The sequence below is a fragment of the Sciurus vulgaris genome (assembly GCF_902686455.1).
Source record: "Sciurus vulgaris genome assembly, chromosome: 11".
In the NCBI taxonomy this organism is placed as follows: Eukaryota; Metazoa; Chordata; class Mammalia; order Rodentia; family Sciuridae; genus Sciurus; species Sciurus vulgaris.
This window is the reverse complement of record NC_136472.1, coordinates 68929745-69001833: the sequence shown is the minus strand read 5'-3', so window position 1 is coordinate 69001833 and position 72089 is coordinate 68929745. Positions and strand designations below refer to the sequence as shown.

General features: G+C 37.2%; 4 protein-coding genes and 1 pseudogene across 5 annotated transcripts; 2 read left to right on the top strand and 3 right to left on the bottom strand.

Annotated features, from left to right (window-relative positions):
- Nucleotides 1-1709: 1709 nt before the first annotated feature.
- LOC306640550 (olfactory receptor 51I2-like) lies at nucleotides 1710-2750 on the bottom strand. The gene has a single exon (XM_079104840.1). It carries the CDS (start codon nucleotides 2711-2713, stop codon nucleotides 1751-1753), a length of 963 nt encoding a protein of 320 aa, XP_078960966.1. The 5' UTR covers nucleotides 2714-2750; the 3' UTR covers nucleotides 1710-1750.
- Nucleotides 2751-17894: 15144 nt separating this feature from the next.
- Nucleotides 17895-35390, bottom strand: LOC306640452 (olfactory receptor 51E2; the record flags this gene model as incomplete). The annotated part of the gene is made up of 2 exons (XM_079104736.1): nucleotides 35314-35390; nucleotides 17895-18901 (listed from the first exon to the last, which is right to left on the bottom strand). The coding sequence occupies exon 2, from the start codon at nucleotides 18855-18857 to the stop codon at nucleotides 17895-17897; it is 963 nt and encodes a 320-aa protein (XP_078960862.1). The 5' UTR covers nucleotides 18858-18901; nucleotides 35314-35390.
- Nucleotides 28250-29191, bottom strand: LOC306640510 (olfactory receptor OR51C1-like; the record flags this gene model as incomplete). The annotated part of the gene is made up of 1 exon (XM_079104795.1): nucleotides 28250-29191. The coding sequence occupies one exon, from the start codon at nucleotides 29189-29191 to the stop codon at nucleotides 28250-28252; it is 942 nt and encodes a 313-aa protein (XP_078960921.1).
- Nucleotides 35391-48541: 13151 nt separating the features above from the next.
- Nucleotides 48542-49486, top strand: LOC306640484 (olfactory receptor OR51C1-like; the record flags this gene model as incomplete). The annotated part of the gene is made up of 1 exon (XM_079104767.1): nucleotides 48542-49486. One exon carries the CDS (start codon nucleotides 48542-48544, stop codon nucleotides 49484-49486), a length of 945 nt encoding a protein of 314 aa, XP_078960893.1.
- A 5770-nt stretch (nucleotides 49487-55256) lies between these two features.
- On the top strand, nucleotides 55257-56201 carry LOC306640477 (olfactory receptor OR51C1-like; annotated as a pseudogene). The gene has a single exon. The product of its transcript is annotated as an olfactory receptor OR51C1-like (transcript).
- The last annotated feature ends 15888 nt before the right edge of the window (nucleotides 56202-72089 follow it).

The window sequence follows — 72089 nt, the reverse complement described above, 5'->3', positions numbered from 1 at the left end:
AATCCAAAGAAAACAAAACAAAACAACAATAATAAAAAACTGGATTTGTAGTTTAGTGGTAGAATACCTTGGGGTACTACAAGCAAGGAAAATGAAAGAAAAGAGGCTCAGCACTTGATAGTTTTCTTTGGATTTCAGAAATAGCACATAATACACTTAGAAATAATTCTGTGATTCACTTATCAGGTAATTCATCAGGCTGTTAGTTTTTAGAGGACCTAGAGCAAGAGAGGACTGTGCAGCAGATCCAGTCTGTGGACAGGCAGTTTTGGTGTTAGTGTCATATAATCTAATAAAACCATAGTTCCAGTTTTATCTGTGGTAGACAAAGACATTGTGTGGAGTCTCTATTAAGTCCAAGTAAGAGAAGATTTGGAGGTATTTAGACAAAAATAAGGAAAAAAAAACCAAAACCCTCCCTCATGTGGAAGTGACTGCAAATTTGACATCATTAGAATACAGAGCAGATGATGGTAAGTGTTTTATCAAAGAACAAGGATTCTTTTGGGATCCCATTTGCACTTCAGATGGTATCTGACCCATGAAACTAGACTGTAGCTCACGTTCAAGAACAGATCCAGCACTCTTGGCACAGCCTGAGAAAGCTCTCCTTGTGCCAGTCTGGCCTTGTACTCCAGATTCACCCTCTGCCACCTCACGCTCTTCTCTCCTCATACTTAACCACTGTTTTCCCATGTGGGTAGGGTACTTACTCCCTGATTCACAATGTCTGCTCCCTCTACATTCCTCCACTTCCCCATACGGCTTCACATCCCTTCATCAGCAAAGTGTGCCTCTCTTTTTTTTTTTTTTTCTAAGTTAAATCAGAACACTTCTGAACTCTGTACTCCTGTTTCTCCCACCTCATTCCTCTGTTCTTACCCAGTATCATTACCTTGTTACTGGTCATTTATTTCTTTACTTATTTCTCTCTCTACTCCAATGGATTATGCGAGCCCTAAAGGCAAAAAATTATGTCTTATTCATTTCTGAGGCTTCAGAATCTTAAATAGGCACAAATAAAATATTTTTTTGAGGAAAGAACAATGAGTACACTAAAAAAAATAGAATATCTTTATTTACATTTACTATATTTCATGGGTCACTTAATGTACAATGATCCTCACAATACTACCAGCTAGGTGCTGTAATAGTTTCCATTTAATCATAGAAGGAACTAAATAATATATGGGTAAATAACTTGTTCCTGTGCTTACCTAGCACTTTAATATTGTGCTTATTACATTGTATTAAACATTTACCCATGTGTCTATTTTGTATGTATAATCAGATTTGAGCTTTTGAGGGGCAAGTTATCAGAGAAATCATTGTTGAGATCCTGGTACCTAGCATAGCACAAGAAAATAGTTGTCATGAACAAAATGCATGTAAAATAGATAGTATAATAGATGAAGAAAAATAATTTTTAAGGACTAGAAGGGTAGCTCAGTGGTATAGCACTTACCTGGAATGTATGAGTCCCTGAGTTGGATTCCCCAGAACATATAACCTTGTAAAACCATGGTGCTTGTTGTATCTAATTAGACAAAATCATTGTACCACACAAACAAAATAATAATAACAAATTTTCACCATAATCTGATACCTCCCTTCCCACATACATATAATGAGGCGGCAGGTAGGACTTGATTAACTAGCCAGGAGTTGGCTGTTTAATTTTTATTTTTTGCCTGGGGGGTAGGGTTAGCAACTCTTTCAGGGCTCCAAGTTCTGCAAGCATCCTACATCATCAGCTCTGGTCTCTCTTCCTCAACACCCTGAGCATGGCTCCCCTGATGGGCTTGGACTTGACGCTGTAGATGACGGGGTTGAGCACAGGAGGCACCACCAGGTACACATAGGCAACCAGAGCATGTACAATGTGAGGCAGGTGCCTCCCAAAACGGTGGATCATGGACACACCTATGACTGGGATGTAGAAAACCAGGACAGCCAAGATATGAGAAACACAAGTGTTGAGGGCCCGGGCACGCTCCCTGGGAGAGGCCAGCCCCATCACTGTATGAAGAATAAGGGTGTAGGACAGGACAATAAGCAAGGAGTCCACCCCCACGGTGGACAGAACCACATAGAGCCCATACAGGATGTTGACAGTGATGTCAGCACAGGCCCTTTTCATGACATCGGCATGGAAACAGAACGAGTGGGACAGGAGGATCTTGCCAGGGCAGTAGTTCAGTCGTTTCAGCAGGAAGGGACCTGGGAAGAGGGACAGAGTGGCTCGAGCCACAATGGCCATCCCAATCTTGACGATGACATTGTTTGTGAGGACAGTTGCATAGCGCAAGGGGTTGGTGATGGCCACAAAGCGGTCAAATGACATGGCCAGAAGCACTGAGGACTCCACTACAGAAAAAGAGTGCAGGAAGAACATCTGGACCAGACAGGCATTGAAACCAATGAGCCGACGGTCAAACCAGAGCACAGCCAGGGTCGTGGGCAGTGTGGACAAGGTGAGGCCCACATCCGAGAGGGCCAGCATGGACAGGAAGTAGTACATGGGCTGATGCAAGCTGGGAGTCCTCCTCACAGCCAGGAGGATGAGGCAGTTTCCAGTGAGTGCCACAGTGTACATGGAGGAGAAGGGGATGGAGATCCAACCATGGAAGTCCTCCAGCCCTGGGATGCCAATCATGAGGAAAGCAGGTGGCTGAAAGAAGGAGATGTTGACGTAGGACTGGGAAAGAAGCATCCTTGGAAGGCAGCTGAGGGGTCTAGAGAGATGTGACCTCTCCAATCTGGGAAGAAATGTAAGGGAGAAAAGATAAAGTTATTGACAAAAACAACTCTGATATCTGGTGACATGGGTTCAAGCAGAATAGCAAATATGATGAATGTGAGGCAGATTAAAAATAAAGAATAGTTCCATTCTAAGGAAAAATGGGTATAAATATGCTATAAACCCAATGACTCCAAAAGTATCACATCGCTGTGTGAAATACTGTTTTCTCTTCAATTGAAGAAGGCAATGCTTTCTTTAAATATATGAAAATTAATTTTGAGGAGCCCAATGAATAATACTCTATTTTGAACAGCAAATAGTGACTTCATGGAGATAGACTGCAAACATATGTGAACATCCAAAGGGTAGATATTAGGGACTTATTTTTCTTTTCTACAATTCATTTTTTAAATCAGAGAAAACAATAAACAAGCAAACAAGAATATAAAAAATAGCTTGAAGGCAGATCAATTAAAAAAAAACACAAGAGAAACAGTCACTCTTACAACTTTTAGCACTCATATAAAAACATGCCAAAAAGAAAAATAGATCTGTGAGCTAAAGCTTTATTATGATCACTGAAGTCTACAGTTAATGCCAAATCTGGCAATGTAATCAGCTCACTCTGAAGGAATGGTAAAAGTGACCAAAAGTTTTTGTAGTGTGGGAATAGAAGGATGTAGGGGGTTGACAAAGTTTGGTCATTTGTGCCTATGGGGTAGAAGATTGTGTATATATATATGTAGGTTTTTTTTGGTGGAGGTACCAGGGGTTGAACTCAGGGGCATTCAAACACTGAGCCAAATCCCCAGACCCCCTTTTTTTAGTTTCTTTCTTTCTTTCTTTCTTTCTTTCTTTCTTTCTTTCTTTCTTTCTTTCTTTCTTTCTTTCTTTCTTTCTTTCTTTCTTTCTTTCTTTCTTGTATTTTATTTAGAGACAGGGTCTCAATGAGTTTCTTAGTAATTTGCTTTTGCTGAGGCTGCCTTGGAACTCGTGATTCTCCTGCCTCAGCCTCCCAAGCCACTGGGATTACAGGTGTATGCCACTGTGCCTGGCTTATATTAGTAGATTTTTAAAGAACACACAGTAAAGTCACTGGTGGTGTTTATCCAGTCACAAAGATGAGTAAAGAACAAAGAAGTTCCAATACAAAATTTGTATGGATCTTTTTTTTAAACCAAAAGAGACAAAACAAGGTAACAATATGTCAAAATAACTTTTTGAGGTAAAGAATTATTAAAGGAAGGAAGAAAATTATATATACAATTTTTCTAGATACTTTTAAAAATTAAAGAAATCATGTACCAGATTAAAATTTTTAATATTAGGGGATAAAATTGAATTGATAATAAAGGGAGAAAATGAAAATCAAAATAGTAATGCAAAAGAAAATAATTTATAAAATCCAATATAAAACTGAAATTTTCTTATTACAAAATGACATTCTGTTTAAAACACTCAGAAATATGGAGAATGTGGTTGAGGATAAACAAAAAAACCCCCAAATGATAAAAAATATTTGAGTATGAGATATATTGAATATAGTGGAATTATAAACATAACATATATTCCTGAAGAGAACTAAAGTAAAAATGAAAAAAATAGGTGATATATTCCAATGTATAATAACATATTTTTCTGAAAAATTAAGAAAATCTGTATATACATATCCTTAACATATATCAGAAAATAAACACTAATCTTTGCAAATACTGATATATTTAGACGTAGTTATTGTATTGAAAGGATCAACAAAAATCCTACAAATACCCTGGTTAGTAGCAAAAATATCTCAAAGAAAAAAAGAACAAAAAAAATAAACCAAAAGAAAGATTGATATGTATGGAGACTTGTGGAAAAGTGGATATAATCTGAGTATCCTTAACATGTCTAGAAAATTGTTCTGAGAGAAATACAGAAGAAAAATACACAGAATACTATTTGTGGTGTGAACTAACATTTTAGGATAACTCTTTTGATTAATTATGTGAAGGTCTTTTGGAATCAAGACTTTCAGGGTAAGGACTAAAGGATGTGTGTTTAAAATCAAACGAGTTAGTTAAAATGTTGTCATTATGAAGCTGAGTCTAGAACAGCAGCACACACTCAAGAAGAGAAAACAAAGGCAAATGAGCAGCTTAGAAGCAAGGAGCACGGATGCTTAGCTAGCTTTTTGCTGAAAGGAGTCAGGTGTTCTTTGGTAAATGGATAATTTCAAACTTTGTGCTAGAAATACATCAAATAAATTTGAACACCTTTCAATACAAGAAAATGGGGATAACTTTAAAAAGCTGGTGTTGTTTTACAAAGGTCAACTTGAAGAGGCTTCCACTTGCCAAATATGGTTTCACTGAGCATCAATGAGAATAACTGCAATGGAATGAAATACATTAAATGTGTGCCCGTTTGTCACTCTTCATTGGTCAGTGAACACTGATAAATAGCCTACTCTTATTCTACAACCTACTGCATGATATAAACAAAGAATGGAAATTTTCTCTTTATAGAAGAATTAAAGCTAATAAAAATGACAAAACTGGTTATTTTATCAAAATAAGAAGTCTGACTCCAAATTAACTATCGGTTTATGGAAAATATAGGAGAGAGCAAGCAATTAATCATGCTAAAAATTACCAGCAGATACAATCAGAAAAATTCAATGGAGTTTTATTCAGTCATAAAGTTTTCTCTGATATGTGGATGCTAAATCACAATAATGAGGGGATAGGGAAGAATAGAGTTACCTTATAGGTAGAGGGGAGTGAAGGGAGGGGAACAAGGATGGGGGTAGGAATGATAGTAGAGTAATAAACAGACATTATTACCTCATGTACATGTATGACTGCATGACTGATGTGATCCTACAATATGTATAATCAGAAAAATGAGAAATTATACTCTATTTGTATACGATCTATCAATATGTACAAATGCATTCTACTGTCATGTATAACTAATTAGAACAAATAAAATAATTTAAAAAAGAAGAATGAATGAAGTTATGTCATTTGCAGGAAAATGGATGGACCTGGAAACCCTGATTTTGAATGAAGTACGTCAGATACAGAGAGAGAGGTAGTCTGTGTTTTCTCTCATATGTGGAAATTAGTAGGAAAAATCAGGAGAAAAAGGGATACCAGAAGGGAGTTTATTAGGGTAGAGGAAGGGGGCCACAGGTGGGGAGGCTGGGAGGGTAGGGGAGATTTGGGGAATAAAGTTGATCAAATCACTTTTTTAGGTGATATTGTATATACAAATATGCCATAGTGAAACCCACCATTCTATATAAATAATACACCAAAAAACATACACCACCCCACACACGAAGTACAAACCCAATGAATCTGAGAGGACAAAATGCCAGTTTCTTCCACAAATAAGTTATAATAAAATAAAACAATGAAGAGGGAAAACCTATAGAATTAAAGTGACCTCACTCCTATCAACTAAGTGCAATGTGTAGACTTTGTTAGGATCTTGTTTAGAGCAAATTAAATGTAAAAAAGTATACAAACTAACAAAGAAAAATATTTTTACAGGATAATCAATAAAATGTGAATAAATACTGGTTGAATATTGTAATATCTGAAAATATTTTAAAACTATAGAGTGACACAGTGGCTTAGACTGATTTAAAAATTATTGGAACCCTTATGACTGCAAGAGTGGCTAGGAGCTAAAGATTATGGCAGCTGGAAATGGGTATACAAAGATTCATTTTATCCTTTCTCTAATTTTGAGTACTTAAAATTGTTTGTATAAAACATTAGTAAAATCAATAGCATCCTCTACAACAAGTAACATTAATGGAAAGAGTTAAATAAGGACATAAGTGCAAAAATTTATCTCCACTCTTTCCAAAATCTCATTTAAGTGATAGTAAAAAAAAGGAAAGTTATTAACTCACAAAGAATAGGATGGGATATAAGGGATGCAAACACATATGGTTTATGGGAAAAATAGGAAGAGTGGTAAGGAACTGGCAGAAATGGTCTAATTTCTTATAGATAGGTTACACCACAGATCCACTGGATCTTCCATTCTGGCAGAAGACAGAATATTTCCTGGCAGAACTTCACTAGGAAGGCTGTGGACCCAGAGATGACAGACTGAAACCAAAGATACACAGTATTGAAAACAAGTGACCTGAAGAAAGATGAAACTGCTGAGCTCTCCTCACTTTGTTCACAGAGTCCCCACCTCAGGTCACAGAGTCTTCCGCCCTCCCAGGTGGAAGAACATGACCAGGAATGCTTTTGGAAAAATGCAAGTCCAGACAAAGGGAGATAAGATGCTGAACCAGTACTGAGAATGGCACTCTGAAGAGAATGGAAGAGAACTGCACACATCCACTCATTTACTCCATGAGGAGCATCTCTCCCTGCAGACAAGGTCTGGGATTCCGATTTATATCTGAGCTATAAAAACTTTAGGACCTTGGGAAGGCAGCATCCTTCAGCCCCTCTTCTTGCAATAAGACTACTGTCTCTCATTGTTCTAGATTGCATATTTCTCCTTCTTTTCTTTTCTATCTAGCTCTTCCCCACTGATACTGCCATCTGAGCTGAGATACAGATACAGTAGCCATCCATCTGGGAAGTGGAGGAGGGGATGTGTTGAAGCCCCAGGTACTCACCCTGGCTGTTGTTCCAGACTGCCCTGACACTCACATCCTGCAGGAGCCCAGGGTGTCTGCAACAGAGGGATTGAGTTTTATCTCACTATACAGGACACCTTGGAAGAGCACCTGTCTTCAGGGAAGGTTAAGCGTGAGCCACAGAGGAATAATTCCACTCAGGTCCTGTGGGGTGGGAAAGCTGGGGCTGGCTTTGAAATCATGGGCCAAGTGTTTGGAGGAATGAGACCCATATAAGGGAAAGGGAGCCCAGAATCATAAGTTGGCATAATATTCCACCAAATTAAGTTGTCTTTGGAGACTATTAGCTTCAATGGTCAGAAAGAATTTGAAATCCTTCAAAGATAATATTCCTGAAGCCTCCTCTGAGCCAGACCACAAGATTAGTTCTACAGGAACTTGCAGTTTTTTTTTTTCTTTGCAGAAGGCAGGGATATGGGGAGATATGGTAGGGAGCCCAGTGTTGACCTAACCTAGCCTAAGGGAGTCAGGGAGAGCTTTAGAGGAAGTGGCGAATGTACAGGTTCTGAAAGGCTCCAAGGTCCTGTGGTAAATTCTGAGCTATCATTCTGGGACAGGTACCAGGACTGAGGACTTGAATCCCTTAAAGGAAGTTAACACAGATTCTGCCCACATTCCTCCCTGTGACTGACCCACTGAATCAAACAGGTTCAAAAAGGAAGAAAAAGAATTACAGGCCAGAATTCTGGATTCAAATTCTTCACTCGGTTTGTCACCACATACAAATTACTTTTCCATCCTGTCTCACTTCCTAGAGAACTTCCATAATAGCTCAGGCCTCAGCTCTTGGCTAAATCAAACGAGACCATGGCCAGTCACCTGGAACTACTTTCTATGTGTGTATTTGACTACTCTCATCTTTGACTTAGGCAACACTGCCCTAGGCTGAATGGGACCTGGCCTTGTTACCTTTATCTTTATGAGGAGATAAGTAATCTTACAAAAAAAAATCACATAATGTTTAACATTTATATCAAAGGCTTGAGTGAGACCTCAGAGACACTTCATAATTATTTTCTTTCAATTTTTGGATCATCACCTTTTTTCTCAGACTCTTTATCCAGACTGCTCACTCTTTTCTTAGTAGCTAATTTGGTATTGCTCCCATTTCACACAGAAAGTGGACCTTTCCTAAACTTCCTGCCCAACCCATCTGCTGTCTTATTTATTTCCTTTCCTATCTGCACACCCTGTCAGACAGACATGAACATGTTGCTTCAAGCAAACTCCCTTTCTACCAGTTTACTTCTTTGTTAACTGCCTATGGCTTGCAGAAAAAAATAATTGTGAATACCATATCATGACACTGAAAGTTCTTTAAGATTTTTTAAAAATAAAAATAAGATTATTAGGTATAGTTGGTTGTAGATTCTCATGTACTTCTAATTCAAAAAGATACCATGTGTACTTTCCCCAACTTCCTCAGTGGTGATATCTTGCAAAACAATAACACAATGTCAAGATAAGCATATTGAAAGTCCAAAAGGAAGGTACACCAGCATAATAAAGACCATCTATGGCAAGCCCATAGCTAATATTATCCTTTATTGTGAAAAACTGAGAGCATTTCCTCTAAGCTCATGGGAAAAACGAGGATGCCCACTCTTGCCTCTTATGTTTAACATAGTACTGAGAGTATCAACCAGAGGAATTAGACAAGATAACAAAAGTTATCTGAATATAAAAGGAAGAAGGAAAAGTATCTGTTTGCAGATTAATTTATAGAAAACCCTAAATATTCCACCAAAAAATTGCCAAACTAATAAGTGAACTCATCAAAGTTGCCAGATACAAAAAAAAAAAAAAAAAAAATCAGTTGCATCGTTTTATACACTAACAGTGAAACACCTGAAAAAGGAATTTAGAAACCCCATTGACAACATTAAAAAATAAATATTTAAGGGCCTGTAGTTGTACAGTGTGGGCATAAAACACATAAAGCATTGGGTTTAATAAACATTACCCAAACCAAAAACAACAAAAGAAAACATAAACCCCCAAACTTTAAAATGCCCCCAAATAAAAATGTTAGGAATAAATTCAATCAAAGAGGTAAAAGGCCTTTACATTGAAATTTATAAAAGAAACCTTGATGAATAAAATGAAGAAGGCATTAATTCTTAGAAGAATTAACATTTTAAAAATGTTTGTACTACCCAAGTGATTTATAGACTCAAAAAAGTCCCTGTCAAAATTCCAATGACATTTTTCAACAAAGTGGAAAAAAAGATGGTAAAATTCCTATGGCACCACAAAAGATCCTGAATAGCCAAAGCATTCTTGAGCAGGAAGAACAAAGCCAGAAACAACACAAAACAGTAGTAATCAAAACAGCATGATACTGACATTAAAGCTGACCTACAAAGCAATGGAATAAGTAAAAAAATAAATCTGCTTATTATGGTTAATTGATCTTTAGACAAAGTTACAAAGAATACATTTTGGGGAAAGAACAGTCTCTTCAATAAATCATGGAGGAAAACTGAATATCCACTTAATGAAATTGAATCCATATCTTACCTGTTTATAGGAATCAACTCAAAATGAATTAAAAACTTGAATTTAAGACCCCAAACTATAAAGATATAGGGAAAATACATTGGAGAAAAGTTTCCCATCATTGAACTTGTGAAATACATATTTTTCTGGATGTGATACCAAAAACATAGATGACAAAAGTAAAAACAGTCCAGTGGAATTACACCAAACTAAAAGGCTTATGCACAGAAACAATCAGTCGAGTGAAGAGACAACCTATGGAATGGGAGAAAATGCAAACCACACATCCAATAAAATATAAATATCCATAATACGTAAGAAACATAACTCAATAGCAAGAAAACAAATAACCCAATTAAAAAGTGCACAAGGGTCTTGAGTAGATATATCCCAAAAGAAGATACACAAATTGCCAATGGATATATGAAAAGATGGTCAACATCACTAATCATCAGGGAAATGCACATAGAGACCACAGCGAGATATCACCTCACATCTGTTAGAATGGTTATAATAAGAAAAAAAAAAGATGTCTAGAGTTGGTGAGGAAGTGGAGAAAAGGGACCCTTACCTTATATAGTTGTGGTGGGAACATAAATTGGTACAGTCATTCTGGAAAATAGCCTGGAGTTTCCTCAAAAATTAAAAATAGAATTACCATATATAGGAAATAAAATCAGCATCTTGATGAGCTGTCTGCATTCTCAGATTCTTTTAGTATTATTTGAAATAGCCAAAATATGGTATTATATTTTGTCATATAGTCAATGAATGGATCAACTGATAATAAAAATGTGACACATATAAACACATAGAAGAATATTGTTCAGCCTTTAAAAGGAAAAAAAAAAATCCAGTCACTTAGGACAACATGGATGAACCCAAAGAATAATATGTTGAGTTAAACCAGGCATGGAAAGACAAATACTGAATGATCTCATTTGTATGTAGAATCTAAAAAGGTCAAACTCATAGAAGTAGATGAAACTGAGTCATAAAATGGTAACTTCCATGTTGCTAAAATCTGTTCAAGCTGTTCTTCAGGATGCAGAAGTCTAGGACCTTACCTAAAATGAACAGGAGGAAGAAGAACAGGGCCTCGTGGACCTGAGTAAGAAGTGAGGGGTGCTGACAGTTTTAAGATGGACTAGAATTATCCATAAGTTCCATCAGGACCAGTACATTGGATGTTGCAGACTTTTCCTCTGATATTCCTGGTTACAATTAATCAGCTGTATATTTCCCCTAACCCTAGGGTCACTTCAATTCCTTCACTATTGGCTCATGGGGAGACAGATTTGCGTGTGCTTCCCATCTCCATGTTGGTTCTCCTACATACACTAAAGCTCTTTCTTTTTGCCAAAACTGGTACCATAGTATTGGTTTGTATGCATGTTGGGAAATGAGCCCTTGCTTGGCAGCATGGAGAGAGTAGAATGGTGGTTGCCAGGGGCTGGGAAGTGGGGTGGGGAAAAGTATTCAAAGTTTCAATACTTTGTGGGATGAATAAATTCTGCAGTTCTCATGTACAGTGTGGTGACTACAGTTGTAGCGTATTGTATGCTTGAAATTTGCTGAAAGAGTAGATCTTAAATGTTCCCACCACAAAAATGTAATTATGTGAGGTGACGGATATATCTATCAGTCTGTGGTAATCATTTCATTAAGTACATGTATATTAGAACTAAAAGTTTTATAAATGCATGCAATTTCTGTCAATTATATATCCCAATAAAGCTGGAGAAAACTATCTTTTTTTTTTTTTTTTGCCTTAGCTTCTGATACAGTTGTAGACCACTTAAAAGTCATGCAAATGCAGTTGTTATTCCAGTCACTGTTATGACCATAACATGTAAGCTCCGGCCAACTTAACAAGGTGCAATCTGTCAGAGCTTCACCTCAGCCCTGAATATGCACCTCCTGTTTTCCACATGGGGTTTCTCCTTTGATGTCATGGGGATCATGGGAATCCACTGAATATTCACTTATAGGCAACATGCAGTGTGGGAGTTAGTGCCTGTAGGGCAATTCTTTACTATCAGGATAGAAGAGGGAAAGCTACTATTCCCTTCTTTCCAATAGGAAGAAGATTTTGAGACAAATTTCAGGTAGTCTTGCAATATCCATCAACAGTTGCTTTTGGGGTGGACAACTCTGCCATGCATCTTTTTGGGGGGGAGCTCACCCTTTCCCCTGCTTCAATTCCATTGTCCCTCACACCTGGTCACTGGATTTGAACTCCAGAAGAGTAGCACATAGGCTTCCGTTTCAGGGGAACCCAGAGGAAGACACAGACTGGGCTTTGACAATCAAAACTCTTGTAATGTCAGAGATCATCTCATTGTTTCTTCCCTCTATATATCCCTCTGCTTCTCCATTGACTTCCCTCAACCCCAAACTGACCTCATTTTAAATATCACCTGCTCATTAATCTCTCCCTAATTCTTAGAGCAAAGCTACGTTCTCCCTCCTTTCTGTGGACACTGTACCTCATAAATCCTTCTGTGGGACACTGAGGGCTCAATATTAATACATTCTGTTTTGTATCTGATATTCACTACAGTTTATTTTTGCATTTCTTTCATATTTCAAGGCATTGACCATTGTAAATGATTCTTGAATGTTTATTATTGAATGATATTAAGAAATGGATAAGAGCTGGGGATGTGGTCCTGTGGGAATATTGCCTAGCATGCGTGAGGCCCTGGGTTTTATCCTCAGCACAAGTAAACAAATAAAAGGATATTGGGCATGAACTTTGTCATCAGTGGGGAGAATAGGTAATTATTGTCGGAAAGAATCCCAGAATTTTGATGCTGGTAACATTTGGCTGTAAATATATATATTGTGTGTAAATCTTTAAACGGACAAACAACAACAACAACAACAACAACAACAACAAAACCCTAGGGAAATTTCTATTCCCAGAAACAAATTTAAGTGTTTCTTTTACTTTTTTACCAATTTAGTCTGGGATAAATGATGCGCTGGTTAGAGATGGGGGCTAGATAAAACTACTAGGGGATGGGAGCTGTTCTATTAATTGGGCAACCTTGACTATGGCTCTCCAGGGGAATTAGCTACCTAAACTGGTGCCCTCCACTGACCAGGCCAACATAAACATGCCTGGGAACACGGCAGAGTTTTTATGTTCCTCAGTCCCTAGAGACGCTGTTTCACTGGGAAGGATATTCTCATTATAGTGACCAGTTGCCTGAGACTCCCATTTTCAGAGGCCTCTCAGAGCAGGGGCTGCCTCAGGCCATCTCTGTGAGCTGATTCAGCTTCCCAGGCACCCAGAGAACCTCCTCCAGGAAACCCTTCCAGAAAATGGGAGCAGAAATGCACTCTCCCAGGACCCTGGTCTGTGTGAAAGAGGAATAGGCAGTGGCCAATACTTCTCCCATAAGACTGCCACCTTCTGAAATGCAAACACATTTTCCTGGGAAAACTTCAGGAACTGGTCTTCTTATTAGCCTTCATCCTCCAGTGCACAAATCAGTCCTTTCAATCCCATTTGAATCTCATCTCTCTCCCCATGTGCTCCCCTCCTTTTTCCCAACTCCCAACCTTAGATCTGGTGCTGGTGAGAGATAGATGATAGATAAGATGAGAAAAAACAAGACAGAACTCAGTTCTTAAATTCCAAGCTCCCAGGCTAATGTCACCAAGTGAGTGCTTTAAATGTTTTAAGAAAATCTGTGTAGCTTTCTTGTCACAGTTCCAATGCACATTCATAGCCCTTTGACTCCTGGAGGGGCAGGGATTTTTCCTGCTCCAAAGTAATAATAAGTATTTGTTGAGTTCATACTATGTGCTAGAAACAGTGCTAAGTATTATCCATGAGTTATTGCGCATAATTCTCACAAAAGCCCTGAGAGGTAGATACCATCTTCATCCTTAGAAATGAGGAAAACCAGTCTTACAAAGAGTGAGTTGACAGGGTGAGTCATAGAACATCTGCTCTTTCTATTGCCCCGGGCTTCCTTTTAGAAAGCCTGTGAATATCTCCCAGGTGGAAAAACACAGTCTCTGGGAGCAGTTTTGATGTTTAGAAACAACCATAATTGGCAGAAACTGTGGATAGGAGATCAAGTGGAGAAATGCCATGTTTGGGCAAACAGCAGGTGTGACCACAGAGGAGGGGGCTGGCTCTTTCTCCTGTGGGCTGGGGGGCAGTTCCAAGAAGGCCCAGGCGTGTCGGCCTTGCAGGACCTTGGAATTACCTGGGCTTCCTACTAGAATTCAGAATATATCATATTTGAAATGGGGTTGGAAATTCGAGATTATTTGATTCAGGCACCATATTAGTCCAAAGAGATGATGTAAATTAAATAAAATCACCCACCTAGTGGCAGAACAGAAGACAGCTCAGAGCTCACAAACCCTATCTCACAGCTCCTCATGCAGAGTCCAGGGCAGACTAAGCTTCTTACCCTCTCTAGATCTCTCTGGGCCTGTTGTAGGGGCACATAATATGGGGTAGGAGCACAGGTAGTTCTTCAAAAGCAACTCAAGGCCTGTGAGTCACAATACTGTATTGCATATTTAAAAATCTGTCAAGAGAGTAGATCTTATATTAAGTGCTCTTACCACAAAAGGAAAACGATGACAAAGGGAACAGGAGGAAACTTGGAGGAGATAAATTCACTGTGTTGATTGTGGCAATAGTTTCAGGAGTGTCTACTAGTGTCCAAATACACCGTTGGTACCTTAAATCTCTACAGCTTTTCCTATGTCAGTCATACTTCAATAAAGCAGTTTAAAAAATACAAAATGTCTCATATCACTTCACAGGACGGAGTAGGAACAGATTGGTATCATTCTTCCATTATTCTTTTTTTTTTTTTTTTCTTTCAGGAGAGGCAGGGAAACTTTGAAAGCCAATGATTCTGTGCTTGAGCCAATAATCCTGAAACCTCCCTGAGGGCTGGAAGGAAGGTGTTACTCTGTCCTCATGTTTCACACGGAGAAACAGAGGTTTTTAGGTGGATATGACTTCTCTAAAATTACCTCCTGTAGAAGTAATTTCTCAGGACCTGTCATCACTTACCTGGGCCAGTTCATGCCTGCCTGCTCATGCTTCGATTCTTAGCCAGTGCTATAGTGGAGTGTGAAAGAGGAGACCCCAATCTCAGAAAGACCTGGCTTCAAGTCTGGATTCTGCATTTTACTACTGAGTGAGTTTGAGAAAATGGTAATTCCTTTGTGCCTCAGCTTCTTAGTCTGCAATGAGAGTAAAAGTTGATGGACAAATGCCTCCACGTGCCTCTTAGATAGATATTTTCTTAGTACATCTTGTACAAAAGTTCTGAGGGAGTCAAGCACCCACTGGCTCAGCTGCAACCTTCTTGGTAATAACTCTATTGAATTTTCTTCCCCATGCCACCCTTGCTGTTACCTTACTCCTGTTTCTTGGAAGCATGTCTTATTCATACTACTTCGCCCAAGTCCTTATCTCAGACTCTGCATTTGGGATATCCAAATCAAGACACCAAGTATTTGTTATACAAGCCACTGCTTTATGGTTATGAGATTCTCATGTTTACAAATTTTGCTAAAGACCACCAGGGACATACTGGTAGTTGAACAAAACTAAGTTTATTAGCTTGCTACTGTTAGGGAGAACCTATCTAGGGGATCATTAAGTGTGTCAAAAGGATAAAGTTAGGGAGTGTGTGGGTCTTGGGGTTACTCAGGATGGTTTTGGTAGGAATTGTTTGGGAATCTTAGCTTTAGAAGGTATGAATCCATGCAGAGTTGGTAATCAGTCTGTCCTTAATCTTGAGACATATGATTTGGATATACTAACATTACAAAATTTGAGCTTGGATAGATAGTTTATGATGTCTATTGAAGGTTGAGTTTGCATAGTTAATGTTTTTTATGTTTTACCTAGTATAGTAGGTGTGGTTTCTCTTTAAATTTTCAGTTCTTCTTTCATAGCTTGGCTGCCCACAGGGATGATCTTTTCCAAAATATGTTTCATTTATTCAGGGTTCTTCAGAGAAATAGAACTAATAGGATGGATGGATAAATAGATATAAACAGAAACAGAAATAGAGAAATGGAGAGAGAGACCTTGCTAACTTATTATCTGATATTCATAGAAGGATATACAAAGTAAACTTGGGATTTTTGTCTATTTATGTATTTTTTTTACCTTAGAAATGAAGCCTATTATAAAGTTATAGGCAGAAAAAAATGAGCTGAGTAGGTGGGTGATTTATCCAAGTATGCACAGTGATAAGAACATTTGCTATCCCCCTTTTATTGGTCTGCCCTTAGGCTATCTGCAGATATGAAATATATTTAGAGTCCTTCATGATGGTATTTGAAGGCCAGAAATATTGCCACTGAAATCATGGGCCATTTATAATGTTAGTAGTCCTACTATTAAAACTTTGTTACTTTGGATTAAATATCATTCTTGTTTATGTAATATTTTCCTCAACTCAATAAAGTCAAAATAAAACCATTTCAATATGTTCTTGATAAAAATTAATAATGAAATATTTTGCATTAAATTTGATGATTTTTTATTGTCGTAAAATATAGATAATATAAAATTCACCATTTTAAACATTGAGCATATAATTCACTAGTGTCAAGTACATTAATACTGTTCTACAACCATCACCACTATCCATTTCCAGAACTTTTTAATTATCCCAAACTGAAATTCTGTACCTTTCCAAGCTCACATAGGCCCAGCAATTGTATTCCATTTTCATTTACTCATTAGAGTTTCTCAACCACACAAGGAGAATATTCTACCTTGAAATAAAATGCATTTAACATCTTTACAGTTATGCAAACAATACCTGTCGAGGACCCCTGCACTGATGGAAAAGAAGATTGAAGAATCTCACACATTTCCAAATATCAATTTATAGGGTTCTATAAACATAAAAGTAATAAGTATAACAAAATTTAAATTTTTTTCTGATACCTGTATTAAAATTCAGTATCATTCAAAATATTGGACAGATATAGGACACACTGAAAAAGAGAGACATAAGATATGAATAAGATATGATCCAAGAGATATAAGATATGAATGAGACAAATATACAAAACCATTCTCCCTTAACCTGGAAAGAAGTAAGCTATCAGGCCATGGCTACTAAACATGAAGTGTGAACTAACCTGGTTCTGTTGCCCTCAACGAGGGCAGGGTTATCTCTCAGGTACAAATACAAAGATAGCCATCTAGCACACAGCAGAGAGAAAACAGGATTTACACAGGCAGAGGAAATAAGTGGCAGATGTTAAACAGGAAGCAATATAAATGGCAGTTAAGTAACTGTATTCAATTATCAAATTTAATTTCAATACTTGGCACAGGACACACAAGCTGCGTGATTAGTTAAGTCACTTTGCTAATACAAGCTTCATTTCCATCACTTGTAATCAGTGGGAAAAAATGGTACCTACCCCATAAAGCTGTGAAGATTGCAAAAAAAGCTATAAAGCACTTATCATAGTGACTGGAACATCGTAAGGACACAGATAAGTGTATAAACACTATTATTAAGGGCTTGGATAAATTCCCAGGTAGTACATTATAAACCAACAGTGAGGACTATGGCAAGCCCTAGCTTCCATAAACTGTCAGTTTCATTTCCCACATTAAAAAATAAAACATACGTGTCAACTAAACAATATGACAAAAAGTTTAAAAAGTAGGAATAAAACCAAATCACCAATTATTTGAACATATTTCCTCCAAGGCATAGGCTGTTCATCAACATAGTTTCAATCATATATCCTTTATTATTTTACTTAATATTGCAATGTTTCATTTTTACCAGTCTTTTAACCAGGTAATATTTTATTAATCTGGATTATCTCACTTATTATTCCATGGAGCAACTAGACTATAGTTCACCATTCTAGCTAGAGAAAAGTGTTTATGGGCAACTGGAATTAAACTAGTGTTATGAAATAATTATATCAAACCAGTAAGCATAAGGGGCTGTAGAATGGCAAGGATCACCTATGTTCCACAACTTGAATGTCCTTGTCACAACTGATCTTGAGCATGGCTAGCACCCGTGTTCTGATCTGTTTGGTCTTAGCACCGTAGATGATGGGATTGATTACAGGAGGCAGCAGCAGGTAGACATCGCCCATGAGAACATGCACAATGGGATCAAGGCTGTTTCCAAAGCGGTGCACCACTGAGAGGCCAATGAGTGGCACATAAAAGGCCAGGACCACACCAATGTGTGACACACAGGTTCCAAAGGCCTTGGCCCTCTCTGACTTAGAAGGCAGTTGCAGGACTGTTCGTATAATCAGAAAGTAGGACAAGGATATGAACATGACATCCACACCCATAACCAGGAGAATGGCAGTAAGACCATAGACCATATTGGGCAATGTGTCTGCATAGGCCAACTTCATCATATCCTGGTGCACACAGTAGGAGTGTGAGAGCACATTGGATTGGCAGAAGGCCAGCCGCTTAATGAGCAGGGGCAGTGGGAAAAAGAAGAGGGATCCGCGGATTACAGCCACCATGCCAATCTGGGCTGTTACTGTATTGTTGAGCACTGCAGCATGGCGTAGTGGGTGGCAGATGGCCACATATCGGTCAAAGGCCATGGCCAGGAGGATGGTGGATTCAATGGCTGAGAGTGCATGAATGAAGAACATCTGGGCAAGACAGGCATCAAAAGAAATCTCCCGGGAGTCAAACCAGAAGAGGGCGAGGATCTTGGGCATGGTAGATGTGGACAAGGCCAGGTCAATGGCTGCCAGCATGCAGAGAAAGAGGTACATGGGGGCGTGTAGGCTGTGTTCTGTTCTTACAATGAAGACCACGATGCAGTTCCCAAATAAGGCCACGGCATACATTGAAAGCAGGGGGAAGCCGAACCAGAAATGAGCTTCCTCTAGTCCTGGGATACCAATAAGTACAAAGGTGGTGTGTGTGAAGTTGCAGGAACTCATAGCTGGCACTGAGGAGGGGCAACCGGAGAGGTCACACTGGCATCCTGTTAAGACATGGCACAATCAGAGAGTCCCTTGGAAACCTGGAAGCGAGCACTTTCAGCTTTCCTTTCCTCCTGTCCCCCACCACCACTTAAGCTCTTTTTGTAAGCTCCAAGGCCCTCTTTTCCAAAGGAGAGGCTGTGACAGCTCAAATTCATTTATTATTCACTGCCCTCCAGGTAGATTTAAATTTTGAAAGAGAATTCAGGGAGAGAAATGATTATCCCCAAATGAAGCATTCCCAAATTTCCTCAGACTTTTCCTTCTGGCTTATATTTTCATCTTTCCTTGTCTGAAAAGGATATGGCTTTTTTTTTTTTTTTTTGTAGAAAGGTACACTCCTTTTAGGTAAATCTGTCTTCTTTCTTTCCCTCTCTCCTCCTCTTCCTCCATTTTCCTTTCTTCCCTACCTTTATCTCTTTCTTTCTTTCTTGTATTTGTTTGTATTCCATAAGCTTTTGGTTGTATGGCAGGTTAGTCAGCTTTCTTCACTGTGACAGAATAACCTCAGCAAATCAATTTAAAGGATGAAAGATTTATTTTGGCTTAGGGTATTACAAGTTTCAGTTCACAGTCAACTGACTTTACTGCTGTGGGCCTACAGTGAGGCAGGGAATCAAGGCAGAGAGGGTATAGTGGAGCAGAGTTTCTCACCTCATGGTGACTGGAAAGAAAAAAGAGAAAGAGAAAGGTGGGAGAGAGAGAGAGAGACAGAGAGAGAGAAAGAGAGAGATATCTTGCAAAAGACAAGATATACTTTTCCAGGTCACTCACCGTCAGTGACCAGAGTCCTTATAATCCAATACTTCCTAAAAGCCCTACCTTTAAACAATGCTTCACTGAGAACCAAGCCTTCAACACATGAACATGTTGACGAAGAGATGAAAATCCCTTGCCCTCTACGAGGCTTGCTTAGGGTGGAAGACAGACAAGTAACCAATGAATTGTGATAAGTGCTAGCATAAGGTACACATTTAATGCATTGGATGGGGAGAGGCATGATCAGAGGAACCTTTCCGGAGAAAATGATTCTTTTGTTCAGTCTTGAAACAATAGTGGAAGTTAGAGAAGGGAGTAAAGGCAAGGCAGTGGGAATAGAAAACACTTTGCACATTTTCAGGATTCTTGGTAGTTGGTCTTCAGTTCTAAGATCAGCAAGTGGGAAAATGCAATTGCAACAGAAAATTAAAAAAAGAAAACAAACAAACCAAAGCCAAGATAAAAGGACCCAAAAACAATCTCTAAGGAAAAAAGAAAACTCATCTGAAATTGTAAAATCAAAGGTAGTCGCTTCCTCTGATAACTTTTTCAGAACAAAGTTGATAGAAGAACCATGGACTCCAACAGATCCTAGCATGTTCCCTGCAGAGACTCTTCCCTCTTCTCCTGACTGGTGGATACCACCCCACTTGAAAGCTACCCTTAAGTCATTCCCATTTCCTCAAAGAGGGTTTGGGTCAAGTCCTGACTTTGGAAGTTCTGATTTTACAAGGATGTTTTGAGAGCTTTTTCTTTCCTGGAACCTGTGCCCACAAATTGCTTATGTCAAGGATGATATTTCATTTTTGGAAGCCCAGTATTGCTTTGCCCCAACCTCCTACTATAGTCAAACACCCGGACTCTGACATCAGTAGTCTTTTTCTTTGCTAGGTTCCTTTAGTACCAGCCTTAAGAGATAATTTTCTTTAAAAAGCATTTCTAGAAGCAGGTTCTAACTCCTGGAAATAAATTCTGCAGGTGTTTCCACTGATAGCATTGTGGTTTTCAAGTGATCCCTCCTGGAATTTTTCATGTCTAAACTGGGTCCTTATTGCAGCTGGGAGATACCCTTCAATATGCCTTAATAGGGAGGGTTTAGAGACCAGCAGTCTTAAAATATCATATGATAAAATGAGTACTAAGAAATTTGAATTGAATTCTCCCCATCTTGGATGAGCAAGGGCAAATAGATGCAGGGTTCAAAGGTTAAAAAGTCACTCCTCTGACCTCTATTTTCTCTTCTCCATCTTTAGAACTTGTACAGAGGCATAACAGCTTCTCTTCCTAGACAAATATCAAATCCAAAATTAGTCCCCCAGCTGCTATTGAAACACGAAAAGCACTTTTCAGAGGCAGACAATTGTATTCTTCAAGGAGACATAAGAACTCGTATTTTGGATCCATCCATCTTTCTATGTATCCATCATAAAGAGCTCAAGGGAGGACATAGAAATCCAAACAAACAAGTTGAACAATGTGGGACAGAGCTAAGGAATGCTTCTTTGAGAGAGGCCAGGTCACTAGACTACTGTCTCCAAGACCCATGGGGTGAAGAAAAGTCTAATATGGAGGAGCATTGAGGGGAGCATGATGATATTCCTCTGTGCTGACAGACACAAGGGCCTCTTCTGGCCACAGAATCCCATAGTTTCTTAACCTCTGTCTTCACAGATCACTTTTCTGTTTTGCTGGTACCTCCACTTCCTTACTGAAGTCCAGGAACTCTGGTCCATCATCTTGTCTCCCAGTGTCCCTATCCAAGAAGACCTCATATCTTCCTGCCATGTTGTCTGGTTTCCTACCTGAAGTGACTCCTTGAGAGACCCAGCTTCAGCTTCTCTTTGGATCTGAATGTGACTGTTATGTTCATTCTCACCTGCCTTTCGGAACTGGCAGCTAAGGGACTTTTTGTTTTAAGTTCATGAAGGTGTGGTTAGGGTATAAGGGTTGTTCTATCATGAAGCAGTTTATGACCTGCAAAGTCTGTGAGACTGGCAGGAAGCCTCAGGCTGCCAGGCTCCAGGTGAGGATATACTCACATGAAAATGGTGCAGTCCAATTCAGAGAAAGCAGCTGGAGCTGGCCTTTTATTTCTGTAATGGGCTTTTTTTTTTTTTTTTTTTTTTGATTTTTTATAATGCTATCTGGAAGGCCCATGGGAACAGGCTGTGGAAGTAGGAACTGAGCTCCAGGGACATGGCAGCAGAGGAATAGCTTCTGCATGTCCACCTGTGTGCCACTCTCACAACTTCTCACTGTTTCTTTCTAGGGGAGCAATCTCAAAGGGCCCCTTTCCTCTGCTATTACCATCACACTGACACATACAGATCTCTTGACAATGTGTTCTGACTCTTCTAGCCAACCCAAGCCCTCACAGTTAGCCACAGGAGTAGTGTGTTTCCTCATTAGCCACTCTGCTGGACACAATAGGCAAATGGGTAGACAGTTATGGTCCTTGGGCTCTTGGAGTTCACATCTTTAAAAACCAAGATGGAACCACCATTTGACCCAGTTATCCCACTCCTTGGTTTATACCCAAATGACTTAAAATCAACATACTACAGTAACGCAGCCACATCAATGTTTATAGTAATTTAACACAATAGCTATACTATGGAACCAACCTAGGTGCCCTTCAACAGATGAGTAGATAAAGAAAATGTGGTGTGTGTGTGTGTGTGTATATATATATGTATATATATATACATATATATATATATATATGAGATGGAATACTACTCAGTTTTAAAGAAGAATGAAATTATGGCATTTGATGGTAAATGCATGGAATTGGAGAATATCGTGCTAAGTGAAATATGCCAAACCCCCAAAACCAAAGACCAAATGTTTTCTCTGATATGTGGATACTAATTCATCATAAGGTTGAGGGGGAGGCTAGGGAAAAATAGAGTTAGTTTATATTAGGTAGAGGGGAGTGAAGGGAAGGGAAGAGGTATGGGGGTAGGAAGGACAGTAGAGTGAAACAGACATTATCTCATGTACATGTACATGACTGATGTGATCCTACAATATGTACAATCAGAAAAATGAGAAATTACACTCCATTTATATGTGATCTATCAAAATGTATAAACACATTCTACTGTCATGTACAACTAATTAGAACAAATGAAAAAATTGATTTAAAAAAACAAGATGGATACATAAAAATGAAGGCTTACAATTCAAAATAAGGGTACACACGTCTCCATATCTTTCTTGTTTCTCTTTTAGTTGAAAAACATCCCTTCAGGTAGTGATATCTTTCGTTATTGCACCTGTGTCACTGATAAATGACAGATGAGATGAGAACTCTGCTTTCAGTCAGTGTTTACATTGGTTGGAGAACTGTATGTGCAGACTTAATTCATTCCACATTCAACAAATATTTGTTAAGTGTCTATAATATCATAAGTAAAATAGACAAAGAACCCCCACCTTATGTAGTGTACAATCTGATGAGGGAGGCAGACAATAAGTGAAATTAATATATAAACAGAATAGGATGTTAGGTTTTCATAAGAAGAACAAATACTGGAGAGAAGGAAACAAAAAAATATCACGGAAAGGGAGTTGAACTTCAAATGAAGTTGCCAAGAGGGCCTCACATAATGGAGAGATTTGAGGAGAGGCCCAAGAAGTGAGGGATATATCCATGGAGATGTCCAGGGAAGATCATTTCAGGAAGAAGGAACGGATATTACAAATAAAATCCTTGAGGAGGGAGTGTGTCTAGTAGAACATAAGAAAGTCAGTGATTCTGAGCAGAGAGAATGGGGGCAAGTAGTAGGGATGGAATCAAGGAGGGTTCTGGAACCTGGACCATACAGGGCCTTAAAGGACTTAGAGGCCATTCAAGAACTTTCACTTAGCCTCTGAGTGTGCCGAGGGTCTATGGGAAAAATTTATAAAAAGGAGGTGAATGATTTGATGTGAGTTAGGCTCTAAATTTATCAGACCAGTTTTCTTTAACTGCCCACTAGGCTCATTTGCACTGATGTTACCAATTCTGGCCTTTCTTTCCTCATTTCCTTTCTGTGACTTTTTCATGCTTCAAGCTTTTAAGACCCAGCTTAAGCACCATCTTTTCCAGCAAGCATCCCCGTACCTCTGACCCTCTGATCTTTCTCCTTCAATGACATGTCCTGGGCATCACACATACCAGGGCTATCTTTGTACTTTATGTAGCACTTCATCCTCTCTGTCTGTCCACACTTAGGGAGCTGAGTGTGCCTCACACATTAGTCTTAACTTACCATTCATTGCAATCTCTGAAAACAGGAACAGAAATGCTTTCTTATCAATCAGACACCAAGAGTTTTTTATTATTTACCTTTATTCTAGCAGTGGAGTTCATTCATTCATTCATACATTCATTCATTCATTCACTGTGTTACAAACATTTCCTTAGCTTATGTGGGCACCATTGCTGAGCTTAGGGGTTACAGAGGTAAATAAGATTAAGTCCTTGCTTTCAAGGTATTCACAGATGCTGACACAATCTTGAAATAATATGGAAAAGCAGCAAGAGTCATTGGTTTTTATGAAAACTTGAGAAGGGGCTTTTATTTAGACTGGAGGTAGATCCAAGAAGAGGGTATTTGAGCAGAGAGAAAGTAATGGAGCAAGGAAGCGATTTTCCTTGGGGGACTATTAGGTATGGTTCAGTGTGGCTGGAGCATAAAAGAAATACAAATGGGAAAGAGAAAAATTGGAGAGACAAATGGATGTGAGCTGAAGGACTTCATTCTGTTAGAGTTGCAGGGAGAATGAACAGGTTTTAGCGGGGACATTATATCCAGATGTGTATTATATTTTGCATTTCCAGAGGTTGTTGGGAGGGTGAATTGGAGGAAGATAAGATTGGATATGTTTACAAATTTAGTTAAGAAAAATGGAAACTTAAGTTTCATAATTTTCTCCATTGCTCACATCTAATTCTTGAACTAATATTGTTTAATTTTCTTTCTAATAACCTATTGAATGTTTCTCTTATTTTCATCTTTCATCCATAACTGTGTTCAAGTAGGTATAACAGTGGCCTATGACTGCTACTGCTCTGGCTTCTGGGAAGTCCCTGCACATTGTCAGCTTGTCCATCCTGGTTGGAGCATGGCATTTGCTCTGCAAACAACCCATTCTACAAGCACCCAATTTGCCCACTTCTTACAGATTTCCAGAACTATTGGACAGTAGGGCTGTGCACAGGTTAGTGTATGGGAGGGGAGGTGGGGGAAGAAAATCTGTGGAAGTGGTGTGAACATTCAGATGTTTGGTTTTCAAGACTGAAATTCCTTCTTTCTTCTTTTCTTTAGGACTCTCAGTACCTCTATCCTTTTTCTCCAGCCCAGGTCACTCCTTTTTCTTCCTCACTTTCTCCACACACCAATTTATGTAGTGTGTGGTAACAATTAAACAAAAATCTAGTGTCTCAGCCCATGTCATTTGAGTTCTTCTTCTTTCCATCCTAGGCCTCCTATAACTTCTTTGGGGTGTGTGTAGGGAGGATGATCCATAGGGTACAGGTGAGGGAATAGAAAGGGATGGAAATAAACGGAAACTGGATGTTGATTCAGAATATAAATTACCTCTTTAAATTACCTCTTCTCACTTCTATATTTTTACTGACACTCATAAGGCATGTTGGAAAGAGGAAGAACTAAGACCATATGAGATTAGGGCAAGCTTACATGAAGCTACATGAATCATGGTGAAACTTTCACGTTGAAGGGTGCATCACCTACTTCATGAAAATATATCTGTAGACACTAAAAATAATTTTCTGATATTAGAGAGATTTATCTTCTTGTGGGCCCTCCAATTGCCTTATGCATCTTTTAAGATGTGTTTTGTTTATTCATTAATTCAAAAAAGATTGAAAGCTACTGTGGGCCAGACACCATGGACAGCAATATGGGCACAACAATGAATATGACACAGTTCCTTGTCTTGAGAAGCAAGCTCATGGCCCTTGTGGGGAGAAAGGTTACCAGGGAGTCTGAAGAGGGTTGTCGGGAGAAAGAAGCACAAGGTGCTGCAGGAGCATCTGGAAAGACACCATGCAGACAGAAGGGGTCAGGAAAGGCTTTGAAGTAGGTCACCTCTCCTCTACGTCAGGGGGAGGGAGGCAGTGAGAATGTTATGGCTGGAGGAAACAGTTTGTGCAAAGGCTTGAAGGTGACAGCCTTCACTCAGGATTAAGGAAATGCAGGGTGTTCATTGTGCCTGGAGCATTATACAGAGGAGAAGCAGTGAAACTTGAGAGGTAAACAGAGCCAGGTCATCGGAACATTTTATTATATTTACTATGTGGTAAATCCTTGGGAGATAGCATGTATGAAATAAACTCCCTATCCTTAACAAACCTTATTTTCTGATGGGGAAACCAGAAAAAAACCCACATATTTATATAAATATGTTGGGTTATGAAAGTGCTAGAAATTAAAAACAGCAGGTATGAATGAGAGTGGATACTAGGCATGAAATGAGGGAGAGGAGGTAGTGTTGTTTTCATACAATCAAGGATCCTGCAATAAGGCACTTAAACAGGGAAGGGACTTGCATAAAGTGAGGAGGTCGACAGGGAGAATAGCTAGCATGAAGTGTGCTAATGAAGCATGCTTGGTAAATAAAAAAATTATTCAGAGTAGTGTGGCTATAGTAGAATTAGTCAAGGGAGAGTAACAGGAGATGGAGTTGGGAGGGTAGAGGGAAGTCAGATCAGATAGATAGCTCATGAACTATTACTGTGAATTTTCTCCTGGTAAAATAAGAGGTCACTGGGATATGCTGAACAGAGAAAGTGACAAGATCTATTGGTGTATTAAAGCAAGTACTCTTCTGTGGTTGCTATTAAACCCTTACATTGCTGTGAGGGAAAAATGGGCTATCAATCAAGGATGGATGAAGGAAGACTTTCCAGAAAGCTACACACAAATGACTTCAGGTCTAAAATGATGGCTGGCATTATGGTGGTAGCAGTAGAGGTGATATAAGTGGGTGGATTCTTGACTTGCTGATAGTTTGGTTGTAGAATGAAAGTGAAAGAAAGGCCATAGGGATAACTTCAAGTGTTCTGTCTCAGAAACTTGAAAAGTAGGGTTACTGGGTTAGGGAAGACCGAACGAGCCTATGTTTTCCTTGGTAGAAGTAGTAGGATATGATTTTGGGCATGTTGAATCTAAGGATTTTGAGACATTTGAGTATAGATATTGATACATGGGCAACTGGGTGAGTGTGGAGTATAAATATTAACTTGGGTTTTGTCAGGACATAGGTGGTATTTAAAGCCATGATGTTAGGTGAAATGGGAGTTATGACAAAGGAAAAAAATATTCTGGGAACAAAATACCACCATATTCCAACATATGAAAATAAAGACTAATTACAATCAAGTCTGGAAATAGTATAGTAAACATGTTGAGAATTCTTACATCACCCTTATTATTAAGTAGCCAGCACTGCAGTCACTTAATAATTTCCTTGTAAATATGAATGACTACTTCTATTTTCTTTCTGGACCTGTTATCAGTTATAGGCCCCAACTTACCTGAGTGATATCAATGAGTCATTGAAATATCTGCTTTAAAACTTGAGAATTAGTGTAAATACACAGGGTACAGATGTGTAATGTTCTGGATTAAGCTGTCACATGACATGACACAGATTTGTGCTTTCTAAGTAAATGATGTGAATTGTAATTAATTTGAGATTCGTGGTCACTCCAAGTGAAAGTTGATGGGGAGGCTGAGAGAATTTCAGAATACGTTTCAGTCAGGACATATTTTTGAGGTCTGAAGATTTTGATTTGAGTGTTGTCTTCCTAATTTGGTTTAAAATTTCTAGAGGACAGAGGTGTATGTTTCTTAAAAACATATTTGAATTTTTACTTTGTATGTCCTCTAGTGCAAATCATATGGATTGATGTACTTACATATATACTAATTATGTATCATTATATATTATGTTACACTACTGTCAGCAGTATGGCACTGAATTTAAGAGTGTGGGAGACCCTGGAGTCAGATTGTATGGTATGCTCTGCCACTTACTAGATGTTTAAGGAAGCCACTTAACATTTTATGCCTCAGATTTCTGATTAGTAAAAGAGATAACTACCTTAGAATATAGTTTTGGAAATAAAATATTTTAATTCATGTAAAAATTCTTAGAACCATAACTTGTCAAAGAAAATGATGAACATTAGTTTAGATTATTATTACAGTTGGAAAACATAACTTTTCACAAATGAGTAACTTTTTCATGTGTCATTCTAACTTCTATGAGGTGGCTGAAGCAAGAACAAAAAGACCTTTGAAAGGAATCAGAGATAACAATGGTTTGGAAGAAAAAATCCGAGGGGGAGAAATTCTAGACTTAATGCTAATGTTCATTCTTGCTTTTTGTATATCTTTGCCTCCTCATCTGTCAACTAGAGGGATTAGAGTGTCTGATGTTCTGAGAACATGCCAGCTTTAACTTTAAATAATTGTATATTCAGCTTCAATGAGCAACAGATTTTGTTTTGATTTTTTAAATTGATAATGTGGCTGGAGGTAGAAGGGGCCATCTATCTCTAGAATGCTATCATTCTATGTTTCTTTAGAATGGAGAATTTTTATCACAGCTCTACGTATCTGTTTGGTCTTCACACTGTAGATGATGGGGTTCATTACAGGAGGGATCAACAGGTAGGTGTTAGCGATCAGAGTATGTATGTAGGGTGGGGCTCCTTTCCCAAATCTGTGCACAAAGGACAGACTGATCAATGGAATGTAGAACACAGCCACAGCCCCAATGTGGGAGACACATGTGCTGAAGGCTTTCCTCCTCTCTTCAGGAGAAGCAATGCTGAGGACAGTCCTAATGATCAAAACATAGGAAAGGAGAATGAAGACCGAGTCCACACCAACAGTAGAAATCATGGCAGTTAACCCGACTGCACTGTTGATCCTGGTGTCTGTGCATGAGAGCTTCATCACATCAGGGTGGAAGCAGTAGGAATGGTGGAGCACGTGGCTGCTACAGAAGGACAATCTTTTAAGAAGTGCTACCATTGGTGTCAACATTAGGGTCCCCCTGATGACAATTGCTACTCCAATTTGAGCTATTCTATAGTGTGTTAAAATAGTGGCGTACCTAAGGGGATTGGAGATGGCCACAAAACGATCAAAAGCCATAGCCAACAGCACCGAGGATTCCATGACAGTGAAGAGTTTAATAAAGAACATCTGTGACAAGCAGGCATTGAAGTTGATTTCCCTGGCATTGAACCAGAATATACCCAGCATGGTGACCAGAGTGGATATGGACAGCCCAAGGTCAGTGGTGGACAGCATGGAGAGGAAATAATACATGGGTTCATGGAGACTGGGCTGTGTGGTAATGACGAAGAGAATCAGGCTGTTCCCTGAGAGGGCAGCCGCATAGAGAAAGCAGAAGGGAATGGAGATCCAGGTGTGGAAGGCTTCCAGCCCAGGAACACCAGTTAGCAGGAAAATGATGGAAGATGTGAAGTTCTGGAAACTTGACATGCTGGATTAAAAGTACAGAATAAGTCTGAAACAAAAAAAGCTACATTTGTTTGTGTTTTGTTCTAATTACAAATAATTTTATTCAACAGAATACCAACCAAAGATGAATATCTATATAATATATAGAAATGCAAATGAATCACTTACATTGATAAAAATGACATGTATGATTTCAACTACTATGGTAGATTCCCTAAAAAAATTTGCCTCAGCCCACAAGTTTTCTTCTCTGGGGCCTTTGCTGTTAGCTATATTTATACCATGTGACCTTTCTTCCTCTGCTCTAGCTGTAGATGACTGGACTAAAAATAGACATTTTATCCTAGATTGCCAAATCATATTTCATCTTTCTTGGGATTTCTGTAAGAAAGAGATAGCAGATTAATTTTTTTTCTGTATAGTTGGCACCTGATAAAAATAGATTGGGAATATGGAGTGGTAATTAGCTATTAGGTATGGAAAGCAGAGAAGCTTACAGACAATTTTGGAAGCCAGAAATTATAGAGAAAGTGAAAATTATTACACAGAGTAACACATATGAACTGACAAATAAACTAGAAACCAGGGTAGTCATGCACATGCCTGCATTATCTAACCATTAAAGGGGCCCTTATGTGGCAGCACCTGCCATCACATTTTGGAGAGAGAAAGAAGACAGGCGGACCACCAGGCTTAGAGACAGAGAATGCTGCTCTTCACCTGAGATAATGTGCTGCCATGTTCAAGTATATTTCTGTCTACTTTATGCCTGAAGACTTGATTTGTTCTCCAGAACAAATTTTCTCCGTTTCGTTAAGACATGGGAGGTACTTAATAGAACATCACTGTTTTGTTTTAGAGGGAGAGATATAGCTTTATTGATAAGGTCACAATACTTTTTTCATTGAGTAGAGAGTTGCAGACTATGAAAATGGATATGTGAGTTTAAAATGGGGGTCAACAGGAAAAAGTAGAGAGATTAGGGCTATGTCTAGAGAAGGTTCAACCAATGAAAGAGAGAGCAATCTTAGAATAGGTTCTTCAGTGGAAAAAAAAGGTACTGGGCAGCTGACAGTAAATGTAGGGGATTGAGAGGGTCCCAAATTTCCAGACTACAAATTCACAAAAAAGGTGCCAACTCAAAGATCACCTGAAGAAACTTTAGAAGAAAATTAGAAAAAAAATTAGCTAAAATTATCAGAAAATCAGAGGGTGGTGGGGGGGAAGAAGTGGGTTATATAAGCTGACTAAATAAGTAAACTATAAATTTATATTCTGATGTTGACTGTAATGAGTGTTTTTGGGGAATGATGGAATTAATGTTAGAAATGTATGATGAAACCTCAAAACAGGGAAAAAATTAGTAGTAATAAGAATGTATTGTTTATTTCAAAACAGCTAGAAAATAGGATTTTAACTGTTGTCATCACAAATAATTAATAAATATTTGAAGTTAAGGATATGCTCATTAGCCTGATTTGACCATTCCAAAAGGTATACATGCATGGAATGCCACATTGTACCCCATAAATATACATATTATTATAGGTCAATTCGAAGTAAAAAAAAATTATAAACCAAAAGAGTCAAACATAAAGTGAACATTCAATAGGTTTGTAGAATTCGGAGAAATCTTTCTAGAAAAGGTGCTGCTAAAAAAATAAAATAGAAGAAAGATCCATGGAGTAGACTAAGGGGATTGAAAGAGAGGGAGAAGGCATGGGATAAGGAAAGGCAGTGGGATGACTGACCTAACTTTCCTACGTACACGTATGAACATACCACCGTGAATCTCACAATCGTGTGCATCCACAAGACTCTAATTTAAAAAATAACTGTAAGTAAATAGCAGAAAGATCAACAGAGTAGAGGGAAGGGAACAGAAGGAGGAGAAGGAAAAGGAAAGGGGAAGTACTGGGGACTGAATTAGAGCAAATCATATTCCATGCTTTTCATAATTATGTCAAAATGAATCCTAATGTTATGTGTAACTAAGAAGAACAAAAAACATTTCTGTGCGTTGTCTCAATTGAGATGAAGAATTACAAAGCCTTTAAAATGCAATATGTAAAAATGTTGAGCAACAATGCTCCCATGTTGTTTCTTGCCTTGATCTTAACTTTCACTCTCAGGACATTTACTAGGTACCTATTTTTTGAATAGTGCTATTAGAAGTTAAGGAATAAAACAAGTGAAAACCTCTTAAAGAGTTTATAATCAAGTAAGTGAGAAAGATCAGTACTGCTTTTCAATAACTTCAATACCTAGTATACAAGATAAATATTAAAAATGTATAACTAATTAGAACAAATAAGAAAAGGAAAAAAAGAAAAAAGAGACAATGGAAAAACAAAATAAAATCACGTGTCAAATTTGTGGAACCAAAAAAAATATGGATATGAAGGTACAGAGGATTTTCTGTATATACCAATTAATTTTGGATATCATTACTTTTATTTCATATGCAATGATTGACTTCCAATTTTTGTCATTGAGTTCTAGAGAATTCTATAAAAATCACTTTAAAAATTTAACTGCTCTCTGAATTATTTTCATCCTTGCCTCTTAATGGCTCTCTTTATATGATTTTGATAACTCATTATTCATTGCCTATTTTCATTCTTCCTGGTATTCTTTTTTCTTCCTTTTCTTGCCGAGAGATCATAAACCAAACCTGACACCAAACTTCAGAGCAGTTTGATCTGATCTGTGTTCGAATTCTCTCCTTTTCATTGATTTACAACCATATCTTCCTGCATTCTCTCTTCATCCATGCTCAGCCCAGAGACAGATGCTTACATTGTGCTTTTTCACAGTCAATAACTCTACTTAACCACCTATGGTGAAGATTTAGTTCAGTTCAATAGCAAACACACACTGGGCACTCCCTGTGTCTTGTGTCAGTTACCAAGAATAGAAAGCAAGTGAAATAACAGTAGTTTTGTGCCCAAGGAAACCACAGGGTTTGTCAAAGGCTGAAAAACCCAGACTTAGAAGGATGAAAATCCTATCTTTATTAAGAGTTTGATAATTCTTATTAAAATGAAAATTGATTTTGAATACCTACTGTATGTCAGACACCATATTAGGGACAGTGCATATCAGAGGAGTAAGACACAAAGAAATAAAGTAACTAGCTGTAGATTGTACAAAGATAACAGGTATCTGAGAGATAAGACAAAGAATAGTGTGGAGTGACAGATTCTAAGTATGTGGGTCTACTCTGTGTCAAGAGGAATTAGTTCCAAGAAATCGGAACAGAGTAGATGAATTATAACTGTGTAAAGTTTTGATGGGTGAATGTGAGTTTATAAGGATGAAAAACAGGATAAGGGTGTTCTTGACATAGATAACAAGAGCAGAGATAACTTGAGATATGAAGGAAAGAATAACCACAATCAGTTTGTCATATAACTACAAGAAAATTAAAAGGATGGAAACTTAAATGTAAGACTGGGTGCTGTGTGAGATGAAGCTAGAGGAATCAGCAGAGTCAGCTCACACAACTTGAATTCTGCAGGAAGGATGATGGACTTTGATTTTAGTTGCACAGCATCAAGAGCCAGGTGTTTCCAAATAGTTTATGAATAAATCAGCAGATCATTCACCATCTCTTTCAATTTAACTCCAACTAACTCCTTTCCTTCTTTGTTATCTTGTTTGATACCATTGATTCCTTTTCTGCAGTCTCCAATACTCAAGTTTTGTCCCAACTCAATCATGAAAGTTTCCTACACTTTAGTGTAGATATTTTCAACACATTCAATTCAATCAGGATATACTGAACAGCTCTCATCATTGACCTCTATGCTTACTTAGATAGCAAGAAATATAAAACATAAATCTTGTTTCCCTCCCCATGTCCTACTCTACTTCTTATAGTGATGAAAAAGTTATTTGAAGAATAGTCTGCTTTTGTTCATTATTTCCTTATCTTCAGGAACAGGATTTATTTTTTAAATTTATTTTTATTTTTATTTAGCTTTTAATTTTTTACAGACTGCATTTTGATTCATTGTACACAAATGGGGTACATAATTTCGTTTCTGTGGTTGTACACAATGTAGATTCATACCATTTGTGTAATCATACATGTACATAGGGTAATGATGTCTGTCTCATTCCACCATTTTTCCCTCTAAGAACTCTCAGAACCGCTCCCCCTCAACTGATGTCACTGATGATTTTCTAAATACCAAATATAATAGTTTATTTTCAGATTTGTTTTTCTTTCCACCATCTCAAGTTTTGGCAATGTGGATTACCTCTTCCATGAAATTTTCTCCTTCTGTAGCTTCAATGCCAGTTGTTCAGCATTTTTCCTATTTATCAAGCAATGTTTTTGCTCTTACAAATCGTGGTATCTTAGAAGGGTGCTTTTCTTCCAAGAAGTCCCTCTTCTTTCTCTGTATATACTCTCCTTAAGATATCCTAACTATTCCCATGGCTTTAAATAGACCTTGCATCTGGATAATTTACAAGTCTGCAATCTAATTATGGCATCTTCTGAAGTCTGCATTTCAAAAGTTAGCAGAATCTTTAAAGTTATGGCAAAATGTCTGGGCTTAAACTGAAGGTAGTAATGAAATGTAGAAGTAGGCAATCAAACCTGCAATTTAGAGAAATTCTGGCAGAAGTTTGGAGAAAAATATCAGAACTCTCTCCTTTGATAAATAAAAGGTGAATAAAGTACTTTATCTCTGAGGGACAACCCCATCCATAATCCCCCATGCACTTGATCCTCAATGCATGCCAAACAGAACTTTCTTTCCCTCATTCTAATCCCAGCTCTTTCTCCTGTTTCATTTATCAGCAAATAGCATGAAGATCTAGTAATCATCTAATTAGAATTAATCTCCATCCCACAAAACACACACATACACACACACACACACACACACACAGAAACACACTCACTTGCTTTCTCCCTCTCTCTGTCTCTCATTCCCTGCATACAAATATTCATTAATTTATACTGATCCTACTTCAAAATGTCAAAAACTGGAGCCTCAGGAGGTGTGTATGTAAACACCAAGTATAGCAAACTGTAGCAAACTGTGCTGGGGTGGACTCAAAGTTGTATTTCATATTTCGAAAAAAAACTGAACTGCTCATATCAGAGAATAAAGAAGGGTTGATGAATATCAATTGAGGGAGGCACTATACTTCCCCCAAGCTACCTTTTTTGGGTGTACCATCACTCTCAAATCTGACTAATTTTCACTGATCCACATACACTGAAATTCTCTTTTGTGTGAAATAAGTTATAGACCCTCAACTAATTTTCCTATCTGATTCTCGAATATGTTCTTTTCTCATTGCACTGTTAAGGGCTGTAGCTTGTGACTGTCTTTAGCTGCTAAATTAGACCATATTATGACCTCACCAGTATTCTCTGATGGCATGGTTATAGTCGGTTTAGATCCTTGCTCAAATACTAACTAGTTTTGAGGTCTTGTATAGCAATAAAAAACTACTCGGAGCATTTTTTGGACAGTTGGTCAGCAAACACTATTGTGCTAAGTGCTTTACAAAATCCTATCTTTTAATTCTTATTAGAATACATGTGGAAACTATTATTAGATTCACTTAAAACTCACTTTTCTGATAAATAAACTGAAGTTAAGAGAAGTTAGAGATATATTCAGGATCACACACAACTGGTGAATGTCAGAGTTAGGATTTTTAAGCCTGTTCTTTTTAATTACAATGTTCATGCTCTCAGAAAGGTTTATTTCAGTGACACCTACAAGTAATGTAAACATCCTCTGATTCAGTTTCTTCATCTATGAGATAGGAAATGTACTGTGCCTAACACAATTCCTGGCATGCAGGTGTTCAAAATTGGTAATTTTTAAGTTTTAGTAAGAGTCATTGGGCTTACAAATGAGACTCACTGACCATGATAAATATGTTAGCACACTAATTAAATTATCTAAAAACAGTTGTCCAACCCTGCCAGTCAGAACACATTGTCCATTTTCTGAAGATTTCCTGGGAATAAACAACTCCACAAATTGTATCATAGTCTTTATTTCCTAACTGATCTAATTCTGCCCATTGTGATAAAAATTCTTCTCTGTGGATAAAAAGGTGCATCTCATCTAGAATCAGGCATGCTCACTGATCAGTTAGTTACTTACAAAGCACATCCAGCAGTTCTGCTGTTCTCTCAGGCTGACTCAGATGGCAGGGGAAGCTTCAGATTCTAGAAGATGACTGAACTTATGAGACTTATTTCAGCTTGGTTGGAGAAAGGCACAGACCAGAGAGGCCAGTTCCCATTGGTGGTGCTAATTCACTGTGTCTCTGGGTTATGGAGATTCCCAGAGGACTTGCCTGATACAGTCTTTTTATATTTGTTCCATTTTGTAATTATTTATTGTGGCTTCATGATTTATGGGATGACGTAAATCTTTTCTTGTGCCATTTTATTTAAAAAGTTGTTCTTTATAGCTTTATTGAGACCTAATTCATATGCTATAAAATTCACCCATTTGCAGTGTATAATTTGAAAGATTTTAGCAAAGTCACAGACTTGTGCAGCAACCAACTTCACAATCTAATTTTGTAAATGTTTTATCACCCCTAAAAGAAACTCCATCATTATTAGCAGTCTCTTTGAAGGGGATTTTAAAATATGAAATACACCAAATTGCTTAAAGGCATCTCCTATTATGACTGTGAGTCATACTTTCCCCTATAACTCTTTAGCATCTGTCATTACCCATACTAGCACCGTTTCATTAGTGTGGGATTCTTTTATTACCTGTGATTCTTTATAGCAGCAGAAACCTTTTACAACTAGGAACAATAATTCATCTATTCATGCATGCATATATCCGGTAGGTATTTCATAAGAGTGTCCTATTGTTACAGTTTGGATGTGAGGTAACCCCCAAAAGCTCATGTGTCAGACAAAGCAGGAATTTTCAGAGGTGAAGTGATTGGGTTGTGAGAGTCTTAATCAGTGGATTTATCCACTAATATGGATTAATTGGGTGGCAACTGTAGGAAGGTGGGGTGTGACTGGAGGATGTGGGTCACCAGGGGTGCCTTTGGGGTTTATATTTTGTCCCTGGTGAGAGAATCTCTCTCTGCTTTCTGATTGCCATGTGATGAGCTGCTTTCCTTCTCCATATCCTTCTGCTGTGGTGTTCTGCCTCATCTTGGGTCCAGAGCAACAGAGTCAGCTGTCTGTGGTTTGAGACCTTTAAAATCACTCACACCAAACAAACTTTTACCCTGCTAAAATTGTTCTTGTCCATGGTTTTGGTCAGAATGATGAAGAGACTAACTTAAACACTTACGTTCCAAACATCCTGGTAAATGCTTACTCTCTAGGATTTTAGTGCAAAAGATAATTAACCAATGATTTCATGTTAACCAATGATAAGGTTATCTTAGAGGCATAAACCAAGTGCTTGGTGAATACCATGGGTCAAAATCTCAGCCCATAACTTAGGGGTACAGAAGAGATTGTTTCACTTATCTTTTCTTGATTTGATCTATTTTCTAATTTGAAGTCCCAATCCATTAGGTAGAAGAAAATTAATCAGAATAATTTGGGGTTCTCCCAAATGATTATGTTCAGATTTTTGTTTTGAGAATCTTGTATTGTGCCAAGGATCTGCAGTTATTTGGTCAGAGATGTCATCTGATATGACATCTTATTCTCTTGTTCTTTGTATTAGTCAACTTTGCACCATTTTGCCCAAAACACCCAAAACAAGAACAGCTTAGAGGAGAAAAAATTTCTTTTAGCTCATGGCTTCAGAGGTCTCAGTCCACAATTGGTCAGCTCCACTGCTCTGGGCCTGAAGTGAGGCAAAACATGGTTGAGGAAATCTGCTCAGCTCATGATAGCCAAGAAAGAGAGAGAAGGATAGAGATAAGGAGAAGGAGAGGGAGGAAGGGGCCAGGGAAAAGAAAAATCCTTCCAGGGCATGCCCCCCGTGACCAGCTTCCTTCAACTAGATCCCACTTCCCAGTGGTGTATCTGATTGTCAATGGATTAATCCACTGATGAAGTCAGAAACCTACTGATCCAATCATTGTCTAAAAATTTCCCTTTGGATCTTGCTGCATTGGGGCTCAAACTTCAATATGATCTTTTCTAGTTCCAAATCATATCACCCTTATTAGTCTTTAGTAAATTGTACCCATAGATTGTTATGTATTATCTAGCCATCATTTTTAATTCTGGCCTTTTTAGATTCTCAGATATTCCCAGCATTTCTGCATCCCTCTTGGGTGTGGGGATCTTTGAGTCATCCTTGATTTCTGTCCTTTTCATCCTGCATCCAATCTATTGGCAAATCTCCTAGAAAATAAAACAAGAATTTGATCATTTTTTCATGATATTCAAAATTTCCACCTTTATCAAGTAGGAAAATATTCTCTTATTAGTACAATTTCAGTAGTTTCCTAATTTTGTTTCCATCCTGATCTCATTTGCCCCATACCAAGTCTGTTTCCCTGTATATATAATACAAAAAATGTCTTGCCTTGAGGTATTTTATTCTTTGCAACATAACAAAAAAAAATAATAGCAATCATATTTTGTGTATTTTATGTCCAAGATACTATGCCAAGAGTTTGTGGTAGGCAAAATTATTAGGTAGGCAAAAATATTTTACTATTTACTGCAGCAAAATGCTGACACTCAGTAAGATTTATTGCAAGTCCCTCCAGCACAGTTTTCTTGTGTCAAATTCTGCCCTTCTTTTTTGGATTACCAAGTTTGGGAAACATTACTTTGAAGCCCAGTGAAGTCACAGACTATGATGTGTTTTCCAGATTCAATGGTATTGATAATGACATATCCAAGATGTCCACATTCTAAACCTATGGCTATGTTAACTTATATGGAAAAAGGGACTGGACAGATGTGATTAAAATTAAAGACTTCAAGATGCAGAGATTAGTTGGGTTGTGGGTTACTTCATTCTAGTCACATGAATCCTTTAAAAATGTTGAAACAGAGATGTCAGTTGAAGAAGGACTTGATTCATTGCTGCTGGCTTTGGAGATGCAAAATGAGGCCACAAGTCAAGGAATGTGGATAACCCCCAGAAAGACAAATGACAAAGGAATTAATTTTTCACTAGACCCTCTATAAATGAATGAAGCTTGCTGGTGCCTTGATTTTAGCTCAGTGAGATCCATGTCAACTTCTGACCTATACAACTCTAAGATCTATTTGGTAGGAAATACCCACTCTTAGTTTGATTTTATGCAGTGCCCAAGTAGTAGAGAGTTTAAATAACTTACTTAGGTCTCTCAGTGAGTGGTACAATCATTATTCAGAACCTCAGCTATTGGACAGTCTTTCAATTTTCAAAATTCATTGTTTAAAGTCTTCATATGATGTCCATCTACCACTACTTCCAATTTTATGTCATTTAAACTCAACAGCAGGCATTATGCTTATGTGCCAGACTGGATGCTAATAGTTATCACTTGTGTATGCTTAAATTTTTTACATAATGGCTTCTTTCCACTATTGTGTCTCCAGACAGTGAGTTTCTTGAGACCTTTGAAAAACTCTCTTCTGGTAAGTTGAGCAAGTTCTAGGGTTGTTTTCCCACCAGTCTCAGAAACTACTTGAGAATGATCTCATTTATTCTTTCTGATGATTAAAGAATATTATTCTTCTCTCAGAGCAATTTTTAGCATAGCAGTTGCATGTAATTTCCGTTTTGAAGCTATGTACATGTACATAGAAGCAGTGTGCATATTGGTCAGAGTACTCATGCACACCCTGATCCATGTGCTTCAAGATACCTTTCTGGCTGGGGATGCAGCTTACATGGTAGAGTGCTTGTCCTGCATGCACAAAATTCTGGGTTCAATTCCCAGCACTCCAGATCTATCTCTGTATATATAATATGTAAGATCTAATAATTATATAAATATGTATTTATATATAATAAACATCATATGTATTAATATAATATGTATTTTGTTGTCCTACTCTCATGTCAGCTTAGCAAAACTGTCACTGGTAATGTTACTGCACTAAAAGTCTGAGCACAATGTTTCTCAAAATGTTACATGAAAACATACATTATTAATATGTCAATATCAATACCATTGAATCTGGGAAAAAAAGTCAGAGTGTGTGAAATTACTGGACTTCAGAGTAATGTTTCCCAAACTTGGTAATCCAAAAAGGAAGTGCAGAATTTAACACAAAAAAACTGTGCTGTAGGGACTTGCAATAAATCTTACTGAGTGTCAGCATTTTGCTGCAGTAAACAGTAAAATATTTTTGCCTATCAAATTGGCAAATTTTTTTTTAGACTTACTCAGTGTTGCTTTGCTGTCCTATGGTGGACTAAGTATTGTTTTACAATATTTGCATGAATTTTATGGAAGTAGATTTTCCAGTATATATTGTCTTAAATGCTCATAATTTTCCATTTCTAAAAATTAATTGAAAGGAAAATATCAGAGTGAGTCCACATTTTATGTACAGGAACATTTATTGCAGCATTATTTTACACTAGTAAAGAATATTGGTTAAAAATTCTCAATGACATGAAATACATAAGGTATATTATTTGGTCCAGGGATGTTATTTGACCTTTAAATTCATGTTTGTACTGCTCCTGTGAATAGTTATGCCAGATCTGGAAACAGGAAGGCAGGTTTTAGGTCTGAGTCTTACAAGGCAGCAAACAGTATAGGTTCAGAAAGAAAGATTGATACAGGAGAAAGAAACCAGAGACAGATCAGGAAATCTGGGGTGATGTATGAAAATTGTAGAAATAAACTTAAAAGCAAGAAAACAATGGTGACAGCAACAAAAACTGGTTTCTGTATCAAAAACTGCTCTGTTTAGACCATTGTTTACAAAAACAAATTAAGGCCCTACATCACCTACTGACCCTTCATGGTCTGAGGAAAGCCCCATTCACCTTTCTAAGGCCCCATTCACCTCTTTTCTTGGCTCCATCCATGTTGAATTATGAGCAGTGTCCTGCTCTGAGGATTTGACTGACACAGACCATTCAATGTCGGTCCATATAGAAATGTAGCTCACCAACCTCTTCCTATGAACTTCTGGTGACTATTTCTGTTAGTCCTGTTTACTCCACTCATCTCTGCTCCCATCATATCTTGTACATGCTGCTATCAGAGTTTTTCATTCATTTAGCATTACAAAAACATTATATATACATTTCATATCTGATATTGAATAAGATGTTGAGGGTGTAATGGTGAATACAATAGACATCACCCCAGATGTTTCAGAGTTTGAAGTCTAGTATGGGATACAAATAAATACACGGGAAATTGCAATACTGTGTTAATAATTAAAAGAGAAATATTAACAGAGATCTTTGCTGATAAAGGATCAATAGTATTGGTATCACTTGAATGCCTATTAGAAATATTTTTTAGAAATTCTGAGTCATAATCATAAGATACCTAGGGTGTTCACTTGATACTTAGAGTATTACTTGTTATGCTTTCTGCCTGTGGGTCCACTGGTTATTATTGCCTTGTGATAAATGACTCAACTCCCTGAAACTGAAAACAATCTTGGGGTTCTGCTGTGTCTCATCTCCTGCAGCTGTGTTCATGGACCAACAGTCCTCAGAAGGGAGTCCTTAGCATAGTAGAATTTTCACATTTATATTCCTGTAATAGTCTGGTCATCTCCTTTTGCTTCCATGTCTTAGAAAGATATATTAAAATTGTACATTTTCCCCCATAGAGCCTCATGCATTTCATGGCAAGTTTGTCCAGAACTGAAACTGTTTCTCCAACTGTTGAAGTGGTTTCTTGGAGAGTTGTTTTTATTAGTCCAGAAGCTACCTTAAAAATAATGTTTTCTTAGGTTCTTAATGAAATCCTAGTGGGGAGAAAAACAGACTTTTCCAGGAATCTAGAATTTTGTGACAAAGGAAGAAAAAAATTAAACAGGTATTTGCTCTGTGATAATTCTAATGGAAATAGTTTCTTCATTTTCTTTTTTCATATAGCATGTCTTTGTCAAGTAATACCATATTGACACAGATTTTTATGCCAAGGAGCATGTTTAATTAGTTATTCTTGAACTTATCAGTCAGTTAAGCTCACTACTGGGTGTCAAAGGCTATATTAATGGACACAGCCTGAGACCCAATTTTGAGTGTCCACAAAAGCTAGAGGGTTAATAAAAGCTGTCCATCAAACATGGTTAATTCTCCACTATGATGTTAACTGTAGTGGTAGAAGTTTGGGTCCAGCTATCAGAACAAACTCATAACTCTATAAACTGGCAAGAGACAGAAGGAACTTACAATATATAGTAGTCCTACTTATTTACTTCCTCCTAAATTGTTTTCTGAGACTATGCACAGATGGGCAGCAACTCCTGAGATATTCAGAACACCTAGGGAAGGCCTTGGACTCTGAACCAGATAACGATTGCACTGGCTTCAGTGAATGCAGTTACTTTGCAAGTCCCTTTCTATGTGGGTTCTGGGTCTTATGATTGCTGTGAATCTGGCAAATGACAGCTGAACAAACTCATGGATGATCCATTAACATTTCTTTATCCATTCCTTTTCAAAGCTTTGTCCTATAACTGTTTGTGGGTGACACTGTTTTCAAATAAAACCTGAAATTGTAATTCATCGTCAGGATTTCCCATGGGGAAGTTAGAGTGAAGCTAGACTGAAAATAAATTGTTTTTTACAATCTGTCATTTGGAGCACAAAGGGTTATTAGGACACAGCTGTACAGAGTTCTCCCCTGAGAATTTGTTGTTTTTTTGCTGGGCAAATGACTCTCACCAGACAGCTTCTGGATGCCTTATAAAGCTCTCTTCCCCAAATCTGATAGTACTTCCATTTCTGAATTTTTTCTCCTATGGCTTTATAGTAAAAGAGAGCCACTTTGGAGACAGTGTCAGGGAGCAGGGCCAATCAGGGACTGATGCCCCAGCTTTAATCTAGAAGGAACATTCCACCAGTGAGTCTGGGAGGTTGACATAATATCTCTCTTTCTCTCTCTTTCTCTTTCTCTCTCTCTCTTTCTCTCTCTCATACACTCCCTGTTGCCTGTGATGACTCTTCAAAGAGCAGGGACCAGTTTGAACATGGTGGCATATGCCTGTAAACCCAGCTACTGGGAAAGTTGAGGAAGGAGGATCATAAGTTTGAGGACAGCCTGGGAAACTTAGTGAGATGCTGTCTAAAAATGAAAAATAAAAGGCCTAGAGATGTAACTCAGTGGTTAAGCACCCCTGGGTTCAATCCCCAGTATCAAATACATGATTAAATATTTTACAAAAGCAGAGGGTAGGATAAATGACCTCACTCCCTAGACCCAAGAATTCTTCTGTGCAAGCAGTTGGTGTTTTAGAGCACTGAAGACTAGGTAGTTTATAAAACAAACTTAGAAAGGTTCAGAGGAACACTTTAGTACCCATTCAACAGATTAATATACTATGTCAATTAAAAATTTTCATGTTCTAAGTAGTCACTACAAATATAGACTATAATCACGAGCATGTGTTCATTCATTTTGCCATTTTTAACATTAAATTCCTTTAAAATAAATAGTGTCAGAGCCATGGAATTTAGTCAGAACAGAGTTCAATTCCTGGATCTGCCATCATTGTGTTGGGTGAATGTGAGGAAGTAAGCCCATTTCTCTGAGCTCTGGTTTTCTTATCTTGTTTTCTTATCTCTGAGCCTATTTTCTCATCTATAGCAAGGAGCTAATAATACCCAATCATATTGTTGGAATAGTGATTTGTCTGAAGCATTTCAGTGAAGGCTATTTAGCAGATCCTGGTGTTTTGGATGAAGAGAAATTCATGGTTCCTGGTTTAAAAGAACATCATCAGTAGGGGAGAAAGAGACATTTAAATATATCCAAGAATAGTTATTAAATATTTGTTCATTGTACAAGACAAATGAATGGTGATTTAAGAATCAGAACTTTTTAAAAACCTAAATTTTTAAAATTTAAATTTTCTTCCTCCAGGTTTGCTAAAAGAGTTTCCTGTGTTACAAGAGCTTACTGCTTCCCTTTGAATATAGGAGTTAAAAAAAGGATACCATGAGAAATGTACAGTGAAGTAAGTTGTCTGGCATAGGGAAGGTATTTAACATTATCACTGTTGTTATTACAGAGAAATAAATTGTGAACACTTAGATATTCTATTGTGGTCTTTCTTTAATTTTATTTATTTAATTACTTTTTGTTGTCAGCAACATAATTATTTTATTTATTTATATTTATTTCCTTATTGTAAGAACATGAGTTCTACCCACTTAAAATTTTCATGTGTGTGATTAAGTATTATTCACTATAGTTAAAAGGCTGTTATAGCAGCAGACATTTATAACTTACTCATTTTGTATAACTGAAACTTTATACCCATTGAATAATAACTCCCTGTGCCCCTCCCTTTATACGCTGGCCAATACCATTCTGTACTCTGTTTCTATGAGTTTTACTATGATACCTCATAAGTAAAATCATGCAGTATTTGTCCTTCTGTGTCTGACTTTTATCATTTAGATAATGTTCTCCAGGTTCATCTATGTTGTAAAATGCATCTGGATATTATTGCTTTTTAAAGCTGTTGTATATATATATTTTCTTTATCCATTAACTTGTTTTATCTGTTATTCTAACTTGTCTCATTAGAAGATACTTCTGCTTTTCCTTAAATACTACTATATATTATTGCACAGGGCTCTGTCTTCAGACATTTTTTCCCTAATATTTATTACTCCACAGCATTTTTTCACTCCTTTGATTTCAACCAGACATCAGTTTGACAACACTTAAGCCTTATTATCAGGGAAGAAGTCATTTCCCCTGGGGTGCGAAGATGGGTACTTTTTTCAGTTCTTGGGTGGAAAGTTACAGGTGAAAAATTGAGCCTTATTTTTTAATTGAAGTCTAAGGGTTAACTCCAAACCAATAGAGTTAGTTTTATTTTCCATTAGCTTTCAATTAAAAAAAAGTTTAGAAAACTTTGTTGGTGCATAATAATTATACATGTTAATGAGATTTGTTCTTACATATTCGTACATGTACAGCGCTTCTTAAAGTTTAGATCTTAAATGTCCAAGGGCCCATGTATTAAAGGCTTAGTCTCCAGCTTGATGCTTTTGGGAGGTAGTGGAAAAACTTTTAAGGAGTGGGAGCTAGTGGGAGATTTAGTTACTGGGGGATTATTCTGAAAGGGAATTGTGTGTCTTTGGTCTTTTCCTCTTTCTCTCTAATGCTTACTCTCCAGAAGTTGAATCCTTTGCCCTGCCGTATGATTCCTCTTTATAAGTTGATTATTTCAAGTATTCTGTTATGATGATAGAAAGTTGACTAACACAGAAAATATGTACCAAGAGTACATTCATTGCTATAACTGTACCTGAAGATTTGACAATGCCTTAGGAATTGGTTTGCAGGAGGAATTTGGAAAAATTTGAAGATCAGACTAGAAAAAGTCTAGAATGCTGAAACCAGAACTTACGAAGAGATTCTGACAAGGGCTCAGAAGTCCAGAATGTTGATAGAACTGCAGACAGAAAATGCTTTAGTGATGAGATTTCAGATGGAAATGAGGATTCGTGGGAATTGGATTTAAGGCCACCTGTATTAGAAGTGGCAAATGCTTTGAATGCATTTTGTTCTTCTGAAAGTTAATGGGAGGCTGAGTTTAAAGTGACCTAATCTCTTTGAGAGGCTGAGATGGGAGGATCACTTGTACCTAGGAGTTCAAGACCTACCTGGGCAACATAGCAAAACTCCTGTCTCAAAACAGCAATAGCAACAACAATGAACACAATGCCTGAAGAAAAGAAAAGAAAAAGGTAAAAATAAATATGACCTACTAATTTATTTGCCAGAGGAAATTTCAAGACAGCATAGTATTCAGGAAGTGGCATGGGTGTCACTGTTTGCTTTTAGTCAAATTTATAATAAGAATTGGGAGCAAAAAGGAACAGAGGAATAAATTTAGAAAATTTGTAGTTTGACCAGAAAAGAAGCATTTTTAGAGAAGCATACAGAGAGGGTGCAGTTGCTAAAGAGATGAGTGCCATTAAGAAGGAGCCACATGCTTTGCACAGAGTTACTGGGGAAGATTCCTTGAGGGTATCTCAGGAATTAGCAAGACCCCATCCATCACAGGTCCAAAGATATAAAAGTGAAAATTTTGTTTCAAAGACTTCTTTTATTCTTTTGAGGGTAGAGCTGTGGGGTACCCTGTAAATAGAGCTGCTTTGGGAATCTTTGTGAGCAACACACTCAGTGGCCACTGCTGTCATGCTTCTCATGGGCCCAGGTTCAGCTTGCACTGGTGGCAGACCTTGGCATCATCCATGTGTAGATGATTTTTCAGGTGTGCAGAATACAGGTTACAGGGTCATGGAGGTTTCCAATGACATTTCAGAGAAGAGCCTGGGAGTCCAGGAAGGGTGCTGCAGGGTTGGGATCCTTTAAAGTGGTCCCTTGATAGGAAGTGTGGGGCTGCAACAGTGAAGCTGAAGCTGCAATGGAGAACCCAGGAAGGAAGAGAGGCCAGGTTTGCAGAGAGTAGCCATGTGGGCTACAACCAGTAAGGCCATAGGGGCTGGGCAGCCCAAGCCCTTAGGTATGGGTATCCTACTAAAATGGGCTTTGGTTACCTTAAGATTTAATACTTGCCCTGCTGGGTTTCAGTCTTGCTTTGGTTCAATACTTAAACAATATTAATTCTGCATATCCATAAATATGGGAGGTCTTTCCATTTTCTTGTGTCATCTTCAATTTTTTTTGAAGTATGTTATACTTTTCATTATAAAGGCCTTTCACTTCCTTGGTTAGATTTGTTTTTGAGGCTATTGTCAATGAGAATGTTTTCTTTATTTCTTTCTCAGCAGATTCATTATTGGTGTATAGGAAAGTTACTGTTTTTTGTATGTTGATTTTCTAAACTGTTACTTTACTAAAGTTATTAGATCTAGTAGTCTTCTAGTGGAGTTTTTTGATCTTCCAAGTATAGGACATATCATCTGCAGTGATAATTTAACTTCTTTCTTTCCTACTTGTATCCCTGTTATTTCCATCTCTTGCCTAATTACTCTGGCTAGAATTTCTACTACTATATTGAATAAGGGGTGTTGAGAGTGGACATCTTTGTTTTGTTCCCGATTACACAGGAAATATTTTCAGTTTCTCTCCATTCACTATGATGTCAGCTTTGGATTTGTCATATACAGCCTTTATGATGTTGAGGTAGGTTCCTTCTATCCCTAGTTTCTTCAGTGTTTTTATCATGAATGAGTGCTAATTTTTTTCAGAAACTTTTTCTACCTTTATTGGGATGACTGTGTGAAGTTTGTCATTAATTATATTTATGGGGAGAATTACATTTATTAATTTGCATATGATAAATGATCCTGGCAATACTGGGATAAAATCAACTTTTAGTCATGATGTACAATCTTAATATGTTGTTAAATATGATTTGCTAATATTTTATTAAGGACTTTTACATCTAAATTCATCAGCATTATTGGTCCATTGTTTTCTTTCCTTGATGTGTCCTTATCTGATTTTGGCATAAGGGTAATTATTGGCTTTATAGAATGAATTTAGAAATGTTCTATCCCTTTCTATTTCATGGAATAATTTGAAGAGTATAGATATCCATGTTTATAGCAGTATGATTCACAATAACTAAACTGTGATATCAGTCTAGGTGTCTATGGATAGATGAATGGATAAAAAAATTTGTTGCATATACACAGAAGGGAGTTATATTTGGTCATAAAGAAAAATGAAATTATGTCATTTACAGGAAAATGGATGGAACTAGAAACCAATATGTTAAATGAAATAAGCCAAACTCAGCAGGAGCCCAAACCTGTAATCCCAGTGTTTCAGGAAATTTGAGGCAGGAGGATCACATGTTCAAAGCCAGTCTCATCAACTTAGTGAGGCCCTAAGCAACTTAGCAAGACAGTCTCTCAAAATAAGAAGTAGGAAAGGGGTTGGGATGTGACTTGGCGGCTAAGTGCACCTGAGTTCCATCCCTGATACACACACACACACACACACACACACACACACACACACAAAGCGCTACACTCAAAAGGGTCAAGAATCGTATGTTTTCTCTCATGTGTGGAAGTTAGGAAAAAGTAAAGAAAGGTGGTGGGGTAGGAATCTCATGGTCAAAGGGAGATCAGGAGAGGAAAGGGATCAGGAGATAATAGGAGGGAGAGGGAAAGCACTGGGGAGTGATATTGGCTAAATCGTGTTGTTACAATGTGTGCATGCACGGATATGTAACAACAAATCCCATCACTATATACAACTTTAAGGCACCAATAAAAATGTGGAAAAAAAAGATTAAAAGAAAATAATTTGAAGTGCGTTGGCATTTCTTCTTTAAAGGCCTGGCAGAATTCACTGATAATCCTTCTGGTCCTGGGATTTTTCTGTCGGAGGGCTTTTTAAAAATTATTACTGCTTATATCTCATTGCTACTTATTAGTCTGTTTAGTTTCTCTATGTCCAATTTTTTCTATGATTCAATGTTGGCAGGTCATGTGCCTTTTGCAAAAATGGAAAAATCAAGAGACTTATTAGGAAAACTCTGCTCCAGTTATTATCCATGAGCCTCCAATGAGTTATTATTATTATTTTTGGGGGGATTCCTTTTAAGCTCCTTTCTGCAGGCAGAATTTTTTTTTACACACAATCAAGTTCTCAGCTCCTACCTTTAAGTACAGACTGTTTCCTTCTGTCACCCAGTGTGGTCTATTTGCATAGATTCCATTGGTTCTTTTGTAGTGTTTGTTTGTTTGTTTATTTATTACCAACAGCTGTTGATTTATTCAGTTACAAGTACTTTACTAAAAAAAGTCTTTAAAATATTGGCTCATTTTTCTACTTTCATTGGACTCATAAGAACTTATAAATCTTAATGGACCTCAGGTGTCGGAATTGTGACTCAGAAACCAGGGAGTGGAAAAAAGCAAGACAGAAGATTTTTTGCCTTGGCTTATGGGTGCCAAGAAATATCCTGTCTACCCATGTCCACAGTCACAGAACTGGAAAACACTTTCCATTATCTAATTTAATATCCTTTTTAAATGTATGTATATGTAAATATATTGAAGCCTAGATGGAAAATAATGGAAATGTTTTCATGGCCCAGATTTCTTCACACAGTTTTGTGTTTTCTTTCTTCCCCAAATTTACCTGAGAAAAATTCCAAATCTAAGAAAATAAAAAATAGCTATACATTTCCATTGAAGGGCATGACATGGTTAACTAATGATCCTAAAGAGAGTGAAAACATTTTTCTTCCCTATAATTACAGGTTATGGTCCTTTTCCTCAAGGATAACTGTTTCCTTCAGTCATCATGTTACCCTTCAACCAGAGTATTTCCCATCCTGCTGTCTTCTTCCTTACTGGCATCCCTGGACTTGAAGCCTCTCACATCTGGATCTCCATCCCATTCTGTTGTCTGTATGCCATTGCCATTTCTGGGAATGGCATGATCCTGTTTGTCATCACCACTGAGTCAAGCCTGCATGAGCCCATGTACTATTTCCTCTCCATGCTGTCCTTCACAGATCTAGGTCTGTGTCTTTCTACATTGGTCACCATGCTGGGTATTTTCTGGTTCAATGCTCGAGAAATCAGCTTTGACGCCTGTATTAGCCAAATGTTCTTTATCCATGGCTTCACATTCATGGAGTCCTCAGTACTCCTAGCAATGGCCTTTGACCGCTTCATTGCCATCTGTAACCCTCTGCGATATGCCATGATCTTAACCAATTCGCGGATCATCAAAATGGGCTTTGCAATCCTTGTCAGGGGCACAACAGCTCTGGTGCCTTTACTCCTGCTCCTTAAGCGTCTGTCTTTCTGCCACAGTCATGTGCTCCACCATTCCTACTGCTTCCACCCTGATGTGATGAAGCTCTCATGCACAGACACAAAGATAAACAGTGCATTTGGCCTGGCCATTGTCATCTCTACCGCTGGTCTGGACTCTGTGTTGATCCTTCTCTCATACATTCTCATCATCCGCTCTGTGCTCAGCATTGCATCCACAGAGGAGCGGAAAAAGGCTTTTGGCACCTGTATCTCCCATATCAGTGCTGTTGCCATCTTCTATATCCCCATGATCAGTTTGTCACTGGTGCATAGATTTGGGAAGCATGCCCCTCCTTTTCTGCACACTCTCATTGCCAATGTTTATCTGCTCATCCCTCCTGTAATGAATCCCATAATCTACAGTGTGAAGACCAAACAAATCCGCAAGGCTGTGCTTAAATTCTTTATTGCCAAGCTAGTTTAGGCAAGTTTTAGAGTATTCTATTTTTAGAAAACCTTCCCTGATCTATGTTTGACTGGGTCAAAACTTCCCTGACCTATGTTTGATTAGTGTGAGTTAAAACTAGACATTTTGAAAAAGTCTATAATTACAGCTTTCTCTCTATTCTGATGAAGCAGTAACTTACTGTTCACACAGTTCTAGATTATGGATTCTTTCAATACAGGGACTTCATCTTTTGTCCTTCTGGCCATATCATGAATACTGCACCTGACACAAGATAGGGCTATGGTTAGAATTTTAAGTATGGAAAAATAAAGTCATGCTTTGTAGGTCCAGGCTGTCTCAGCCCTTGCAGAGTGTATAGCTATTAGAAATGTGTCCCATAATATAGACAAGTAAGAACAGTATCTGTTTCAGTAATTCTTACAATTTAATGAATATCATTACCCAAATAGATAATTAATGACTGAGGAACACAAATAAGTGCAATAATTAAGAAGAAACATAAATGATAGAAGTACTTTCTTAGTTCTTTTGAGAATTCTTTACAATAAAAATAAATTAAAAAAAGAATTCTTGGAATTACTTTGGCAAATTAATTAATATTTTAATTATATGTGATTCATTTCTAAATATATGTCTAAAGGGAAAAATTACCCTGATTTTATCAACATATTCTGTATACATTATTGATTCTCATATACACAATTATTGCACACTAATAAAAAACCTTTTAAAATGTTTAAGGAGATAGAAATGCTAATAACCCTGGTTTGATCACTACACATTATATACGTGTACTGAATTATCACACTATATTCCATAATATACACAATTAAAATAAAAATTAATAGAAAATAAATACCTATTGTAAACACTGAGCTTTATTTAGTTGTGAGTTCTGGAGGTAAGAGATCCAGTTTTATACTCTGCATCATCTGTGCAAACACCTGGAATGTGTTCGACATGTAAAGTACTTCATGAGAGAACGGAGAATATTTTTCTTCTGGGTGAAGCAGAAATGAAGAGACTTCTAAATATTTTATAGAATCCACCCAAATAGTATTGAAGAAAGACAGATTTATCACTTGGGATTTGTAGTTTGGGGATTAGGGTAAGCTCCTGAACATAACCAGTATTATTATTTTCTGATTTTTAAAAATTTAATACAATTTTATCAGGAAATAAGTGAAAGTAACATATTACCGGTTCCTTCATGGAAACTATGCAAGTAGAGTAGGTGTAATGAAGTTAAGGGGACAGAAGCCACAAACTCGAAGGAACCCATGGGAACACCACACTCTGGGGCCACAAAAGTCCCCACCAGGAGTTTTCTGATTAAGAGGTGTTAGGCAGCCTGAGACACGGCCTCTGATATATGCCACCCACCCCCGAGCAGCACACTGCTCTGCTCCTCAGGTCCCTTCATGGAAGACCAGGCAGGAAAGAACACATCTCTACCCTCTGTAAGTGAAACTGCTGCATTTGGGGGAAACATTAGGCTCTCTAAATGTTCTCTGTCCTTTAACAATCTGGAAGGTTTTAATAACTTCAAAGAACTCTTCTGGGTGCCTAAGGAAAACTGTGGGAAGCTCTTTCCTGAAATCTCTATTTTATGAGGCCTCTTATTTAACCAAGGAGGCTCAGTTGTTCTATGTGCCATTTTTCTTTCTGCTTAAAGCAGCTTAATATGCCCATGCAGGTGTGAGTTTTCAGTTAGTTGTACCACATTTTAAGTTGTGATGGAAGGTGAGCTGCCACTAACAGCACCATCCAAAGCTACCATCATCTTCATCACCACTGTGTCAAACAGTCCCCATGTTCTAAGATCTAGTCAGCACATGAGGTGACTTCCAAATGCTAATCTCATTGAATCCTTCCATGCCAGTGATGAGCTACCAATTTCAGAGACAGGGAATCTGATGCGAAGTGCTCATTCGCAGAGCTCCATCTTGCTGGGGTCAGAGAGAGAAGTTGAACCCAGGTTTGCCTTGCCATATAACCATAGTGCTGAATCCATAATCAAAGAAGAGAGACAAGTCAAGGTAGCTCTGCACAGAACAGGCAATGTGTTCTTCTAGTGGGAATGGCATATTATTATCATATGAGAGGGAGCACTGTTAACAAGTGGGGGAGCATGCCAATGTTTATCCTCCAGTGACAAGGCAGAGTTTTCCATCACACACCCCCAATGGAACACACACACACACACACACACACACACACACACACACTCATGTACACTTCAGTTATAGAAAAGGAAAAAAGCTTGGTGATGTATAAATTTAGGCCCTGGAGCATGATTAAAAAAGATGAAACTGCAAAATGTATGAGGTGTGTCCAGAATCCTTGTTCATCTTGTAATTCTTGGATTGAATTTATATCAAAAAGCATACATTGCCTGCTCACAGTGTTAGGAATATAGTGCAAGTACCAGGATATGATGTTGAATGAGGAATGACCTAAATAATTTGGATAGAAAGGTGTATTTTCAAACAACTCGCTGTCATACCATGAAATAACCCCTATTCTAGATTTTCTGCATCAGTTCAGAGGAAGCAACAATTTCTTTTGACTTGACTTAGTAAGTGTAATGCCACTGTTTGCATCCTAAAGTATATAAATTTATGATGAATTTATATGTGGTACTATAAATCAAAGAATGGGTAAATAAAAAGTACCTACATGAATAAAGTAAAGCACATCAGTGTGAAAGAACTTGCTATAATTGATATTTCAGCGAAATAAGGAAAAGTCCAGGTTGAATGTATCACAATTTTTCTCAAGGTATTCAAGTGGGTAGGTCATTAATCAAACTGGGAAGATGAAAGGACAGAGTCTGACTTCACACTGAAGGCAACGAAGGGTTATATATGAGGAGTATGAAGACATAGTTTTTAAACATTCCACCAGCATCCATAAAATGAAAGTCCAGAAACCCTTGAAACAGGGAAGTGAAATTACTTGTGCACATATTGATGTACATCCTGAAAAAAACTGATGAAATATCATGTAAAGTAATCGTGATGGAACTGGAGGATAAGAATAGTTATCCCAGGGACATTGCAGAAGTTGAACCTATGAACATTTGGTGATTGCAATGCCTTGGCAGCTGCAGTAGGCAGAATTCTCACAGTACCCCAAAGATTGCTACTCATGGTGGTGTATTTTCACAAATGGTAACAATCACTTTAATATCACTGGGGCTTCTGAGTGCAGTGGGATATCGCTTCTGTGAGTACATGTCAAAGGGTTTACAGATACAAATAAATTTCCTGATTACTGAACTTCAACTTAATTGAAAAAAAGAGTATGCTGAGTGTGTTTGACTTAAACAGAGCCATTGCAAGGGGCAAGAAGTAGCAGAGAGATTCCATGTTGGATTTGAAGAAGTACCATGTTATTGTGACCAGACCACATAAGTAAGACTGAAAGTAGCCTCTAGGAATTTAGAACAACTTCCAGGGCACAGCCAGCAAGAAATCAGAGACCCTAAACCTGCACCAGAAGGAACTGAATGCTGTCAACGACCTGCTTGAAAGAGGACCCTGAACTCTAGATGAGATCACAGACCTGACTGAAATCTCTGTCTCAACCTTGCGAGATCCTAAGTGGAGGATCTTGTTTGGCTGTCCTTTGACATTGAACTTAGAGAACTGTGAGATAAGGAAGGTGCCAGATGTCAAGCTATTGAAATTGTAGTGATTTTTTTTTGTAGTAAGATATGACTAATGCAGTAGAGTATGTTTCTATCAAGAAGAGAAGCCAGGCTTCAAAGATATATGTGAACTATTGAAGAGGTTCATATGATGAGTACAGGCAACTCATATTTTCAGTGGTTAGTGGAGGATGGTGACACATATGAGTGAGATGGAGTTCAGAGGCAAGATATTATTTAAAGTTATGTTTAGGTTCAGGAAGAAATTAACATGTCCATGTAGATTGTGGTTCTGGTACAAGTTCCTTGCCCTTTTGAATATGGCAAGATAATTCCAGTTTCCTCTTTTTTATTTTGTTATTTTTTAGTTATACATGGTGGTAGAATCTATTTTGATATATTTATACAAGCATGGAATATATCTTATTCTAATTAGGATCCCAGCCTTGTGGATGTACGTGATGTTGAGATTCACTGTAGTGTCTACATATATGTACATAAGAAAGTTATGTCAGATTGATCCCACTGTCTTAAACACTACCTTTTGGTATACTGTAGTGGCATTTCAAAATGATCTGGAACTCCATCGTCTGTGGATATGCTTAGAGTTTGTTTCACGATGATTTCCACCTCTCATCCTCTGTACTCAAAGAAGCTTTTTTGATGCCTCCTAACACAAGTTTCTAGTATGTACAACCTCTGTACTTTAAACAATCTCTCTGTTTATATGTTTATTTACACATTTGTTTACTGAACTCCCTTAGCTTTTCCTTACTTTCTTTAAGGGAAATATCTGATTTGGTTTGTTCTCCATATCCAAATTATGGCTTATACTATGTAATATTTGATGTTACAATAACCAAGAGTCAACAGTGATTGAGAACCTAGGTAGTAAGGCTATAAGAAGAGGAGAAAATGTTCTTTTGATGAATCAGGAATGATGAAAAAAAGACTGAGAAAAATATAACTCTGGAGAAAGAAGAGACCAAATTAGGAGGAGATATTAACTGATAACCATTGTACAGTCTGACTTTGAGTATATTCCCCCATCATTCCTAGGCTGTCAAGTGGAAGGACAAGCAGATGAGTGGAGAAGGGGTAGAAAGAGATATAGATAAGGAATGGCTGATAAATGTTTGGGTTATTTTTTATTTGTATTTAAGAGATTACAGTAAATATTTGGTGAGACTTAACCCTTTTGCATACATTAATTTTAACTCTTTCAGTGATCTGATGGGGATGCATACCAGTTTTCAATTAGATAAGAAATAAATGTTATAATATATGATTTGAGCCATACAGTTCAGTGATTTTTCATATGATAAACCAGCTGCAAAGTGGTAGAGCCTTTGCATCAAATCCAAGTATACACTATGCAGTGATAGGAAAACTGACTTGCTATTCAGGATAAAAACTCATCTCATAAACTCTCCATAAAACTTATATTGGAGGGGCTGGGATTGTGACTCAGGGGTAAACATCTAGTGTGTGTGAGGCACTGGGTTCAATCCTCAGTACCACATTAAAAAAAATAAATAAAATAAAGGTATTGTGTCCATCTACAAATAAAACAAACAAACAAACAAAACACTTATATTGGAGAGCCTCTAAGCTCAAATGATTCTGTTGTAATTGTATTAATTGCTGATACTTGCAGTCATATAAAAATTACATAGTTACAGTTCAAATTTTGGTATTGAAAAACATGCTACTGAAATCATTGCATATACTCTATATCATTCTAAATTTCATAGAACTGTTCACACACATTTCAACCAATAATACCTGACTGCCTTACCACATGAGTTCTGGAAATAGTGTTCCAAAATCCCAGTCTTAGCACTTATAAGACATGTAGAGATAAATTAGAAATGTGTGACTCATTCATTTATTTCTGAATAAATTCTATATCCTCATGTATTTTTGCAATAACTGTTTTCTGCTCCTTTATTTGATGTGGCTTTAGTTGTTTGTTTTGTAAAACCAGTTCTCATAAGCTCTTTTTATAACCCAAATATTGGCTTTTATAAATGTTCACCTGGAAAAAAAATAATTTAAGGTTGCATGCATGATAAATAAATACAGTTTATCATTGCAGGACACACTTAAGATTTTTTGTTGTTCGAGTTCCATATGTCAAATTCCCAGAACTTCACATCTTCCATCATTTTCCTGCTGACTGGTGTTCCTGGGCTGGAAACCTTCCACACCTGGATCTCCATTCCCTTCTGCTTTCTCTATGCAACTGCCCTCTCAGGGAACAGCCTGATTCTCTTCGTCATTACCACACAGCCCAGTCTCCAGGAACCCATGTATTATTTCCTCTCCATGCTGTCCACCACTGACCTTGGGCTGTCCATATCCACTCTGGTCACCATGCTGGGTATATTCTGGTTCAATGCCAGGGAGATCAACTTCAATGCCTGCTTGTCACAGATGTTCTTCATTCAGCTCTTCCCTGTCATGGAATCCTTAGTGCTGTTGGCTATGGCTTTTGATCATTTTGTGGCCATCTCCAATCCCCTTAGGTATACTTCTGTCTTAACTGACCTTAAAATAGCAGTGATTGGGGTAGTGATCATTACAAGGGGGACCCTTATACTTACAATTATGGTGGTGCTTCTTAAAAGACTGTCCTATTGCCTAGCCACGTGCTCTTCCACTCCTATTGCTTCTACCCTGATGTGATGAAGCTCTCATGCACAGACACCAGGATCAACAGTGCAGTTGGGCTGACTGCCCTAATTACCACTGCTGGTGTGGACTCGATCTTCATTGTGCTCTCCTATGTTTTGATCATTAGGACTGTCCTCAGCATTGCTTCTCCTGAAGAGAGGAGGAAAACCTTCAGCACGTGTCTCCCACATTGGGGCTGTGGCTGTGTTCTACATTCCATTGATCAGTCTGTCCTTTGTGCACAGATTTGGGAAAGGAGCCCCACCTTATGTATATACCCTGATTGCCAATGCCTACCTGCTGATCCCTCCTGTAATGAACCCCATCATCTACAGTGTGAAGACCAAACAGATATGCAAGGCAGTGCTAAAAGTTCTCCATTTAAGGGTGACGAAGACCTAATTGGTTCTTTTAAATTTTTCTTTAGCGTTAATTATTGTGTGGAAGAGTGAAATACCTATCAGAGTGTTCAAATGATGCTGTGTTGAAACTTTCCCACTGACTACCTTTGGGAAGTCTTTTAGCTAACAGAGTTTGGTATGAAGTGGAAGTTTTTATTGGTATCACTAATTTCCTAAAATAGTCATGGTGATAATAAGAGCATTTTTAAATTCAAGATGAAAGACCTCAGTAGCCAATGACACAACTTAATTATCCTATATATGATTAATTTTTAAATGCAAGAAGTGGAATATCTATTGAGTGGTTTAACTTTCTCCTTTATTGTGAGAAATGGCATCACTCCTGTTCATAAATGGGAATAAAAATTGTATTAACAATTCTGAACCACTAACTCTTTTCATGTAAATCTATCATATAAAATTGGCAGTGCCCTTGGCTACTTAATTGTTCCAAATATTCTTACTTTTCCCTGACCTTCCTGCTCTCCTTATTTAGCAGCTACTCTCATAATCAATAAATACCTATTGCTTTATCAGTAGCCTAACCTAATTTGGTCAAATACTTGTACTGTTTCCTTAGCTCTTCAGGACAATATAGCTGCTTTTTTTTTTAGTGACAATAGTGTTATGATCATTACTTCATAAATCTATTTTTGTTTTTAGCAAATAACTTCTCCAAATAAGTTAATTTTCTTTGAAGTCTTTAAATTATCAATAAGCAAATATAGAAATATTTTTAATCTGGTTGTATTTGTAGTGCTATAGTTGAACCTTCTTTTAAAGAATTTTGTAATCCATATGCAAATCAGGCTTTAGATGGTAAGATAGAAATTTATCAGTGATAGACCCAGAGAACATTTAATTGGAGGACTAAAAGGTAAAAAATAAAAAAAATATATACAAATAATACAAGTTAACAATTGCAGGAAATTTCTTCTACAAACATGACTTTGGAAACAACAAACAAATTCAGGCTTATTAAAATATAGAATCTTGGAATTGTATTCCTCTAGAACTAACACTTGGACTTATAATGAGAGAGTTCTGCCCTCTTCATTCTGTTACCTGAACAGCTCAGAGGTGGGACACCCAGAGTCAAGACCTAACCTCAGAGGGTTGAGCACTTTCCACTGGAGCTCACTCCTCAGTAGAGGAGGACTTTTCATGGAGTTGGCATTTGGATCCCTAAAAAGGATGTCCTGGTAGTTTTCTCTGTTCTAAAGGGGCATGTTGGAACTAGTGCCAGAAGTATAAGATAATGTAAAACTAGAAACTGGAACTAATCCGGTTGATTAAGAAATATTGGATGGTGGCAATGACAGGCACAGTAAGCAAACATAATGTAAATACTTGTCTCTAGCATCTTCCAGGCTTCCTTCTTGCCTCCTCCAATCAACAGCATATGTGGGGAACCAACTGGCAAACTATGACAGTGATTCTTTAGTTTCAACCTTCTTACATAAGCTGAGAGTCTATGGAATTGTTGGTTTGGAGCTGATACACAATATTATCACAACCAGCATGATGGGGTATGGTGCTTATAACATGGTTAAGGTCACTATGGATATGACGGAGGTTTTATTAGATGCTCTAACCTGGGATTTAGATAATAACAGAAGTAACCATTAATGATAGGAAGCCAAGTCCTTCTGCAGTTCAACAAGTATTATTAATTATGATCTGCTGGAAAGCCACTAGTTGAGAAATTTCAGGTCTCTCTTGGAGGCATCTTCTCTCCTTTCTAGCAAATCTCTAGTTTTCCCATGATGATCCCATCTCCTTTCCTATGGCCAGCAGTAGAGTTTCAGATCATTGAACAAATTGAAAGAAGTTCAAGTTGAAAGAATTTATTTAGTGGCTCCCTTGTGCTTTTTACTTTGTGAGATGCAGATTACAAATTTGCTTTTCTAGCCTTCCATGAGCTAGTACTCTGGTTTAGAAGCAAGAGTAATACCTAAATATTTTGTAGAATAGTAAGGCTAAAACAGAAGTTGCTGAAGTCCTACACAAAAATCTTCAGAAAGGGGTAAAATGGTCAGGGGCAATTTACGTGTAAATAAATGTAAGAGCATAGACTTCATTGATTCCTGTAATACAATGTTAAATTTTTTTTTCTCTCTAGTTATGGCTGAGGCAGGAAAATATAGATACTGAATTACAATGTGAGTTGTCAGATTATCAAGATGGAAGATAGGACAAATGAGATTGTGCATATATAATTCAGAGAAGAAGTGAAGAAGTTATTACAGGCATTAAAGAGAAGGGACTAAAAAGTGAAATATAAACTGTCTCTGTCTGCCAATCAGTATACCTAGAGAGGAAGTAGGGTTACATATATAGAACAGTCTTCTTTTCATCTTGAAGTTGCAAACATCTTTCTATAATATATAACTAGTTCTGTATCTTAAAAAAGAGGCAAGTGGCCTCTCTGCAAGAACTGTCAGCCTTTGTTGTCTTAGCCTTATTTTGACCTAGAGGTAGCCGGATAGGGTACCCTGTGACACAGGGAGATGCTATCAAATAGGGTTCTTGTTATAAGATTTGTGAGGAGGACTACTGCAGAGAAAACTGTGTCACTTGGGAACAAAATGGAGCAAATCGTTATATACATGACTGAATATGTTATAATGAACTCCACTATTGTGTGCAATTACAAGCACAAATAAAAATGTAACAAAAATAAATAAATAAAAAGGACCTATTTTCTCATCAAAGGAAGAAGGAGCAGGTGGGTGGGGACAGACATATTGTTATCTTTCAGAGAGAGCTGGGAAGGAGAGTGGACTTACATGTGATTTTCTCTGAGAAAAACCAAAGAGCCGAAAAGGGGCAGGGAGTTTCTGTGGTAGTAGAGAAAGGAGAATTGTCATTTTGTACATTGGGTCCTAGTTTTCTCTCCAGGTATGCCCATGCCAGGGCTGCATGAGTGTGTCCTGTGGCCCAGATGTAAACTGTGACCCAGATGTAAGGGAGCCAGCATGAGCATCCTCTTTGACCATGTCCAGAGGGATGTCTGAAAGCACAGAAGAACCTCAACCAAAGAGAATCAAGGGTAACCTCTGGGTCATGGAAGAAACTAGAGCACATTTACTAGATCAAAGGAACCTCTTTGAGAAACCAGTACTGCTTAGGGGGAAATCTCTGATGAATTCACAAAAGCAATCCAAGTGAGTCAACTCAAAAAAACACAAAGCCTAGCAAATAGGAAGCACCTTGTGATAGCATTGTATAAATAAGATTGCTATTGATTTTACTTCTTTTTCCTTCCTTTTAACATTGACCTTGGCAGTGTTAAACATAATAGGCAGTGCTGGATGCAGTGGGGCGCACCTGTAATCCCAGCCACTTGGGAGTCTGAGGTAGTAGGTTTGAGGTTAGACTCAGCAATTCAAACTCTGTCTCAAAAAAAAAAAATGCTGGGAATGATGTTCAGAGGTAGGATGCTCCTGGGTTCAGTCCCCTGCACTGCAAAAAAAAAAAAAAAAAAAAAAAAAAAAATTGATTTGTTAGTGTAAAAGAGAGAAAGTCAAATGAAGCCTCTTCTTAAATGTATCGAGGCCCAACTGAGATAGCAGGGAGAGTTGTTGGTTTTGAATGAAGAGGTAAGTGTTAATTAGTTTACCAAACTGGATTCTTTCAATTTCTAAATTGAAAATGTGTTTTCTGACTTAAAGTAGGACTTTCAATTTCTAAGCATAAGCAGAAAACTTACATTGCTTGCCGACATATTCAATCAGTGTCAGGAAAGGATGTTTTCCACTGGAGTAACTGGGAGGGGAAAAAAAAAAAAAACAAAAACTGCACTTGTTTTAAGAAAAGCATCCCATGCATACTGTATGTTCATCACCATCAGCTACCTTATAAAAGACAGTCTCTTACTTTTAAGCAGTTCACTTAGAAGGTGATATTGCTCATGGGGTGTCAAATGGTCTGTTTAATAGCATTTGCTAAAATGTTTGCTTATAGTCATTAAATATAAATAGGAAATGTGAAACTTTTATTATTTAGAAAGAAATTTTTATGGCCATCATAGTTGAAAAATAAAAAACAAACAAACACATCTGTGTTTTCCTTTAACTGTCTGGCTCAGTACCAGGTTCCTGGTAACCCTAATAAAAAAACTTCCCAAGTCACTTTAGTATTTGTAGTGATCAAGAAGTCATAGAATAAAACAGTTAACTATCATCATATAGCTATTAAATTAGCAAAGATTTAAGTAAAACACCATAATACTGCTAAGTCTAGAAGAGTAGTTATATGAATGTGAACTGAATAGCTTTCCTGGGAGGTAAAATGGACAATGGAATAGGTATTAGCAGTTGTAAGTTGTTCTTTCATTCAGAAATTCTAATTAGAGAGAAGTTAATGAAAATTAAGACATGAAAAATTAATTAAAATGCTATTCACAGTTGGATTATTCATTGGGCATGAAAATTGGAAAGGGCCTAAATGAATAATTTAGGGAAGTGATTTCTTATGAAACTGAAGAAGAAATCAATATTTATAGCTGACTCTGTTTCTGAGTGTGAACCAAAGTTGTATGGAGTCGCTACATCTACAGCTGAACCCTTTTCTGGGGACATTTATCCAACAGCTGGTCAATACTAAAGGAGGCCTGGTGCCCCTTGCTTGATGAGTCTGAAGGCCATTCTAGCTTGAGAGCTCCCGTGGGATTGCTTGGGGCCTCTAAGTAAAAGTCTGACAGCATTTCCTTCTGCCCAGCAAGGTTGCCCTTTCTCTCATATAGATGCTATTCCAGGAAGTACATTCTATCAAGTCTTTTGCACACAAATATCCACTTCAGATATCCATTTCACATTTGTGTGCATAGCTGCAAGTTGTATGCAAATCAGATGGAAGGCATGGTATTTCCCTTTTGTTTATTCCCCAAGCTGCTTCCCTTCCTTTCCTAGGAAATACTCACTAGAAGTCAACACTATTCTCAAAGTAGTGAACATCATTTCCTTGAAGATTTTAAAATTTTTGCTGAGTACGTATGCATGAACCAGCCACCACATGCACACACACCAAGTGTACACACATTGTTTAAAGATTTTAAAGTCAAAGAAATGCATTGCATTTCATATATCCAATGTTCATTTTGTTCCATTATTTAAAACTTTTCTAAAATCATTTATTTCTATGTTACATATCTATAATGTTTGTAACATCATATATGGTTTTAAAAATATGTGTATAAGATCTTATGTTAGAAACATACCACATTCAAAAAATAGTCTTCCTGTTCACAGACATTTAACTTGTTCTCAATTTTTTTCTTGAACAAAAGATTGCATTTAATATATCTAAATAAATTATCTAAAGTTTTAAAATATTAACTGTAAACCTCTCTCTGTTTCACATGTAAGTAAAGCTCTCTGGAAGATAAATTGTTGGTTAATAAAAGACAGAAGTTGGAGATGATGCAGAAAATCTGAAGCCAAGTCATGTTTTCAAAGAAGGATATTGTATTTTAGGTAGTGAAAAGTCTAAGAGCCAAGTAGGTGATGGAGTCATAACCCAACTGCAAGAAACCACCACTGACCTCATGAATGGAGACTCTGGTGTTATCGTGTCTCAGGAGTTATGGTTTCTGATAGAAAGTAGGGACATGGAAAAAATGCAAGACTGCCAGAGAAGCTGCCCAAAGCACAGAGGGACATGGAGAAATTCCTAATGACTCGATTTGCCCTCAGTCTCCTACTAATGTCTCCCAGGGGGAAAAAACCTGTTGAAATACAAGTGATATGGAAAACTGAAAGATACAGCAGTCAAGGGTTGGTTTTCATTGAGATACCGTGCAGAGTTGAGTAAGTGTAAAAAAGAACTTGAGAGCAAACCTGTTCAAGGTAACCACAGTTCACTCTTTTTACTAGTCATCAAATATATTTGATAGTTTCATGGTTTAACCCAATAGATATCAGGGTTTCACACACACACACACACACACACACACACACACACACACACACACCACTCTCTTTTTCTCTACAAAAAGTAGAGGATGAGAAAGCTCTTAAGCATAGTGTTCACTGGGTGTACAGGATCTCCAAGTGGTAAACGAATTTCCCAAACTGTCAGGCATTGATTCCTGTATGCTGATCACCTATGTAATAAATTATGAAGTTTAGCAGTATTAGCATTCCTCCTTCAAAATGGTGGAGAAAGGAAAACATAATTGGCCAATGTATTTATATTAAAATATGCATAGATTATTCAGTCTTCAATTTTTCAGTTTGTCATAAAACTATAGTTTGCATTTATAATATAAAAATTTTCACTATTACACATCATCTTTTCCTTAGCTGTCATTTTGGCTGGTGGTTTAACCAAGTTTTTATTCCCCTAGTTACTGTATCCTCATTGGTCTTTCCCTTACTGGGTTGCTATAGTATTTCACTTGCCTTCACTACAGGATATGGAACCTAAGCTGTGCCCCATTGAAACCTCTGAGTTTCAAATGTGGTGTTTACTGTTCCCATGGTATAGCAGCAGTCTGATTTCTCCTTGGTTTTTAGAGTCAACATTGGAAAAAGATGGCAGAGATTAACGGCACCATTAAAGATCTTCAAGGTGAAGATGAAATTTCTCATCAGATCTCCTTCTATTTTATCCTTTTGGTCTCTGGAAAAAAGAGAGACCTTGGAAAATGAGAGTAGATTAGTGCAAACTCAACTAAATCATAGACTTTTTTTTTTTGCCTTCGCTGCTCTAAAGAATATTGACACAGCTTCTAATGCATGTTATGTGGCTATTGATATGGCTTTGACCCAGGACTATTTATCTCTATGAACCTCTGTCATAATACAGTCTGAAGAAACCTAGAGCAGCAGGATTTCCCTCAGAGACTCATGATAGTCCACTGTATTGATGAAGTGATGAGACCTTGCTCATTATGTGGGACAGAGAAGAAGTAGCTAACACATGCTCTTCAGAAAAAAGTCAAGAAATTTTTCCTACAAAGATATACTGGTCAGCCACATCATTGAAACTTTTAGAGATATATTCCAGAATTAAGGATTAATATTTCAGCTTGCATTTTCCAACACAAGAAAAATGAACCTTCTCAATGGATGCTTTGGGTTCTGGAGTTGTACATACTGATGTGGATCCCCCATACCCATTTCTCATAATTAGAAGTGATCTAGCTGATACTGAATTTTTCTTGAATGCCTAAAAAGCCCCCAGACATTTCTATATTTTTTCCTGTTAAAGTTTGGCTTACTTGTGTTAGCTCTTTCTGAACAAAGATGAAAGCTCTAAGTATTCATGGGTGCAAGGACTATGATTGTTTAAGAAATTGCTCAGATCTGCCAATACTCTAACATGTGAACATTTATCAATGGTTTCAGTGTCCCTGTCCCCTGCTTCCACTTTTATGTTTCTAGGAAATAAGAGGATATTTTTCTAAAATGGCAAATATTCATGTGATTTTTTTCTCCTTCAACATCTACTAAATTAATGTTTCTGTATAATAGGGTATGTTGGGATTATGGGTTTGAACTAGGGATACTTAGATTTGTTTTGCCCATTTTCACAGTGAGTGCTGACATATTAACCTCAATCAACTGACCTAAAATACATCTGTTTGTAAACAGGTTGACTTGAATGTTCTGTTATCTTTAAAGATATTAAAGCCTTTTAACCTGAATAGAGCATTATTATCCCCACTACTGGGAAAAAATAACTTAAAGCTCATACCCTAATAATGAAAAATTACTATTATAGTTGAAAAAAGTACTTATCTTTTTTGAAGCTTAATGCTGAGCTTCTGAACATTTGATCTTAAAAATACTATATTGTTTCCCATACTATTTATTTATATTTAAATAGTAAATAGTAATATTCTTTCCTCTTAATGGAAAAATTCTACATTGAATTATTCTGACTGTGTCTCATCTTTAAAATAAAACATGAAATGTTGTACTGTTTTCTAATTGAGAATGGAGGCTGAAACAGAAAAAAAATCAAGAAAAGAAATTATCATCTGAAGGTATTGACAGGCATTTATTAGCACAGAAGGATTTGCTGTGATTACTAAAGAAATCAGATGCAGATAAGTGTTTCTACATTATTATATTAGATATAATCAAAAGAATTCTGTACCTGCTTGGAACAAATAGAACACCAGGGCAAAATGAAAAGTACAGGAAGAAGCCCAGATGAGTTTTGACCTTTGTTAGAGATAGACATTTAAACTGGTAGTAATAAAGTGAGTTATTGAATAGGAGTTAGATAAACTAATCATCCATTTGGAAAATAAAAATCACATCACCATGATTTATATTGAAATTCTTTTCTCTTTGTTAAATAAGTAAATATCAAGAAAGCACATATATTTTAGAATTAAATCATGGTTAATATTTTTATGCTTTATTTTTATTTATTTTTATTTTTTAATTTTTTTGCAGTGCAGGGGATTGAACCCAGGGCCTTCTGCATGCAAGGCAAGCACTCTACCAACTGAGCTATATTTCCAGTCCATAGTTAATATTTATGTAATCCAAGAATAGGGAAGAATTTGCTAATGTTAAAACTGAAGAAAAAAAGCGAAGAATTCAGAACAGGTCAGAAACCAAAGGGGCAAATTTGATATGTTCAATTTGATAAAATACAAAGAATTATTTTACAGCAAAGACAATTTCCAAAATTTAAGACTTATTACAAACTGAGGGAAATATTTGGAGCAAATACAACTTTCCACTAGATTATGTGCTTACTATAAAACAGTGAAAAATGTGAATAGAGAAATAAGGGCAAAAGAAATTAAAGTGAAATTATCCAAATAATTGCTAGTTAATACAGGAAGATTCTCCAATTTCTTCATCAACCAAAGGAATGATTATTAACAGGTTCAGAGTGAAGAATTTATCCAAGTTTCCTATAGATAGATGCAAGAGGTCAGACTGACCCTAAAGGTGAGACCATTTTATTGTGTATACCACGTTTCTGGTGTTCAGAAATAAATTAGAAAGAAATAACTTCGATTGATGCAAGTTTAAGAGACTGAATGTAATGTAATATATGTGTTGTACTAGGTGTAAATCAACTTGAAATGTAAGTTAAACAATAATGAGAACATAACTGTATTTGTATTTTGTGGTTCAGTTATTATTTGTGTCAGGAAATACATACAAGTACAGTTAATGCTATGATTTGCTAAATGGATAAAAACAAAATATCTATGTGGAATTTGGAATTTCTGAACGAACTCAGGCGCACAGAAGTGAAGGAGAGGGGAGTGAGTATAGGCAGGAGCTCAGTTGGCTTGGAGGTCATGGACCAGGGTTGAGGCCTTTCAAAATGTGGAACATAAGAAGGGTTACAAGTAGAGATGCTGAAGGGGCAATACCAGGAGTCTAGCCTTATCTGTTACCTTCACTTCTATAAAATTCTTCTTGTTTTTGTCCAAGTTAAGTTACTCATGGTGCCGCTTAAAGTCATCAGACACATTTATTACAGACACAAAAAAATACAACTTCTGATTTGAGAGCAGCTGATCCACTTGACTTTTATGTGAGGTTGAGAGATTAATTACCATATGTGACAGTCACCCATTTACTTCCATGAATGAGAATTTTTACAAGGAAACTTGATGGTAGCATCCTTTCCCCAACTGGGATAAGTGTGCCCCTGTGGGATTTCTGTGCCATTCTGTGATTTTGCACTTCTCTGCCTCCTGGCTAAGTGTCAGGAAATGTGGCAGCTTAGATGAGAGGAAAAGAGCCAAAGAAAAGTAAATACACTGACAAAGGAACTCTCTGTTTACATAATGTAATTAAAAATGAAATTGAACCATTACTTGGATGATGGATATAGCCTTTAGGATGAGGGTTCAGTATTTATTCTTGCATATTCTGCCACGTATTTCTTATAAATAATCTATTATAGGGATAATTGGAGTAATAGATGCTTTGAAAATATCTCCAGGTGATAGCATAGTCCCAAGTGCACGGTATGCATTAAATCCCTGTTAAAATGAATAGATGAATTTCTCCACTTCAGAAGCAAGCAGTAAATTAGAGCAACAAAGTCAAGGAAGTCCGTAGGGGTGAGGTGTTGGTCTTTCCATAGAAGAAAGATTTGACAGCTTGGAAACTTAATTTGAATTAACTTCCAGAGGGGAAAAGTCTGACTTTTATTCAAAGATTATATTAATTAACTTATGTACAGCATTTAATGTTTTCTGAGTAATTTCAGGTACATTATCCTAGTTAGTCTTCATTGTTTAGGCTAAAACAAACTTTTTTATTTACCTGATATGTACCGGTGAACACATTGTTTAATACACAATCAGTAGTCGATTAATTTGTTACCATTCTTGAAGATCTGTTCAGTAGTCTATGAAAGAGAATCATATGAACTAAGAAAGTAGAAATCATTTTTAACCAGTTCTTTTTGGGCCAGCCACTAGGTTAATTAGCTAACAAAACTGGTTTAATATAGGAATCATAAAGTACTTTTATTTACGTTGAACATTTTATTTCAATTTAAAACTTAAAAGTAATTTATTCACCATATTTTAATGTAGAGATCAGGTCTTTTAACAGTTCTGCAAATTGGAATTTCATATCATCTTCTTTGTGTAAGCCAAATTTTTGATATTCCACCTAAAATTTCCACTTTAAAAAACCACTCTGGTTGAGAAAAAACAAACTAACAAAAAAACCCAAAAAACAAAATAACCAATATACTATAGCTTGCTTACTGGAGCAATGAGGTCCTTCTAATTAAAGAATGAGGGTGAGTGCACAACTAGATGCTGAAATCAGATAATACATTTCAGAGAGTGAATAGGGATTTCTGGTTAATCTATTAAGTTTGTTCAGAACTTCATCAAATCCTTGTACTTATAATATTGCAATACATTTTCAGAAAAGTAGAACAAATAGGGAAGCAATGATTCATTGAAGGTGACAGGTAACTAGTTCAAATATTTCCAGCATAGTGCAGTCTCAGGTTCTCTGTGTGATACAGCTGGAAAACCGGAAAACTTTGCTCTCCTAATGACTGTGGCTCAAAGAAAAAAATACCAAAGATAAAGGGCATCTCTTTCTTTATTAATAAAATAGAGAGATGGCAAAACCAATCTTTGAAAGTTTTAAAGAAAAGAAACGTGCACAGGTTTAGGATTTAGTGTCCTTTTGACTGCTATAGTTTGTTTGCAATATAGAAAAGAAGCGAAGCTGTGGAAGGTTGTTGTAATCAATTTATGATTCTATTATAAGATGAATCTGATATTTGCATCAAAGACAAATTAAAATGAGAAGGAATTGTAGGTAGGGACTGGCTGATTGAATATACCTATGGTGAGAGAGATTCTGAAGACAGAACAGGGAAGCAGGGAGTGGTAACGTACCTGAGGTGCTGCATCAGTGAAGCCATAGTTACTTAGATGGTATCAGTTTGAATGGTGAGGACAGAGAGGAAAGTCAAAGGTGACCTTGATAAATCAGGCTTGGATGGGTGGAAAAAAGCTGTTATTTCCAAAGAAGAATCCAAAATGTTCAGTTCTAATCAAATAGAAATTTCAACAGAAAGATATGTTACTAAGGGCCTGAGGAGTGATTGAACAAGTTTCTTCAAAGAAAGAAAACTACTTCAATTACCTTATATCCTTCCTGATCAAGATAAGTAGGAGATTATTTGTCCAAAAAAAAAAAAAAAAAAAAAAAAAAACTAAAGTGATTTGGTTTTGGACTTGGTAAATTTGGGTATTGATAGTGCATGTGGATTCTTTTAGTAGGAAGGCATGGTTAGAAATGCTTCGTGAGAGTATAAATCTTCCCAAAGCTTGCTTTAATTATTTTTATATGTAGCAGGTGTTGATAGTCACTGAATGAATAATGAAACAACAAATGTATAATTTTGTGGAAATTAGTTTTGAATAATAGATTTCTGTCTAATAAAATATAGGGCAATGAATACAGAAACAGATTTCAGTTATTATAGATTATCTTGCAATTGCTCTGCATATTTTGTTTAATTCTTTTAAATTGTCTGAGACTAAGAATTATTCAAGTTTAATAGGGCACAAATAGGGCATTGTTATTAGTATCCAAGTATTTAATATTAAATGGGATTCCTAAAATGGTAATTGTCAGAATAAATGATTTCTTAATATAACAAGCATGAGAATTTTATGAAGACTCTTATGAGAATTTTATGAAGAAGGGACATTTTATTGCTCATATGCCTGATGAGTAAATTTTTAATCTTGATTAGTTTTTAATCTTCGCTTTGATATATCAGATTCTGTTTCTGCTGCAGGAAAGCTCTGACATGTTAAAGCATGTGTTTACTTTTTAATTTTATGTAATGGTTCTGTTAGTCATCTAATCAGTGATTTTTTAATCATTGGTGCTTTTGCCTGAAGCAATTTTACTAAAGGCAAACTACAAACTTCTGTCACCATTGTCTTATATGTCAAAAATCAAATGTTCTTAATGCACTTTGTTGGTATAAGAGTGGTAATTCTTTGGTAAAAATATTTCTGATAACAGTCCCAAACATAGATATGGGGCCCAGTACCCTGGACCTGTACATGGGAACCCAGTAGATCAACACAAGAGATTTGTGCACTTGACCCAAGCAGGGACAATCAGAGCTCTTTCATCAGAATTTAAAAAAATATTTCCATATGATTTCTGAGTTGCATAAAAGCTATAAAAAGGTTACTAAAATTTTCATATGTCCTTCACCCTCATACTCTATTTCCTGAGCATCAGGAAAGGGAGACACACGAACTGGAAAACTGCAAACTGTTGAACTTCTCTTGAGTCACACGCAGCTGATCTGGCTCTTCTCTGACCCAATGGTTTGTTGTTTGCTCCTCCTTGCGTTGCTTTGTATTGTTTCCCCTTTTAATTAGATAATATGGTAGTTATTAAAATATTTCCTTCACATCTCAGATTATGGGTACCGTGGTCCTAGTCCATCCTCATGTTCTCAGTAGGCCATACTTCCCATGAGGGGCTTCCGGGCAATGACCAAATGTGTCAGGCACAGGACTCCATGGAAGGAGGAACAAGACCTCTGAGAGAAAAGTTGGGCTTGAGGGTACCCAATGGCCTTGACCAACTCTGTTTAGAACTACACAACAGCCTAAGATGCTTCTTTCTACCATACTCCCTTTTCTCCTTAATTTGAGGTCAGGCCTACCTCAAAGTTTGACAGCTCTCCTGTTTCTCCTGATTCTCCTTTTCCTTCTTTTTGTGGCAAAGTTTACTACACCCCTTGTTGGCTGCTTGCTTGTTTTTCTCCAGGGGTATCATGTTCTATTAACTGTCTCTACAATGATGTGTAATCTTTCTTTTCTATCCTTGGAACCTTTCATATGTACAATTTCTTATGATAATTGTAGTTCCCTAACTCTTGGTGGCTAATTACTGCTACCTGTCCTCTATTCTGCTAATGCCTCATCATATGCATGGATATTATTTAGTCTTATTTCTGGTCACTTATATCAGTAAAACAGTTGTAAAGAAAAACATTCAAATTTATTGTGGTAATTGACTCATTATGATGAGGAACTAGGGGTGTTGCTACATAGTGGGAGTGAAGAGAATTTGGAGGATTCACTGGAGTAACTCTTAGTATTTAATGACTGGTGAGTAAAAAAGCAATTTGGGGAAGATGGGAGGTTTTTGTTTAGTATGTATAAATTTTCAGTTAATGGAAGGTGAACAAATTCTAGAGATCTGCAGTATAACATAGTGCCTATAGATAATAATACTATATTGTGCACTTACAGGATTTATTAAGATGGTAATCTCAGATTGCATGTTCTTCCCAAAAAACTAAAACTAAGACAAACAAACAAAAAGCCAATGAAACACAAGAAAACTTTTGGAGTTGATAGATAGGATTATTATACTTTTGATGGCTTGCTAGTTGTATGCATATGTCCAAGCTGTTGTACACAATAAATATGTGCAGTTTTTTTTTGGGGGGGAAACATCTCAATTATATCTCTCAATAAAGCTTAAAACAAAGGAACAAAAGGAAAATTTTAGAAATTATGGCCAGTGAGGGAAATATAATCAGGGACTTAGGTTTTTCAGAGATGATAAATAGATGATTTCAATTCATAATTCATCTGAATTATGGAAAGTGAGAACAAAGGGGAATCTAGATAAAATTTGTGAAGGAGACTGATGATGAATATGACTTATGATCTTGGAACCAACTGAAGTTTGGGGGACTGCTGCTTCTTTCCTTAACCCTTGCTCATTGAGTCTTATAGACTGTGGCCAGCCAACATCTGGAAACCTCAATCTCTGCCTTCAACTGCCCATAGCTGTTTTCCTTCTTCTTGGCATTCTCTTCTATGACAGTGATCTATGGGATGAAATACTCAGCTTCTTAAGTGTCTCCTGTTATTATTGTTGCTTCTATTTATTTACTTATTTTGGTTTTTTTTTTTTTACAATATTTAATGGTATCTACTAAACTTTATTAGAATGAATTCTTTACCTCAAGTTCACCCCTACTAACCCAAACATGCATCTCTTCCCTTATAATAAATTGTACTCAGGCATGTGTATGTGTAGCATCCTAGATATTTATAGGACATCCAAAATATGTTAAGCTAAATGGAATTATTCAAGTTTTTACTTTTATCCTATGCCTTATAAGAGTTATCTGATATGTACAAGAACATAATTCCTTTTCCATGATCTCTCTTTCTCTCTCATTCAGGAAAGATGTCTTACATGTCTAGGTTTTCCTTTATCAGGTTCACCTAGAAGCACACTTTACAGTGACATAGCCCATGAAGTTTCTCAAAGTAAAAGTCCTTTAATGTTTGCATTGTTATTTGTTCTGTTTTTCTGCATTTCCAAGAAGCTAGAAAGCATGTACAATGACTAGAGCTAGAGTTGCCCACATATTAAATATAGGAAATATAGCCAACTTTCTAAACTAAATCTGCACTTCATGCCCTATATGATATCACTGTTCAAGAAAAAGATGTTCTTGAAGCACCATATGCAAATTTTATGATCTAAATTCACCTAGAGGAAATGGTGGATAAAGAAAACAAAAGAAAAAAATTGTTTTCATATCTCAATACCTCTGATAAGATAGGACTTGTAAATTTCAACCTTAAGAAAGTATTCTCCCATTCTTCCATGAATAGTGAAATCATGACATGATACTTCTCACATTCTCCTACAGAGTTGCTTCTCTCCATGTGCCCTTAGGAACTGTTTCAACTTAGATGGCAACACAAATGGGGTAGAAAGTTGCTATTGACTATCATGCCTCTAAGTGCATTGTTTTCTAATTTGTCTTATTAGTTAAAATGAAAGTAGAATGTATTTTGACATAACTTTGTAGAACTGTCCATTCTGATTGTGTGTGATGTGGAATTACATTGGTTGTGTATTCATATATGCATATAGGAAAGTTATGTCCAATTCATTCTACTGTCTTATCTATTCCCATCCCACCTCCCTTCCCTTCATTCCCCTTTGTGTCCGGAGCCGGCAGGTCAACCGCGCCCTGCCTTACCTCAAGGTCACGCCCCTGCCTCGCCTCATGCTGAGCTAAGATGGTGCCTGCCGGATGCTGGTGGGGCGTGCCTCTACCTGTACACACAACTGTCAGACTATACCAGGTGCATCAGACTAGATTGCGTGGTGCTTCACGACTGGCCAACTACACTTCCTTATTTGAGTTCTGGCGCGCAGACTAGTCTTGCCTTCGTGCTTTCCCCTGATTGGTTTTTGTACTTTATATTAACTGTGTTTATTCCCCTAATAAACGAGACTTGATCAGGCTTTTGTCTTGTCTCCATTTCTCGTGTCTCTTGTCTCTCCCAATCCCCGCTCCCCCTTCCAGGTTCCCGTTGAAGTCCTGCGGGTCGGGACAATTGGCGCCCAATGGT

Bases quoted from the DNA above. Each gene is read 5' to 3' on its own strand.
- LOC306640550 (XM_079104840.1), bottom strand. From the start codon at position 2,713: ATGCTTCTTTCCCAGTCCTACGTCAACATCTCCTTCTTTCAGCCACCT.